Genomic DNA, 72,089 nt, shown 5'->3' with positions numbered 1-72,089 from the left:
TATCAAGAAAAATAAAAAGCTCACATGAGACTTCAATTATAACATTATGATTTTGATTTGTCAAACATGGATGAAGTTTTGCAAACAATTTTTATATTAAAAAGGAAATTATGAATAATTTTGCTATAAAATTAATAATTGATGAAGTTTATTACGTTAAGTATTATTGTTGAGCATGACTTTGATAGAAGATACTATATTCTTTCTTTTTTTTTTTGGTTCTATATATTTGTGTTGTATATCCAATTATACAATGTTTGTATACTTATTAGAGTTTAAGAAGATTACAAATTTCTCTTATAATGAAGATCTTGAGTCTAGGTGTGTATATATACATATTAAAGTTGATAATTTTGTGTATATGTATATAACTTACTTTAGAATAAGAAAATTAAAATTTATATTTTCATACACACATATATTATGTGGATTTTTTAAAGATAGTTGTCTATTTATGATTTGAATTTATCTTGACACTAGTTTAGCCCCCGACTTAAAATTCCTAACTCCGCTACTGTCAAATCTAGTGTAGGTGTAAGCCAAATTGGATCAAACTTTAGGTTATCTATTCGAGAGGGCAACACAAAAATAATACTTGATCATCCAAAATTTTCAAGACTCAAATGTGGGCAAAAATAAAATAAAATAAAATAGAGAAAGGATAACCAAATTGGTATTGCTCAAAAGATGGTAGTGGGGATGTGAAGCTGAGGACCAACGGAGCTCGTGACTTGGAGTGGTTAATAAAGATCCTCACTGCTCTGATAAGCCAGTGAATATTGACGCCTCCCACTCAGGAAGAGGGAGACCGTTTGCAGATACCAAATTTTATCTCTGGTCTACATCCCAGGGTCTTTACACACCTAACTTACACACCACAAAGGTGAAGCAAGTCCAACGAGACTCCAGTTCTCCAAAGCCCAATTCCCTCCAAGACCAACTTAATGCCCCCACATTGGGTTATAAGCCCATGTCACAGAGCTCGGCGCAAGTTTTGTTTGCGTGAGAGTATATCAATAACTATTCTGGTTCTTATGTTGTCTGTGTGGGACTAGATTGAAGATTCTATCTGCAACATACGCCACAATACTACCCAGTGTTTGTTGTGAGAGGGGCGAGAAAGAGGGAGTGAATAAGAGAGAAAGTGATTGAAAAGAAATGGAGAAGTCAAGAGTCACTAAAAGAGAGAAAAAAACGAGTGAATAAAAGCTATTAAAGCAAGTTTATTATAGCATAGTTGTAAAAAATTGTAAGTGTACACACTCGGTTAAAGAAGGTTTTGATGTGTTGAATTTGTAAAATAACAATTGGGGAGGTTTTAGTGTTTTACATCTCCTAATGCTAATGCTCTTAGCAGTTTGCATTTTGTTGCAAACTGTGTTATCCCCTCTGGATTCAAAGAACTTCACAAGTTTATGGTAGTGAGAATTTAGGCACCGTAATTAAGATACCAATGCTATCTGAAACTAGCACCAAAATGGATTGAAGGGAAAAGAAGGGAAGAAGGAAATGCAAAAAGCTGGTGGTGGGGGATGGGAAGCGAGCCTACAGTGCGGACCAGCAGGGCTTGTGACACACTCTTGTGCTAAAGATCTTCTCGTTGCTCTGATAAGCCAACAAGCTCGCCTACAACTCAACGCTGAACGTTGTAGACAGGTCACAAAGAGTGATCTCTCTGCGCCCAGATCTTTTTTAAGCGCACAACTCTGCGTCACCTCTGGTGCGCGTCAAGTCCATAATTGGACGACTCTGTCAACAAACCAAGCTTGAAACCGGGTCGAGGCTCTAAACCCAAATATCCCTTTCCAAGACCAACTTAATGCCCCCACTTGGGTCACAAGCCCACGTCACGGAGCCCAGCGCTGGTTTCTCTTGCGTGAGAGCATATAATAAATAACTCTTATCGTTGTTATGCAAGCAGTGTGGGACTAGATTTTGTTGGGCAAAGTTAGACTACAAACATTTTTCAAGGCTTATTAAAACTCAACCTTCTTGACAATGGAAACCGTGATCATCATTAAAGAGTGAAGAAAAATCACCAAATATAAAACTAAGTCTTCACTTTTGTCATTCAAAATAGAGCACAACTATATATCATTAAGATACAATCATGGGTGCTCCCAAATTAACCATACACAAAGTAAGAAAAAAAAAAGTGTTTAGTAAGCTAACCATTCTCCATTCTGCATGAAAGTAAGACAAAAAACCTGCAAATGTATAGCCCGTTTGGTCATCCATTTTAAACACTAGTGTTCCATTTTTAAACACTGAACACTGGTGACCAAAAAAAAAACGCGTTTGGTCATCCATTTGTGTTCAGGGTTATTTGAAAAACATTGTTCAAAATTATGGTTTTGAAATCACCTCCAGCCTATTTTAAAACAACAAACAACTTTTCTCAATGGCAATTGGGTAATTATTTTGAATACTGTATGGGCCCACCTGGTCAGACATATCTATGAATTGTCTCATCTCTTCTTGTCAAATAACAAACAAACACAGAGACCGTTCCATATTTAAACACTGAACACTGGTGACCAAAAAAAAAAAAACGCGTTTGGTCATCCATTTGTGTTCAAGGTTGTTTGAAAAACATTGTTCAAAATCCAGTTTTCAAAATTATGGTTTTGAAATCACCTCCAGCCTGTTTTAAAACAACAAACAACTTTTCTCAATGGCAATTGGGTAATTATTTTGAATACTATATGGGCCCACCTGGTCAGACATATCTATCAATTGTCTCATCTCTTCTTGTCAAATAACAAACAAACACAGAGACCAAGGGGAATATAAGATGTATTCTCTCTCCTAATTTAAAAAATGTTTATTTCGTACAGGTGTCAACTTTTTTTAAAATCGAACACACACATACCAAGCACATATTTATGTTTTTTGAACACTGAAACATGTTATTTAAACCATGATACCAAACACATTTTTTTTTATAAACACTAAAAACACGTATTTCAACAACACTTTTTAAACCACAATTTTCACATATTTTTAAACAACAATTTTGAAATCCATGACCAAACGGGCTCATTGTCATACACACACACGAAATAGGAAATTCAGAGTTTGAAAATCTCTTTCTAAATATATGGAATATTATTAGTTTATATTGTACTATCAATATAAGATTTACATTATAGACTAAAAAAATGTGTACAAAATTGTACACTTTTATGCAAATGTGTACTAATGTACTACACACTATACGGCGGTAATGGGAGTTGTCTATCTTGTTGGCTTAGCAGCAATAGTGCTGAGTCTACAGTATAAGTAATTAATGTGGTTGCGTAAGTAGAAAAAATGCCCCAAATTATAATTTAATTAAGACCAAATATTAGCCAATAAATAAAATAATATTTTTTTATCAATTGAAAAATAAGAAATAAAAGAGAGAGAAATACTACGTTCACAACATTTTTACAACAAATTTTAAGTCGCAAGTTGTTATAAGCTATTATTGATGACAAAAAAATAATTTCAATGGTGAGTTCAAATTAGAACCAGTAACAATTTAACTCCTAAGTTTTTTTGTGAAAAATATTGTAAATGTAGCATTTCTCCAAAAAAAAAAAAAAAAAAAGAAAAAGAAAAAACAAGAGCAATACACAAAAAAATCCACAAAATTTTTCACAATAGTTGAGTTGGCAAATTTTATTAGTTCTCACATAGGTCCATGACTAACATCACTTTTTTACTTACCACCATCAATCTACCACATTAACAAGTGTGAAAAGTTTTTAAATATTTTTTGTGTATATAGACTTTGTAAAAAAAAATTTCTACTTGATTCATGTTAATTAGTAATAATTTTGTATCTAAAACAGGATAATAGAGCTTAAGTAATATTTCATTTTTTTAAAGTCATATTTAAATAAATAAAATGTCTCAATTTCAGTTTTTGCCTTAGTACTTCAAATGCATCAAGCGGCCCAAAATAGCAAGTGATCTTGTTACAAATACCAAAGCTTTGTGAGAGCTCTATTGGTCTGTACTGTATGCTAGTATATCCCCATTCCCACTACTAGCTTTTTCAATTTACCAGAAGAGCAATTATATGAATAAGTTATAACCAAAAAAAAAAAAAAAAACCAAATACCTAAAGCTCTCATACAAACTAATGGTCAACATTCAGATTGAAAGATGTGATTTCATGTAGTTTTATGTGTGCTGAATTATATAAATGAAATAATGATAATATTTTGATTCATGATTGAAAAATTTTGAAGTCTTTCTATTCCAATTATTGTGTTTTAGATAATTTAGTCTTTTCTGTACTTGGTGTACTGCAGTTTTGCTGTTTTTGGTGTTTGCTTCAGATTGCTAATAGGTTAATAGCTCTGCTATCTGTTGGATTCAAGGGATCTAAAATGTGTAACTTCAATTGTGTTTGCAATTTGAGGAGACTATACTATAATTCATGGTAAATATTTAGATTGAAAGATATGATTTTAGGTAGCTTCTATTTAAATTATATAATTGAAACAGTGATAACTGTAACTAAATGCATATCAAGTATTTTGCTTCATGAATAAAATCTTTGAAGTCTTTCTATTCCAACCATTGTGTTTGAGATAATTTAGTCTTTTTACGCAAAGTGCTAATAATTCTAATCTCTATTGGACTCAAAAGGCTGTAGGCTCTCAAATATGGTGTTAGACAAGCTTTGGGGAAGGCTCTAACAAGAGCAAGATCTCTTGGAATTTGGCAATGGTTTTAGAAGACATTCAATAAAGATGTAACTGCTAGAGTTTTGTCCCGTGTATATCGGTAATTAAGCTCAACCTCCAAATTCCCTTATATTCTCTCTTTTACATGCTTCCGCTTTTAAAATAATTTTCTCTACAATATTTTTCTCTTTCATTTAAATTTCAATAATGCTATATAAACAAACTATTTTTCACAATAACTTATACAATTGTTAAGATGGTTGACTGTAAGTGATAAACACAACTGATACTCATGGACCTACATCTCAGGTCGATCAATTTAGCCATTGCAAATTTTTTTTTTTTTTTTTTTTAAGTTTCTATATATTCCAACCAAATTGGTATTGCTCTTGGTATTAGAACTAGGGGAAAGAAAATAACAACAACAAAATTTTGTTTAATTTCAACATTGCACAAGCATAATTGATCTTTGTTATTTGAACCAAAAAACAAAAAAGAAGGATCTCAAAAAAAAAAAAAAAAAAAAAAACAAAACAAAACAAAAAAGAAAAAAAGAAGCACAAGCTGTTAGTGAGGATGAGAAGCGAGGACCAATAGGGGTGGCTCGGTGACTCGTAGAGAGTAGGAACCTAACGAAGATGCAGCAGCTGCTTTGATAAGCCAGCTATGTTCCCTGGCTTCCACTACGGACTAGGGAAGCGAACGACCGTTCAACCAAGCGCAGAGCCAAGGACGAAACCAAATCTTTGACCAGACCGAACTAAACTAATAATCGTTCACCCACTCTTTAATTCTACGAGCCCACAACAACTCACAATGGTTCTAAAGCCCAAATCCCTTCAAATACAACCAACTTAATGCCCCCACATTAGGTGACAGGCCCACGTAATCGAGCTCAACATTCGTTTAACTTGCTTGAGACCTTATCAATAACCCATCTGCTTTGTGCTTAACTGGTGTGGGACAAAACTTTGTTCTACAAATTAGTTTCTAGGCTTACACAATAGAGAACGATTGACTATATATTATGGAGATATAATCATGGGTTTGACCAAAGACCAATTAACCATACACAAAGTAACCAAAAATGAAAATTATTATAAGCTAACAATTCTACTTATAATATATATTCTCACATGTGCATGCAATCAATAGAGGTGTTTTATTAAAGAGCAATCATCAGGAGCGGACGCTATAGGTTGAAACTCTCTAAAAAAATAGAGGTGTTTTATTAAATAACTAAAAGTTTACATTAAAAATATCAGGATTCTAGCATCAACTTCAGTCAGAGAACTTAACTTGCATTATTCAAGTAAAGTGTAGGTGTTTTCCAAATTGGATCAAAGTCCAGATTAGCTATTCAAGACTCAAGAGGGCAATGGGTTAATGCTTCCATCTTTGAGTGAAAAGATGAGGTAAAGAACAGCCACAACCCAAAAATAACACTTGATCATCCAAACTTTTCAAGACTCAAATGTGTGTTTTTTGATGCACTTAGGAAGGAGACCAAGAATTTTGAGTAGTTAATATCCAATATAATTTAAGATTTTTTTTGGGTGGGGGTGGGGGTCAAAATACTTCAAGAGTTGTAGTTTTTGTTGGGCAAAGAGATGCAAAATGGGGTTAGCCCGTAGCCCATACTATGTGTAAAGCTGCCATCCATGCTTTGGCCCCTTTCTATTGTAACACAATTAACCTCCTAACTCTAGATTCTCAAAAAAAAAAAAAAAAAAAACCTCCTAACTCCTGTTTTGGAAAGCTTGGAGGCATGATGCTCTTTTGAGTAACGCTACTTGAATTTTCTCACCTTGATTATCATAGATCATAGCACACACATAATTGGTAGCTCTTTAGTATTTGAACATAACTAAAATAGGAGAAAGAATAACCAAATTGGTATTGCTCTTTTGGCACTCGAAAAAACCTAAAGTTTCCTCAAATCTAACTTATTGCATTTTGCACAATACACATATTGTCTTTGACAAAAGCATTTATGGATGACAAAATGTTATTAAGTATCCAAGTTTATTTTATAGTGGCATTAATCAACTTCAACAAATTAACTAGTTATGAGTTTAGATTTATTTTCAAGTTAATTATTGATAGGGGTATTTTTGACAAAGATTTAATACCACTGGACGTGTCACGCTTGGAAGCCGACAATGCCTATGAACCCGTCCACTCCAGGGAAATAAACAGAATACCCAAAGTAACAATAGCACAAGCGATGACTCTACCATGATACCCGACGGGCGCCTCTATAAGTCAACGGGGAACCTCCAGACGAAGCAAAGGCCTGGCGAGGTGAAGAGGCCAACGAGTCCAGCGTGGCTTGGCTTGGTCCCCACAGATACCTATACATGGAAACATCTTGAATGACACACACGATAATACCCATTACCCACCTATATCTCTCTCATATGGAAAGGCACCCTAAAATCTTGGAAACCCTAAGCGCCAAACCCTCCCAGCAAGGAAAGATCACAACCTTGAAGGGATCTCAATTCACCATTCACCACTATATAAGCACCAGACCTCCTCTTTTCCCAGGTACATAGAAAATCCCTACCTCTCTCATTATCGAGGTCTTAGAGATTTCTCATTTCGCTAACTTGACCTTTGGAAGGTTCTTGAACGGTACCACACCAGTGCCTTCTATTTGGTCCTTGTGTTTTTACTCTACAGGTATTCATTAACATGACTTGGAGCCTACAACTCACTGACGATTTCAACACATCATCAATTACCAAAGGGTAGCAGACACCATATGAAAAACAATAAACAACCAAACAAAGAACACAACATATGGTGACATAGAGAAAACCAATAGAAAAAATTATTCCAAAGGAAAAACCACTGTGAGGGTTTATCCACCAACGTGCCAAAGGAAACAAAATCTACTGGGTGAATTCCAAGTTTATACAATAAACTTAATGTTATATCTACTGCTACCTCATGGACTATTTATGGATGTGACCACACTCAGCTATAAACCCATTAACTCTTCGAGTATAAATATTTTCACACGAACTCCCTCTTGTGATTTCAATAACCTCTTGAAAATTTGGTTTTTGTAACGAAACTTAGGATGACTTTATGAACTAATGAAAAACATTATAAAAGAGGGAAAACCCTAGAACTTGTTGTGATTAAATTAGGATGTGAGAGAGAAAATCGCTCAAATTTAGGATGTAAATCTCTTTTTTTTTCCCCCGAAATTTTGTCTACTGTCATCTTCTAGCCCACGTTTGACCTCCAAAACAAATTTTATTTTCCTAAATTTGTGGTAAACTAAAAAGTTTTAGATCTTCGAGTCTTCTTTTTGTGGGGGCAAAAATCAGGCCAATTGGACATTTGGAAAAAAGTTGTGGCAAAAATATGAAGACACAAGATGTTTCCATATTAGGATTTTTCCAATTTTGGCTTGAACAAATTTCTTTCTTTCCTTGTTTATTCTCACATGTTTTTGACTTATTTAATGCTTCCAAAACCATTCTCCAATTGATCTTGACCCTTGGATTTTCTTGGCTGAATGTCTGCATGATTAGCTTATCAGTTTTAATCTCCTACAAGAGAAAAATACACGTAATGAGTATATTTCAGCTAAATCTTTCAAACTCATATATTTACGTGTAATTAAACATAAAATAGATGTGATATTCCTACAAAAACTAAGATAATAGTGTAATTTAAAGCAATTATCACTTCAACCTTGATCTATACTATGGCTACAACAACACTATAACTGTATTGGTTTTTCTCTATTTGCTTTTGAAACCATGGGTGGAGGCTAGGATTTTCTCTTTGAATAACTCAAGTTATTTAGCGTCTACAACATCTCTAAAAGTCTTGTTTAATTGGCCTTTATATAGGTTCTCTAATTAAGGTTACAAAAACCTACTTGTATAGCAAACTTAATAAAAATCGCATTAGATGAACAAATAAGGGTCCGTTTGGATACAATTTATTTTGCTAAAAACTAAAAACGTTGTAGCAAAATAATTTATAAATATGTGAATTGTACCGTGAGACCCATTTTAAATTTTTTTTTTTAATAAAGTAGTTGTGGGTCCCGTAAATAGTGCGTGAACAATACATGAACAATGCACTTTGTCTCCTAAAAACTGAAACGTGTGCATTAAAAAAAAAAAGAAAAAAAAAAAAAAAAGGAAAATGCAAAACGCAAAACGGCAGACGCAGGAAAATAATTTCTATACAAACATATACTAAATATGCAATTCTTGATCGATGGAGGATGTACCAATATTCTAGAAACATTCTTTTCTTCAATAGATCTTAGTTCTTCATCTTGAACTCACAGATACACATCAAAGACTCAACAAGACTCAATATTTTTCCCATGGGTTGCCAGCATTGAAATTATTGGAACTTAAAAATTAAGATTGATATATATATATATATATATATATAGACTTTCACTGTAATTAATAATAGACTTTCACATGTTAAGCACGTGTGACTATCTATATATCTCTAAGTGTGACTATTTTTTAATAACATCCCATATGTTTCACTATTTAAATTAGAACTATGTGACTTAGAATTGCTTTAATCACACAACTTTAGACCATTGCTTTTGGAATATTATCATTGGAATTCACTGCTTATAAAACAATAAGTATGCGAAAGAAATTGGAGCAAAGGAAGATTATATAGAAGGAGACTTGCAATTGGTGTTCTCAACACTAAAATCACTGACAAATCTTATGAAAGTTTTAGACACATAATTCAACACTCCAATGAGATGGCCAAGAGTCTTGTGTTCTACTAGCATTTAGTATTTCAATAAAAATATCTAATGTTCAAATCTTCTCCCTCTAACTATCAAATTACCAAAAAAAAAAAAATTACTGAAATGGGTTTGCAATGCGTTCCCAAGAGGCGTAAGCTCATACCCTTTCCTTGAATGCTATATATGTAGACTCTACAAGGATATGGTTAGAGGAAATTCCTTCCTGTATCACTGCACATATACTTATAGATGTAAAACACTTTTTTGAACAAAATAAAATATGTTGTTTGACATCGAATAAAGAAACATGATAAATTGCTTGATACTATCCAACATCACAATCCATAAAATAGATAGAATAACTATATATATATATATATATATATACATGATCCAATATTTTTTTGAGAGAGTTTTAACCTATGGTATCCGCTTTTGCTGATAGCTCTTTATCATCAGACCAAAACACCGATCGGTTTTTGGTGTAAGTGGGAATTAAACCCCAGATCTCTTATTTAATCGTCAGAGACTTTACCAATTGAGCAAACTAGAATCCTCTATAATCCAATATAGAGTGATACTAGAGATGCTACAATTTTTACTACACAAGTCTTACAAATTGATGTGTCACAAATCACAAAAAAAAGTAATTCAAACATTTATTTATTGAGTTGTTGAAGTATTGCCAATCACATTCATTATCCCGTCAATTTGTAAGTTTTTCATAGTAAAATTGATAATAGCTTCAAGTCATCATATAAAAAGGTCATACTCAGTAGTGGCAATTCCAAGAATATTTTTTAAGGGGGTCTTAATTTGTGTTGAAGAGGTTAACAATGACCTTGCTGTAAATAATATTTTCTTATTTCATTTTAATAATTAGAATGATAAGATGAGATCTTTTCTTGTAATCCATGATCCGAGGTAAGATTTTTAAAGGCAACACAAGTTCTCTTAGAAGATAAGCCTTATGTAGGAGATAAATGTATCCATAGTACTAGCAAGAGAATAAATGATAAACTATAAATTCATTGGGCATATTGTTTCTTAGTATAATGAAGATATTAATTATTGTTGCAAATATTAAATCTTGGTTATTTTTGAGATTTAAGATCAACAAATTACTAATTTTTGTTGTTAGACTTAATTTTTTTTATAAAGATTTTAAATCAAATTAACTTGTAGTTGGAATTTTTTTTTAATTTAAAAATGCCAAAATAAAAATTGGTGTTGAACATGAATTGGTTTGTTTTTTGGTTTTGTTTTAGGGGGTTGAAGTTTATATTTTAGGATGATCAAAATAAATAATTTAAAAATATTATATATAAATATTTTTTTTCCCAAGTGAGGGGTTTAATTTGAACCCCCGTGGTCGTGGAAACAACCTGGCGCCACCCCTGATTCAATGGCGTCTCAGTGCTTATTTATCATTTCTTCAACCCATGAAACTAGACACTCTGCAAAAGCAACGATAAATTGATCAAATTTAAGTTGGGTCTCCCGTTTCTCATTAGCGCAGAGTTCAAAGCCTTGTCGACCCTTTTCCCACATTGGGTTATCCTTAAGTCATTTTTGATAACCCCAACTAATACATCGTGCAAATGTGACAACGTGATCATTTTTGTGTCTTTTTACAACGTGCATCCATTTTTTCAAGGCAAGGTAAAACTACTCCTTCAACATTATCAAGGTCAAAGGGAATTGGAAGTGGGTCTGAAAGTGAAGGATGGGAAGAAGTAGGGCCAAGATCATTAGCTTGCACTTCAGCGAGAATAAAGATAAGTAAATCTATCATTGCCACCATAAGTTTCCCCTTAAATTTCCTAGCCATCAATTCTTTCCAACCTTATAAGTTTTCTTATTTATGAAGTTAAATTTATAAGGACAAAAAATCCTTCTCCTCCATATACAACTAAATGGTTATACATGTTTGATTCAAATATAATAAAATCTATAAATTCAATTTTTTTTTTTGTATATTTTAATAATTATGACTCTTGGAAATATATATATATATATATACACACATACTATGGGCATTTTCGAGTTAAATGGCTTCCCACTATACATATTATGGGTCCCACTGTACTTTTTGGTACTATTCATAAGTCTCATTGTACTATTTCAACTAACATTTACTTTTATTTACAATACTTTCAGCAAAAAGTTTTCAGTTTTAGCAAAATAAGCGAATCTCAAATAGACTCTTGGTATATGACTTTTCACAAAAATCAAATAGAGAGAACGACTATATATTATGGAAATATAATCATGTGTGTGTGTGACCAAAGACTAATTAACCATACACAAAGTAACCAAAAACGTAAATTACTATAAGCAAACAATTCTACGTATATCATAAACACACACATGCATGCAATAGGGGTATTTTGTTAATAACTGAAAGTTTACATTAAAATATCAGAATTCTAGTTTCAGCTTCAGCGAGGGAACTTAACATTGTTCAAGTAAAGTAGGTGTTAGGGTTAGGCAAATTGGATCAAATTCCAGATTAGATATTTGAAAGGGCAATGGATTAATGCTTCCATCTTTGAGTGAAAAGACGAGGTAAAGAACAACCACAATCCAAAAATAACACTTTGGATTACTCATATGTGTGTTTTTTTAATACACTTAGGAAGGAGACTGAGAATTCTTGAGTAGTCTATATCCAATACAATAAAAGATGTTCTCTTTCTTTCTTTTTTCTTTTCTTTTTTTTTTTTTTTTTTTTTGGTCAAAATACTTCAAGAGTCGTAGTTTTTGTTGCAGAAATATACTTCAAGAGTTGCAGTTTTTGGAAAGCTTGGAGGCATGAGCATGATGCTCTTTTGAGTAATGCTACTTGGATTTTCTCACCTTAATTATCAAAGATCATGGCACACACATAATTGGTAGCTCTTTAGTATTTGAACATAACTAAAATAGGATGACCAAATTGGTATTGCTCTTTTGGCATTCAAAAAAACCTTAATTTTCATACTCAAATCATGGTGCACACACAATTGGTAGCTCTTGTTATTTGAACATAAATAAAATAATAGAGAACGGATAACCAAATTGGTATTGCTCTTTTGGTAATCAAAAAAAAAAAAAAAAGAAGGTGTGTGACCAATTAGCCAAACACGAAGTAATGAAAAATGAAAATCATAGTAAGCTAACAATTCTATATAGTTTCTAATGAGCCCATAAAAACCATTAAGGTTGTCCATCTTAATGGACGATCATTGCGTCATTAGTAGGTCATCAAAGATAGATGAGTAACCGTCCAACACATTCAATAATGACCATCAAAGTTTTTAACTCTCTCATCAAAACAAAGAACGTTACAATTAAGATAATAATCACCCTCATTTATGTCCAATAGCTACCTAAGTCACCTATAAAAGGGACAATCTGTCCATTTGCTAAGGTATGTCAAAAACTATTACAAAATACTACGAAACACTATCTATATACGAAATATATGGGCTAATACTAACTTAAGCATCAAAGGCTCCCCCACCAGGCACAATTCGGTGGTCTCTTCGATCTTTCCTTTCTTTATCTTGCAAGTCCTATAAGATCGTCTAATGCTCCGAATTGGACGAGCGACTCAATTGAAGATTTTAGCATCATCAGTTTCTTTTCTTTTGAGAAAAAAAATTCTATATAACTATTAAGTAATAACAAAAATCTGCAAATATAAATCATGCTCCATGTGAGGAAATAATGCATCATTGATTGATTATAAAATAATTATGACGTTCTGCAATTCATGGTCTACATCCATATTGAGAGATATGATTTAAGGTAGCTTTGTATGGTGAATTATATAAATGAAATAGTGATAATTGTTACTGAATGCATATCAAGTATTTTGCTTCATGAATAAAAATTTTGGAGTCTTTCTATTCCAGCCATTGTGTTCTAGATAATTTGGTCTTTTCTGTACTTGAAGTATTGTAGTTCTGGTGTTTGCTGCAGATTGCTAATAGCTCTGCTATCTATTTGACTCAGGGTCCATTAAGCTGTCGAATGTGTAACTTGCCTTCGTGTTTGCAACAAAAAACTTACTGGTTCAACAAATAAATAAATAAAAACCATTTCATGCATACATATGCCCCAATTGCAAGTCTAAAATTGCATAATATTTTGATTGGTTAACTACAGTTGATATAGATAAAAGGGTGCCCCAGATTCTTTGCCTCAATTTTTCTGGTTTCTTAGCCTAATGTTGCTCACCAGGGTGTTCATTCTTGAATGGTAAAGGATTAAAAAGCCTGAATCAGCTCTGTATTTTGTTGCAATTGTGTATCCCCTCTGGATTCAAAGAAAATCATCAAGTTTATGGTAGTAATATTATCAATGAGGAGAGTATTTTTCAATGTTATTAGAAACCATGTGAGGTTTAGGCTTGGTGGTGGCAGAGCCTTTGGCGGGTTCACACCTCTCTTTTTAAGTAAGTTTTTCTATGTATTGAGTTGCGCAGTTATTTGTTGCTGTATGACTTTTATCCTGTTCTTAACGAATTTGCTACCAAGTGGTTATTTTAATATCCAGTCATTTACTCTTCTAAACACAAGGAAAAATTAATTAAGATACCAATGCTTGAATGTCACCTTCTAGAAATCATGGTTCTGCTTAATTCATAAATCAGTTTTCTGAAAATAGCACCTAAATGGATTTGAATGTTCTTCTAGCAACCCAGATGATAATTGATAATACTAATAGCCGATTGTCTAGGAATAGATTTAGTTGAAAATATAAGTCATGCAAATTTTTATGAGACCAATATATATTTCAAGTACAAGGTCTACCTAGAGAAGGTAAAATGCACACATCTGATGTGTTGGGGTGCCATGAAGAAGGTATATGAAGGCACCAAACTCTTTAGGCTACTAAATTTATATACCTGATTTGGATTTTTTGCTATGAAAGTGAAAGTGCAGTAATTGTTCTGGCCAGAGGATAATATTCTCTAGATTTGGGTGTAGTTGAATAGAAAGAGCTAATGAGCTATGCTATTTAATGAGACCATAAAAACTTCAAAATGCATGGCATAGCTAAAGATGCTAGAATAAAGGAAAATGAAGGACCATACATTTTTTTGATGGGAAGGACCATACTTTTTTGGCTTCATGTATATATACTAATTGGATTTTTCCTAGGAGAGTGAAAGATAGTGTTTGTCAAGCATCTCATTGTATACTTTGTAAATTGCAGAAAATATATCTAAATTGATACTTTTAGGCTTCACATTTAGCATGTCATAAATATTTTGAAACATGCTCTAGATTATGGGAGTGAATTCACCAGCAAAATCGTGTTGGCTTGAAAATCTTTGAGAAAATTTTGTAGCTTTTTTGCTCCATTTTCTTATGGCCTGTTTGGATGGAAGGGGAAGGAGGGGGAGTAGAGGGGAGTAAAGTAGAGTTGGCTAAAAATAATCTAATTTTGGGTGTAGTTGAATAGAAAGAGTTATGCTATTTAATGAGACCACAAAAACTTAAAAATGCATGGCATAGCTAAAGATGCTAGAATAAAGGAAAATGAAGGACCATACTTTTTTTTTTATGGGAAGGACCATACTTTTTTGGCTTCATGTATATATACTAATTGGATTTTTCCTAGGAAAGTGAAAGATAGTGTTTGTCAAGCATCTCATTGTATACTTTGTGAATTGTAGAAAATATATCTAAATTGATACTTTTAGGCTTCACATTCAGCATGTCATAAATATTTTGAAACATGCTCTAGATTATGGGAGTGAATTCACTAGCAAAATCGTGTTGGCTTGAAAATCTTTGAGAAAATTTTGTAGCTTATTTGCTCCATTTTCTTATCTTTAGTTGAGACAGAGGTACTCCTAAAGTATAGCTCAAAAAATATAAGGTGAACTCCAAGCAAATCATATTTGAAAGTTAATTTTTATATAGATTATTTACTTTTATTGATTTGAAGTATGAAATCAACTAATACTCATTGAGTATCTAATAAACTAGTTCGAGTTAGACAATTCATGCAACTAAATATTCTTCACATAATTAAGTGGGAGCCAATAGGACAAGCAATCTTATGTTGCTGCCAAGATTGTGTTCCTTTGTTTCTCAAGTACAGAAACTATTTTTTTTTTTTAAAAAATTTTGCACTAAAAAAAAATACTCTTACTATTTCTTTTCTTTTTAAATAAAAAGAAGTGATCAAGCTCAATATCATATCACCCAAATCGAGCATAGGAAATTAGGAAAAGTGTGTTCCCTTGGACTTTAGTACTTTATTTGAGTTCGAATTTTCATCAAAAAGAGGCCAAAGGAATTTGGTATAGTAAAGGGCTCCGAAAGCTAAGCCTAAGGTGAATGATTACAATAATTTAAAGCCAACCCGCAACTTTTCATTTGAAGCTGTCTATGATTTTTTTTTTTTTTTTTGGGTTGGGTTTTAATGCAATTACAGGTTATATATATATAAGACTTTGTCTAAATGGCTTTTTATAAAATATTATCCTTTTTTTTTTTTGAGGGGCTATAAAATATTATCCTTAGAGTTTGACTTAGTGTCAACTTTTCATTATTAACGTCTGCACCACTTGAGTAAATCGGTTAGGCTTTAATGAAAAATGTTAATATAAGGTGTGATTTGTCACAAAGCTAAATGATTTCAATCAAAAATACGATGACTAAAATTGTCACCCACATCAAAATATAATAAGGATGGTATTTGTAAAACCCCTTCTTTTTTGAATCATGATTATGCTTTATTATAGTATTGTGTAACATTCATTTTCGCATGTCACACAGTGGAGCATGTCTAACGCAATTTGATACAATTCATTTGTGTGCAACTCATTGATGCCCAGAAAACAAACATAGAAAAAAGTTGTTCAGTCTTTTGATCATGTGGGCTCAAGCTAATTTTGTACACAGTTGGCCACTGTCATCATTTACAACTTTATGCTTCACTAGTTCCTTTTCCATATTCTTTTCTTTGATAATTTGCTAGCCACTTAGCTACTTTACATGCCTTTTATATCTTCGAATAGAGATGCTTTCCTTATACCCCTAAGAAAAAGGGGATGCTCTCAATTCGATGTTGACTCTGAGCATCCTAAAAGAGCCATAACACTTCAGCTAATTCCTACACATGGAAAGGCTTTAAAGTGACAAAGAAAGCATCCACTAGACTAAGTGTCTGATTCCAGAAATGCATGACAAAATGTTATAGTATCCAAGTTTCCTCAAATCTAACTTATTGCATTTTGCATAAGACACATTTTTTCTTTGACAAAAGCAATTTTCAGCCTTGAAAGATACATTGTGTTTGAGAGATGAAAGGGCAGATGGCAGTGACACTTCTTGACGCTAATATTGCTCTCTAAAGTATACATTTTGTTTCTCTCTTTCTCTTTCTTTCTTGTAATGTCTATCCATAGTGGCAAGTTGAAATAACAAATTACTTGCTAGAAATTGAATTTCAACTATGAAATGATAAACTCTGCTCTTCTTTTGAGTCTTTGTTAAGAGGGTTAGAGGTATCAAGACCCAAGACCCGACCTAACCTTCTTGTAGCTATGACCTACTGGTATTACAAGTAAAACGACCCTAAGGTTAGTGATAGTATTTTGATATATACCACCCCCCCAATAGGCTCATTGTAAAATATTGTAAAGTATAAGTGAGAGGGGGGTGGGGGGGGGGGGGGGGGGGGGGGTGGTGTCTAAGAGAGAGAGCTTTTCAAGGATGTACAATGTAGAGAAAAAAGGGGAGGGAAAGATGCACATGATCAAGGCACTTGTCTATTTCTTACTTTCTATTGGCGTTATGTGAGATGCACATAATTAGAACACCTATCTTTTTCTTATGGTGCCATTTACCCATTTTGGAGGAATTTCCTCCAACTTTTTTTTTTTTTAAAGAGTTTCAACCTATCGCGTCCGCTCCTGATGATTGCTCTTTATTATCAGACCAAGACACCAATCAATTTTTGGTGTAGGCGGGAATTGAACCCTAGATCTCTTATACAACTATCAGAGACTTTACCAGTTGAACTAACTGGAACCCACAATTTCCTCCAACTTGGATTGGAGCTAAACTTTATCTCTATTGCAATTTCACTTAATAATATAATCTATTTTGTGAGGGATTGTATTTACGAAACTTCAAACTGTTAGGGAAAATAAAACTTATCATCAATCTGTTAGGGAAAATAAAACTTATCATCAATGATTATTTAGCATACTCATAACATTTTTATTTTTTTTTTGGTGAAATTGTTTATGGTTTTAATTAAGTTGAATTTCTGTTAGCTCAATAATTTTGGAGCCTTTCTTAGAGACAGGAAGCAGCGCACAACTCATTTATGTTTTTTCTTTGAAAAAAATATCATCCAACCGATTTTTGGGCCTTCTTAATAATGGGTGCTATGGGATTAGTGCCAACCCTCTAGAAACAAGATGGATAGATCAAACTCTACTCCTCAATGAACAAGTTTGTTCCATCCAAGCCAAACAAGGTCACAAAAAAAGGCAAAGAAAATAAAGAAACTAGCATCCTCTTATTGAATTTATGGGGCTAATTAGCTTCTTTATTGATTTTTGTTTGGGGAAAATATTCAAGCAAACTATTATATTATACAAATTCGAAGTAATGGAATAAATAATTGTGCCAAAAAAAAATCTTTATGAAAGAAGATAACGACCTCGGTGAGAAAAAATCTTAAAAGATGCCTCTTTATACTTTTTCGTAGATGTGGTCATGCTTAAAAATATGTGATGTATTATAAAGAATGTGTTAAAAAAAAATCAGCCAAGTCTTTTTTTTTTCTTTTTTCTTTTTTTGTGAGAAGGATCAGCCAAGTCATTTTAAAAGAAAGAGATGCCTTGTCACCTGACAAAGAAATCGGAAAGAAACAAAAAGCTTCAAAAGGATCGAGGCAGGAGAATTGGAGAAACAAAAATCTTATATATATTATGGCACCTAAAAAGTTGGATTAATTTAAATAATAAGAAACAAATCCAACCACAGGCTTGGCTAGAAAAAGTTAATCCACAGCCCCAACACCGTAGCACTACTGAGAAGGATCTAGAGATTAATAAAAATAAGAGCAACATATTTTAGTGATATGAAAATTTTCATAATTGTAAACTATTGTGATGGGTGTATGCTAAAAATTGTGTAATTAATAATTCACGTAAAATAAATATATATCATGCTCCAAAAACAACTATATCTAAGACAAAATTTCTGTTCAAAACTATTTAAGTGAATCTCTTTCAACCCTATACATGACTATTCATAAAAATCAAAACCATTTGTATGTATTATTTAAATCATATAATTCATTAACTTAATCATATAACTAGAAGTAGTTTTATCAATCACAACACATTGGATTAATAGAGGAAGGAAGTTTGTCTTGGAAGTAAAAATTTCTATATGTATATATATTCATCAGTGTTTAGTTAACGAATGTTCTTAAGACATTTATTAATAGACTATTTAAAAAATGTTTCATACAAATTTTATAGAAAATATAAAAAGTTATAAAAAAAATTATGAGAAATGTTAACAAATGTCCTAAAAGCATTAATTTGGAAACTATTTTAAGAAATTTTTTATAGGAAAATAAAATAAACAATTAATTATTTTGACGATTTTTTATATTTTTCATGAAAGTATTATCAAAACATTCCTAAAATTATTTATTAATAATTACCCTTAAAACACTCAACTCACATTTTTTTTTTTTGTAATAAAAATTTTTTTAAATTAAATTTTAAACATCCATCCATTAACTTTTCCTATTCATAAAAAAAAACAAATGCTGCAATAATTTTTGTTTTGAATAAAAATACTTGGAATATAAGAGTCTATTTGATAACGTTGTTCTAAAAACGTTGTTTGTATTTTTAAAAAATACATATAAATAAAAAATAAATAAATAAAATAATATTGTTTAAAAATAAAAACGGTTTCCAAACTGGTACAATGCCACACGACATGGCAACAAAACTTCTTTATTGGTAAATGTTAATAACGGGATTTCCCATGCATTTGTTGGATTACAACCTGGAAGATTGTGCAACCCTAGAAATTCCACTCCTAAAAAGGCTTTCATGGAATCTATTCTTTTGGCGAGAACTGAGGACAAAGACAGACAGAGAGGACTACAAGGCTACAAAGAGAAGTAAACCAATTTGGAAAAAAGTTTATTAATAATCAAAAAAGTTTTAACAATTTTTTCAATATTTGATAAATTTTTTTTAAAAATAGATTTATTAATGTATGTTTAAAGGAATATATTAACTAGACTCATGAAAAATTATATACTTCTTCGTTCAAATTTATTTGTTCTGTTTGAAAAGTCAAATATTTTAAGTATATATCATTCATTGTCTTGTTTACCTTATAAAAATGTATAAGTTTACAAAACTACCATTAAATAAATTTATCATTTTAAAAAAAAAGAGTTATTCTTAATGAGGCAACTAAAAATGTGCTCCAATTAAATTGATTTTTTAAAATATTAGTTAGTTTTCTTTTCAAATAGTTTTGAAAATAAAGTAGAGGTATAATAAGACCATTAGTAAACTAATAATTTTTATTTTTAGAAGCAAGACAATATTTTAGGACATCTTAAAATAGAATAGATGACAAATAAACTAAGGAGGTAGTAGTAACCTATTTGACTATGATTTTCGTTTTCCCTCAGTCCCATCAATTCCATATATTAAAGTTTTATATGTTGTGTTTGGACATTGTGGTCCTGTTCATTTTCCCAATTGTTTTTGTTTGCTTTTCACAATACTTTAATGTTAGTTTGTTAGTTACAATCAAAGGACAATAGGACAAGGTACATGCTATCATTTTTTGGCCAGATTATTGACAAATTCAATACCTGATAATTTTAATCACCAGCCATTTTTTTTGTTGAAACTACAGACTATATAACCAATTGATTGTGATATTTCTGTTCTTATCCCATATTTTTTGGTAAATGGAATCAATGATTCAATATATATTGTCCCAACCTAAAATGGGAAGAAAATTTTCATAGTACACACTTTTTGCAAACATTATACCTAATTAATCTTAAACATTATCATATATAATGAAATTTTAACAATGTAAGTTTAGAAAATATTTTTTTTAATTTTTTATTGAAAAAGAAAAAAAAAACAACTAATTTTCTATTAACTTTTTATATTTGCTATGAAAGTTGTATTAATTTTTTTTAAAAAAAATAGTCCATTAAATGTACCGTAAAATGACTCAAAGACAACAGAAATTACTTATTGGTTGATTGCTTATTGCTAAATTATTGGAAAAATGTGTCAATAACTCAACTGGATTATTGTGAACACTAGTTGGTTATTATTATTATAACAACGTAGATTAGATTAAAAGGGGTTAATATAATAGCATATTACCTCCCTTTCTGTAGTCTAGCCATTGATTAATAAAAGTAGGCAAAGAAATAATTTGTCACTTAATTTAAAATTATATATATTTATATAAAAACCAAATTATAGTCAATTAATGTATAATATGATATAAGCTTGATTATGAGATGAATGTAAGTTAACTGATATCTTAAGAATATTAGTTTATGAACTATTTTTAGAAAACTTTTATGTGAAAAGAAAAAAAGTAACTAACTTTTTAAACAATTTTTTATATTTCCTATGAAAGTGATATTAAAATTTTCTTAAATTAGTCAATTAAAAAATTCCTAAGGGCACCGACTAACATAACCATTTTTAAAATAATCTGAATCAAAACAAGGTTCAATTAAGTTTTATAGTATTATTTAAGATTAAAGAGACATTTTTTAATAAGAAAAAAAAAGTAACTAACTTTTTTGATAACTTTTTACATTTTTATGTGTACGTTTGGGAATCAATGAAAATTATAAATTATTTTACTATTCAATTTATTTTTGCTACTATTCATATGTCTCACTGCACTTTTTGATACTATTCATAAGCCTCACTATACTATTTCAACTAACTTTTACTTTTATCTACAATACAAATTTTAACACAACTTTTATGAAAAAATATAAAATCATCAACAACTTTCAGTAATAAGTTTTCAGTTTCAGCAGAATAAGCAGTATCTAAACAGATTCTAAGTATTCAAACTTTCTCAAAATCAAAATGGTCAATTAAAAATTCTCTAAGGGTAATATTAATGAACGCCCTTAGGGCAATTGTTAATAAATCATATAAAGAAAATTTTAACACAACTTTTATGAAAAAATATAACATCATCAACAACTTTCAGTAATAAGTTTTCAATTTCAGCAGAATAAGCAGTATCTAAACAGATTCTAAGTATTCAAACTTTCTCAAAATCAAAATGGTCAATCAAAAATTCTCTAAGGGTAATGTTAATGAACGCCCTTAGGGGAATTGTTAATAAATCATATAAAGAAAATTTTAACACAACTTTTATGAAAAAATATAAAATCATCAACAACATTAATTAGGGGATGTTTAATAACATTGTTCTAATAACATTATTTGTATTTTTTGGAAATACGTGTGAGTGAAAAAATGTGTTGAAATATGTGTAATGTTATTTAAAATTTGAAAATACGTTGTTAACATTAGTTAACATTTACCTTATTTATTTAAATACAGCATTAGTTAACATTTACCTTCTTAAAATGATACCAAATAGGGTTAAATATACTTATGTATTTATGGAATTTCAAAATGAAATTGTACAAACGAGTCAGGACTAAAATGGATGAGGAGAAGTGGGAAATGTGATATATGACCCACCAGTGGCTTCATAGACTCTGACACGCCACAACATTGTAAAGCAAAATGTACACTCTATACTGTCATAAGAGATACTATATCTACAATATTTTTACAACAAATCATAAGTGGTTAGTTATTATTGATTCAAATTTGAAATTAACACTAAGATTACTTTTTTGCCCCAATAATAACAACCAGTAACAACTTGCTACTTAGGATTTGTTGTAAAAATGTTGTAGATATATCATTTCTCGTCCTAAAATATGTGTGATGTTGTTTAAAAACTAAAAATACGTTGTTAAATTACTATACCAAACAAGACCTTAGTTTATCATTTTCTCATAAAAATATTTTTAAAAATAGTTCATAAACTAATACAGTATTAATTAACATTTAATGCCTATTTGATATATATATTTAAACACATATTTTTAATTTTTAAATAACATTATATATATTTTTACAGATATTTTAACTCGCACATATTTTTAAAAATTACAAACAAGAAGAAACCCACCAGTGCTTTCATAGACTCTGACACGCCACAGCATTGTAAAAGCAAAACGTACACTCTACACTGTCCTAAATCGTTTACCACTGTCGCCAACATTACATATATATATATTTATTGCATATCAATTTCAAATTTCTTGAATCAGATGTGCACTATCCCATGAGAGTCCCTGGACATCATTGCTTCTAAGCCATCACTTTCTCTATTTTTTTGACTTTATTTTATCTTCAGCCAATCATTTGTGGAAGTGCAAATGACTTATTGTAGGATGTCCACATGTGATTTTCACTTTTTAAATTCAAACATCCTCGCCGTGTCAGAAACTCTGCGCCGAGGACCAATGACCGTCCATTATTGGCCACGTGGCAAACTCAGTGGGTCAGCATTCATAGGACCTACTAAAATAGAGAAATAAATTATTGGATTGTAGAAAATTTATAATAATTTAATAAATATTTCAAAACTTTTATGATTTTTATTTGTTACTATAATCTCAACCGTTTATGTATATCTAAATGATTTTTGAAATTAATTGATTGAGAAAATACATATATGTTGGATATTTTTTGTTTTTGAGAAGAAAATATGTTGAATTTTTTTTTTGTTGAGAAGAAAAATATGTTGGATATTGGTTGTGTTAAATATGAGCCGTACTAATTGCAAGTTTACAAGCGCCAATGATTTCAATTTGAAGGAAAAGTCTAGTATCACATTATTTTTTACAATTTTTTATTACAATTATGACGTGACAAAGTATAATTGGTAAAAAAAAAATAATGGGTTTATGTGTATGTGATAATTAACTACTCACAATCTACCACGTTAGAATTGTGGCAAAAGAGTTGTAGAATAATTTGTGGTGTTAGAATTACGGCAATTCAAAAGGAAGCAAAGAATCAAATAAGCATTAAAACATAATAATTCTTGCAGCAGTACCATGTAGGTTTCAAAGGGGGAAAAAAGTAAAAACCTAGAGAAATCAAAATTTACGTTTACTTTTGTTTGCCATGACAATAAAAATTCTACATGGCTTGCATTAATGAGTGTATCCATCGAAACATATTGTACTCTTTGCTTCAAGACTATTCATAATTTCACACGCCTAACTCAAAAAAGAGAGAAGAATAAAAAAAAAAAATAAAAATTTAAAAAAAATTAAAAAAAAAAAGAGAAAAGAAAAAGGAGTGCTCACACACTCCACATTTTAGGTACAAGTAATATAGGTTAGAGACACAAAATATTTTACTACAATATTTTTCACATTTTTTATTGTGTTATTGTGTCATTAGAGAGAGTTTTTTTTATTTATTTATTTATTTTTTTTTTATTTTTTTTTTTAACTCTTGGAGTTTGGAATATAATACTCTCTCTGCTTACATTCATAATGAGATCTACTATAAATGTAAAGAAATTTACTTAACTGAATTTAAAGTTATTAATTTATTATACTTGTTTAAAGTTTTTCAATCAAACTTATATAAAAAAAAAAAATCCAACTCTCTTTTATTTATTTATTTTTTGGAAAAGGAATTCAAACTCTGTTCGCAGAAGGAGAATGTAATACACTGTCATGTATGTATGTGAGCCTCTACCAATCCTTTCATGCTCCATCAAAAAAATTCTCTCTAAAAAGAAATATTCCATAAAAAAAGTCAGCTAATCAAACGGCCAATAATAAGGCTCCAAACTATTCCATTCCCTGTGTACTTGCGGTTCCCTACAACTACAATAGGACGCTTCACTAGTCCACTTCTCTGCTTCATTGTCTTTTCCTCTCCACCGTTTCTCTCTTCCCAAGATAGAAACAAAGAGAAAGAAACGAAGAAGAAGAAGTAAAAGTGTAAAAAACATAGAAGAGCAAGAATCAGACAAAGAGGGAGAGAGGGTTCAAAACTAGAGCTCTGAGGCCTTGAGCCAAAAACAAAAAAAATGAGTTTCACTGCATTTCTCTTCTGTCTTCTGGTTTTGGTCACAATCACAACAAGGGTCTGTGTCTGTGCAGACCCAGAGCTGAGAGCACTGATGGACATGAAAGCAGCTTTGGACCCACAGAACCAGTACCTATCTTCATGGACTATCAATGGCAACCCATGTGATGGTTCCTTTGAAGGTGTGGCTTGCAATGAGAGAGGTCAAGTGGCCAACATTTCATTGCAGGGAAAAGGGCTCTCAGGCAAGCTTTCTCCAGCTATTGAAGGGCTGAAGCACTTGTCAGGGCTGTACTTGCATTATAACTCTCTGTATGGAGAGGTACCAAGAGAAATGGCAAACTTGACTGAGCTCAGTGAATTGTATCTGAATATGAATAATCTCTCTGGGGAGATACCTCCTGAGATTGGAAACATGGCTGGTTTACAAGGTTAGTACTTTTAGTTTTAGTGAGTCCTTTGTATTTCTGTTCTGTAAAAAAAAAAAAAAAAAAAAAAAAAAAAAAAAAAAAAAAACCTTATAAATTTGAACTTGATGAGTTTTAGAGGTTCAATAATATTCAAAGATTGGCCTTACTTCTTAGCATGTGTATGCGGGTTTGTGATTTGATGAGGATTTTGATTTCTCTTTTAATAGTTGATACATACCATGCTTCACTACTTACAGGTTTTGGTTGAAAGATTTCAACTTGATTTTGTGTATTTCTTGTGTTTTGTTTATTCACTCTTACACTTTGTCTCGGAGATATATATATATATATATATATATATATTTTGACCTTTTTACTGAAATGGGAAGTCTCAAGGGATCCAACTGAGTTTTGATGATACAGGAAGCAGAGCAAAGAGCTGTGAATCTTGCTCTTCAATTTTGGGAAATTTTTTAAATCATTAGACAAATAAATAACTTCTTAATGCTCATATGATGTGTCTCATAAAACCATTTAGCTTTTTTTTTTGGGCACGCTAAAAGTCTAATACATAATGAAAAGATTCAAACTTTATTGACTTCCAGCAAAACATGGGTGGATAAGCAGTTTTGGTTTTATTTTGTTCGCACATATTTTTGGTTGCTCCCAAAGTTAGATACAATAGGACTAAATGAATGAAAAAGCTTGTATCTTGTTCTTTGGTTTCTTTGCTTATGCTGATTGCTTTTATGGATTTTCTCTAAAAAGCATAAACTTGCTTGCAATTTATGTAATCTGAAATGAAGTGGTAAATATTCAAACTTTGCTTATGTTCTGCTCTACACTCTACAGTATTGCAACTTTGTTATAACCAGTTCACTGGAAGTGTACCTACACAGCTGGGTTCTCTGATGAAGCTTAGTGTTCTTGCATTGCAATCTAACCAACTGACCGGAGCAATCCCTGCAAGTTTAGGAAATTTGGGAATGTTAGTGAGGCTTGATTTGAGTTTCAATCACCTCTTTGGTTCAATTCCCACAAAATTAGCTGATGCCCCTTTGCTTGAAGTGATAGACATTCGAAACAATACTCTCTCTGGCAGTGTACCTCCTGGTAAAATAGTTAACCCATGTTTAATCTATCCTTTTTTGATTGAGCATTTTCGTTTTGACTTGTTGATTAAGTAAACCCAATTTGATTCTGTTTTCTCTGTGGTTAATGTCTTAATGAAGCTCTGAAGAGATTGAGTGGAGGATTTCTTTTCGAAAATAACCTTGGTTTATGTGGGGTTGGGTTTTCATCATTGAAAGCTTGTAATGCTTCAGATCATGTCAATCCAAGTCTGCCTGAACCCTATGGACCAGGATCAACCAATCTGCCAACAAGAGATATCCCTGAAACAGCAAATGTCCGGTTGCCCTGCAACCAAACTCAGTGCTCAAATCCTTCAAAATCGTCACGGGCTTCTGTTGCTGTTGGTGTAATTGTGGTAACAATTGCATTATCAGCCATAGGAATTCTGGCCTTCACTCAATATCGCCAGAGGAAACAGAAGCTTGGCACTACATTTGATATTTCTGATAACCACCTAAGTACTGACCAGGCTAAAGGGGTTTACAGGAAGAATGGCTCTCCTCTCATCAACCTTGAGTATTCTAGTGGATGGGACCCTTTAGCTGATGGCCGAAATTTTACTGGGTTTGTGCAAGAAGTCTTCCAGAGCTTTATGTTCAATTTGGAAGAGGTGGAGACAGCTACGCAGTACTTCTCAGAGATGAATTTGTTGGGTAAGAGTAACTTTTCTGCAACTTACAAAGGTATTTTAAGAGATGGGTCGGTTGTTGCTATCAAAAGCATCAGCAAGAGTAGTTGTAAGTCAGAGGAATCTGAGTTCTTGAAGGGATTAAATATTTTGACCTCATTGAGGCATGAGAATTTGGTGAGGTTGAGAGGATTTTGTTGTTCAAGGGGCCGTGGTGAGTGCTTTCTTGTCTATGATTTTGTTCCTAATGGGAATCTGCTGCGCTATCTTGATGTAAAGGATGGTGATGGCCATGTTCTTGAATGGTCAACTAGAGTTTCCATCGTGAAGGGTATTGCCAAAGGTCAGTTTGTTGTTTCACTTTACCCACTTCAATTAGAATGTGAAGGTTAAGGTTTTGGTCATTCATATTGATGAAAGGTCATATTTTGTTGTGTACATCATTTGGGGCTGAGAAATATCATATAGTATGTATTCACCATATATTATTGCCATATATGATTGTGAAATCAATTTGGGGCAGGCATTTTGTCAACATAATCTTGGACATACTACAAGACGAATTTATTTCGTATTCTTTACAGAACAAATTGGGATTAGAAAGTCTGGTTTCAAACATAGAATACCTCTCTACTGAAGAATGTTTGTCTCTTATTTTGGGAACTCACTCTAAGAATGACTTGAGTTTCATTATATTCTTTTCTTCATAGATTATGTTCTTTTTTCACAAAAGCATATATTTTGAAAGATTCAATTTCATCAGAATTTAGGCTCAGTTTGAAGAAAGTGGATGAATTCTGAAAGATTATATTTTTAATTTGTTTGTACTGAGCTTTGTTGTTTTTCCTATGCAGGTATAGCATACTTACACAGTTCCAAAGTGAACAAGCCCGCTCTTGTTCACCAAAACATTTCAGCTGAGAAGGTGCTCATTGATCAGCGATTCAACCCTTTGCTCTCAGAGTCCGGCCTACACAAGCTTCTAACCAATGATGTTGTCTTCTCAGCACTCAAGGGAAGTGCTGCAATGGGTTATCTAGCTCCTGAATACACAAATACCGGTAGATTCACGGAGAAAAGTGATGTATATGCATTTGGGGTTCTCGTTTTCCAAGTCCTCTCAGGAAAGCGGAAAGTCACTAACTCAATACGACTTGGTGCAGAGTCTGGCAGAGTTCAAGATTTTATCGACCCAAACCTTCATGACCGGTTCTTTGAATATGAAGCAACCAAGCTTGCAAGAATTGCTTTGCTTTGCACACTCGAGTCCTCAATGGAGAGGCCATCCATGGAAGCTGTTGTTCAAGAATTGGGCAACTGTAGCAGTTGCCTTTGATTTCCCTGACTTAATTAATTAATTCGACCAATGCTAGCGGAATTTTGAATTTTCAAATGGTAGGCTTAGAGATAACTCACTAACTGCTCACTGGTGATGAAACTAGGTCCTTGTAATGCTATGTCCTTTGGTAAGGACTAAGCTTTGTTGTTAATGAGACTGAAACTTGATTTCTTCTGGCCTAGAATGGGATTTTTTATGGGGCACTTTCTTTGTAGTCAAATGTATTTATATGGAATGCATTTTCAGGGTGAAATTCCCTTCATTAACAAAGCATTTGGACATCAGATGTGTGATTATTTATTTATTTATTTTTCATGCTCTAGCAATGAATAAATATATAAATGGAAGTATTTATATTTATATGCTAGGGCCTAGGAATTTGAAAAATATATCAAAATTTAAAACCTAATAAGTATCAGATTATGACAGATTGAAATCAGCAATCTCCAATGGAGTATTGCTCCAAAGAATAATTTTACCAAGTTTGAAATTTTTTTTTTTTTTTTTTTTTTTGATATATAAGTATATAACACTAGATTATGGGAATTGGTCTCTTAATAGTATTAACTGGAAAGAACATTAAGCAAGACTAAAGAATGTAGTAATAATATTTTGGGTAATTTTATATATTTTTTTCCTTTGAAATTTGTTACATGTAGTACTGCTGAACCACTTTGACTTGAACAATAGTAAAATATATCTGAGAACATGCTGTTGTCTCGAATATCTGAGAACATGCTGTTGTCTCGATTCCTCCAAGGTTTTGGCTTTGTTGTCTTTGGCATCAAGAAACCTTCTCTGCATTGAAGATTGAAGCCATTCAAATTTTAAAATTTGTGTGTCCAAGGAAGAAACTTCCAATGATGACGTATGTACATGAAATAACGTTTTCTTGTTATTTCAGTAAGTCTATGTTCAGGAAATAGGAACCATAACGTTGCCAAAAAAACCCATACAATTATCACTGCCTATAAATTTGAAAATCTAGGAAGGCCACTTTTAACTATCCAAAAAAGAAGTAAAATTTACTTCCTTCAGGTAGTACATATCCCATCATGGGGTCTCATTTCTCCTTAGTCCTTACTGTTATAGAGAATAGAGTTTATTTTTTTTTCCGTAAAAAAAGAAATTATACTGACCAATCATCTATCCTATGCATGCAAAACCTGTCAACTTCAATTATCCTATGCATGCACAACCGTTTGGATATAGCTTATTTTGTTAAAAACAAAAAACAAAAAACACTGTAGCAAAATAATTTTTAAATGTGTGAAGAGTGTTGTGGGACCCATTTGTAAATTTTTTTTTTTTTGAATAAAGTGATTGTAGGTCTTGTGAACAGTGCATAAACAGTGCGTGAACAATGCATAAACAGTACACTTTGTCTCCTAAAAGCTGAAACGCGTACATAAAAAAAAAAAAAATAAAAAAAAAGGAAGGCAAAACGCCAAACGCAGAAAAATAATTCATATCCAAACGTATACTCAACCTTTTGGCACTGAAATTTTGCAAAGATGTCTACTATACAATTTCTCCAAATAAGAATAACAATTAAGTGGCAAATAAAATGATTGAAATCCCATATAGATTGTCATGGTTCACCAAAAAAATGCAATAATCCGTTCATTCTATCACAGCTAAATGAACAATTAGTTTCTGTTGGGAAAAAAATTGAAACAATTGAATCAAAACAACAGCCATATATAAGATAATTGAAAATAGATTTTATTGAGAGAGAGAGAGAGAGAGAGAGAGAGAGAGAGGTTTTATTGATATTATTTTGGATGCATTAAATAGCCTACTACCCTCACAAGATTTACAGTGAAAATGAAATAATTCAAAATTCAAGCCTAAATGAAGATAATTATGGAGATGATAACTCACATTACCCTAATGAAACCCTATAATATCTATCACAACAACCAAATCTGTACTAATTTATATGTGATGTGTTAATTAGGATTTGGTGCATCTTATCCTATTGTACATATTCGATCACCATCCAATTTTGGATTCTACAATAAATATTGTCTGAATTAAAAAAAAGAAAAAGAAAAAGAAAAAAGAAACCAGTCTAGACATGATTCTATCTCATAATCATAGAGAAAGGGAAATTTATTTGTAATAATTAATAACATGATAACTGTTTAATATTTTATGTCCTTCAAGAAATTAAAAAAATTAGCCCCTTGACAAAATTATTGAGTCGATTCCATTTGAAATATTCACATGTAAACAGAGAACACATTTGAGTTCATAGCTTGTGAACATATCCTAACAGAGAGACAATTATATCTTTTATTTGAATTTGTTTTCCTGGCTCACTATCATTAGGCTCTAGTGAGTAATGGCTGGTTTTGAAGTTGTTGATGTTCACGGGGTGCCTAGGATTCTAAGTTTCTAACTAATCTCTTGATTGTATTGGGACCCCTAGTCAAGTTATTCATAGCTTTCGGCTGTCGATTGTCTATGTCTAACTATTACATAATTAACCCGTGTGTGAAATCGAGTGGAACATTGTGAATGTATGTGATTCATCATGAATTGAATAAGAAATTGTTCATTTTGAATTACTTGAAGGCTCTGGTGGATGCAGTAGGTTGTAGCTTGTTGTAAAGAAATATAATATGCTATGTTGATTGTCCAAAATCTTATGCTTTTTTTTTTTTTTTTTTTTTGGGACAAAAAGTTTTACAACATTACTCAATATCATTAAAATTACTGCATATTTTGAAAATTTAACCGTTAAATTTCATGTTTTTTACACTCTTAATACACGTCAAATTTTGTGCAAATCGGATATTATTTACTATATGATATGTAAGAATATATTTTATGCATAATTTTAAACTGCAAAAACTTGCAATTTAAATAATTTATTGATGATATAGCTATTGATCTTTAATTTTTTAGAAATTTTGCAAGCATGAAAGATATAAGAAGAAAATCTAATTTAATGGTGGATTTGTCAAAGAACAAAATTTAGCTACAAAATTGATTGTAACTTTAGACTACAACTTTACTCAATATCTTTTTATTGGAGGTGAATATTGACAAATCTACCATTGGATTACATCTGCTTCTTATATTCTTCATGCTTGCAAAATTTCAAGAAAATTAAAGATCAATAGTTATGTCATCAATAAATTGTTTTTGCAAGTTTTTGTATTTTAAAATTATGCATAAAATATAAGTTTATAGATCATATAGTAATAATATCCGATTGAAACAAAATTTGACATGTGTATTAAAAGTGTAAAAAACATACAATTCAATGGTTAGATTTTTTTTTTTTTAGAAGAGTTGCAACTTTTAGAATGATCTGTACAAAAAACCACTTTTTCTCTAGAGAAGAGGAAGAAGAGCTCGAATGTAGCAACAAGAAGGTGAAGAATGTCCGTCATGCTGGCTTCTCTACAAGGCTGGAGGCAAGGCCTAGCTCTTCGAGGGTGGTGGAAAGTCCTAAGGTAGTAGAAGCTTCATTCAAGGATAAGCTTTTGGGGGAGATACCAGGAGCATATAACCACGTGTTTGCCTTTGATGAGAGCATGGATACAGATATAGACTCCGATGAAGAGATTGAAGAACTTAGAGAAGGGTTCGCTGCAGTAAAGCTCTCCAAGGATGTTAAGCATCGTATCAGAGCAGCCTGGGCAAGTTCCTTTATTGTCAAAGTTTATGGTCGAGCCATGGGCTTTAACTATATTCAAACAAAACTCAATGCGCTCTGGAAACCAACCGGCAGACTGGATATCATTGATCTTGGAAAGGAGTTTTTTCTCACGCGATTCAGCTGCAAGGAGGATCATGATATGGTTCTTAGGAGAGGTCCATAGTTCATCGGGGATCATTTTCTCTCGATACGGCCTTGGGAGCCCACTTTTAAGCCATCAACGGCGAGTGTGTCCACCATTGCCGTGTGGATCCAACTTAATGAGCTTCCTATTGAATATTATGAAGTTAAGGTTCTCCAACAATTGGGAAACTCCATTGGAAAGGTTTTGCGGATAGATACTCACACAGCAGCAGAAACAAGGGGCCGCTTTACAAGACTCTGTGTTCAGGTGGATATTGACAAGCCGTTAGTCACCACAATCTTGGTTGGAGGTATGAATCAACCGGTGAAATACGAAGGGATTCACAAATTGTGTTTCATATGCGGTTGTATTGGACACCGCAAGGAAGCGTGTCCTTATGCTATCCTAGAACCATCATCACCGGAAAAGGTAGGTAACGCCAGTGGGGCTGGCTTGAGCAGCAACTCACACGAAAAGTGTGACCAGGTGGACCCCACATCAGGGGATGAACCCACACCCTCTAAGCAAGAGGAAAAATATAGTCCTTGGTTGGTGGTATCCAGAAAATGACGGAGTAACAGGACTGCGAGGGGAGCGCATGAAGGGGGTACGTTTAGCCATCTCAGAGTAAGTGGTGGTATGGCATGCCTCTAAGTGGGGCCAAGGGAGGTCAGTCCAACTGGCCAAGTTCATTGGAACAAAACCTTCATGACTACGAGCTCTAGGCCAGCAAACAAGGACGATGGGCCAATGAATATGGACTGTTCTTCTACAAGCCCATCTCACATTAATATGCCGATTGTGGGCTAGTTTAATAGTGGTGCATCCCCATCCCTAGCCCACAGCTCGTCGGTCAAGGGCAAAAAAGGCATTGCACGTGGTAAGGCACTTTTATCCTCTAATGGTTCAGCCGTAAATCTCACTAACATTCATAACCACAATTCTACTCCTCCATTACTGAAAAGCTATAGCCATGGAGCAAGTCACAATAGCGAGTTCACTTTCTCAACAAAGAACGACTTGGTGCATCAATCTGGAAGTTCAAGTAAGCCAGCTGCGTGTAACGGGCTGGTGCAACAACAGGATTAAGGTAGCTTGGAAAATCATCTTGAGAGCAGTGACGGGGTCCTCATCAGTGACGGTTCTGCTCTGGGGACAAATTCCAATTCCTTGGTGGGATTAGCTAACCATCGGTCTAGCTCTAGAGGAGGAAAGACCGACCGTGTGGAGAACGAGCTTGTGCGAGGTGGCTCACGCGAAGTTTTTGGCGGAGTAGAGACTGTTGGAGGTCTTATTGACTATCAATTAATTGGAGATGGGAGTGCTGGAGTTTTGACTGACACTTATGATAGGGAAGGGCCAACCAGTGGTGATGCTCAAGAAGATGGGATGGAATTTGAAGGAGGAGGAGGAGCCTCTACCTCCTATTGACGATTGTCCTCTTCCCCTCATATCTTTTATCATGAATATCATCGTTTGGAATAGTAGGGGTGCCTTAAAACCCAGTTTTCAAAGTCATATTAAGGAGCTGGTTCGTGTTTATGATCCTGATGTGTTTATGGTTATGGAAACTCGCCTAGAAGGGGAGAGAGTAAAAGACATTATAGACAGATTGCCGTTTGATGGAGCGATCCTTACAGATACAATCGGCCGTGCTAGGGGATTGTGGCTTTTGTGGAATTCAGACAAAGTAGAAGTCACACTCTTGGCCAAAACAGAGCAAGAAATACATGTTACCATTAAGGTACGAACCTCAAACTTGTCCTAGTTATTTTCAGCTATCTTTGCTAGCCCTAGGTTTGTTGAAAGATCTATTCTATGGAATAATCTAATAAATGTTGCGGAGTTGCATAGCATGCCCTGGGTTATTGCAGGGGATTTTAATGAGCCTCTTTCTAGTGCTAATAAGTTAGGAGGAAGGGATGTCAACATCAGGAGATCACTACTTCTAAAGGATTGCCTGGACAGATGTAATATGATTGATCTGGGGTTCTCAGGTTCAAGGTTTACTTGGAATAATCGCAGAGATGCTCCCATTCTCATCCAAGAGAGAATAGATAGATTCTTCGTTAACCCTGATTGGTGCACTCTCTACCCTGAAGCTAAAGTTTCCCACTTAACCAGGTGCCACTCGAATCATTGTCTGGTTCTTCTAGAAACCAGACCTTCTGAGTGGTCCAAACCAATTGGGCCATTCAAGTTTCAGAGTTTTTGGCTTTCAGACCCCTCATTTCCTATGGTTGTCCAGCAAGCTTGGAGTCAGGGCCATCACCTTCAAGATGCTATCACTAGATTCTCTCGAGATACCACAAATTGGAATAAAGTCCATTTTGGCAATTTTTTGCAAAAAAGAGAAGGATCATGGCCAGGTTGGATGGAATCCAGAGAAGTCTAGCCTTTAAGCCATCTCACAGTCTTGTTAATCTAGAAAGGCAACTCCAAACAGAATTGGCTGGTGTTCTCAATCAAGAAGAAGAGCTTTGGGCTTAAAAATCCAGAGTGAACTAGATGATGTTCGGTGATCGAAATACTTCCTTCTACCATGTTTCAACTCTGGTCTGAAGGAAGAGAAACACTATTAGAGCTATCATGTCTAGCACTGGTGAATGGATGCATGAAGAGTTTGAGGTGAAGGAAGTGATTCGGAATGGGTTTTCTAATTTATACAGTACGTCTCTTGCCTTTGCTCCTCTTCATACCCGCCGCCAGTACTTGGCAAGCTCGCATCACTGATGAGGACCGTGACAGTCTTGAAGTAGAAGTTACTGATGAGGAAATTAAAGCAGGTCTTTGGTCAATGAAGGCTTTCAAGGCTCCTGGGCCCAATGGTCTACACACTAGTTTTTTCCAACATTTTTGGCTTGTAGTGGGCAGGTCAGTTATGGAGGAAGTAAAGAAGGTCTTTTGGTGAAAAGAAGTTCCGGAGTTCTTAAATAGGACCCTTAGTAATTATCGTCCTATCTGTCTCTATAACACAATGTACAAGATTGTGTCAAAAGTTCTTGTTGTGAGAATGAGGCTGCTGCTCGGCCAAATCATTTCACCGCTCCAGACTGCTTTCATCCCAGGTAGAAGGGGAACCGACAATGCCATTATTGTCCAGGAACTTATTCATACTGTAAGTAAAAAGAAGTGCAAGACTGGGTATATGGCAATTAAAATAAACTTGGAGAAAGCATATGATAAGCTCGAATGGAGCTTTATTAGGGAGATGCTTATCAGGATAAATTTTCCTCAAGGGATTATAAAGCTTATCATGAGCTGTATTTCCTTGGTCACTACATCGATCTTAGTTAATGGAGTAAGGTTGGAGCAAATTTCTCCCTCTAGAGGAATTGGGCAGGGAGACCCTTTATCTCTGTACATCTTCATTATTTGTATGGATCTTCTTAGCCAACTCATTGAAGATCAGTGCAGCTCTAAAAGGTGGACCCCTATGAAATCAACTAGGGGAGGCTTAGCATTCTCTCACCTTTTCTTTGTGGATGACTTGGTTTTATTTGCTAAAGCAGACCAAGCAAACTGTACCACAATCCGAGAGGTGTTGAATGAGTTTTGTGATCGATCTGGGCAAACAGTTAGTGAGGCGAAATCCAGAGTCTATTTTTCGCCAAATGTAGATAGGGACACGAGAGATTCTTTATGCAATATTTTGGGTTTCCAATCTACCCCGAATATTGGTAAGTACCTTGGTATCCCCATATAACATCCTGGCCCTTCAGCAAATGATTTCAACTTTGTTTTGAACTGGGTGAAGCAGAAGCTCTCAGGCTGGAAGGCAAACCTGCTATCATTGGTGGGTAGAGCTGTTTTGGTGAAGCATGTATCCTCAAATATCCCTAATTATGTCATGTAGTGTTCTTACCTCCCTGCAAAGTTTCTGAGGGCATTGATAGAGTAAATAGGAATTTTCTTTGGGGATCGTCGGAGTTTGCTTGAAAAACTCATTGGGTGAGTTAGGAAAAGGTTACCAAGACTAAGGAGGAAGGAGGTTGAGGGATTCAGTCTGCTAAGGGAAGAAACCTGGCCCTTTTAGCAAAGCTCAATTGGAGATATAAGACAGAAGGAAGCTCCTTATGGGCTTAAGTGCTTAAAGGTAAGTAGTGTAACACCTGAAGAATTAACTTGAGAAATGGTGACAAATTACCTTACTCTAGGGTGTGGTCAGCAATGAAAAAGGGAGCTGAGGTATTCAAAAATGGAGTTAGGTGACCATTGGAAGGAAAAGTAATCTCAGTCTATGGAATGATAACTGGACTAAGCTTGGCCCTTTACGGCAAACCATCCAGGGCCCTATGACTAGTGAAGCTATGGAGCTAAGGGTGAAGGATGTTGTCTCCGTTGGTGGGTGGGATTGGTCCAAAATTCCTTTTGTTCTTCCGGATTTAATTAAACTTGAGCTCCAGGTAGTCCCTGTTGCTTTGGCTTCAAGAGGAGGGGATAAGCTAACTTGGATAGACTCTGACCATGGTACGTTTAATATTGGGTCAACTTATAGGTTAGCTACAAGGGTGGATCATGACGTTCAATTTGAGGGTAACTGGATTTGGAAGGTAAAGGTCTTGCCCAGGATTCAAACTTTTGTCTGGCTTTGCTTACATAATAGTATAGGAGTAAGGGATTGTTTATTTTCGAGGGGTATTGCAGCTGATAGTTCCTGTCCCATGTGTCATTCACCTAATGAGTCCATCATGCATGCTTTAAGGGACTGTGACGTGGCGAAGCTTATCTGGATCCAATTGGGAGTGCATGACGTTAACAAGCAATTCTTTGAAAAAGGCATACAGGAGTGGCTAAAAGTTAATGGTACAAACAAGCATATCACGGGTTAGTTTCATATTCGTTGGAGTCATCTTTTTCTTTTTGCCATTTGGTTGATCTGGAAGCACAGGAATCATACGGTCTTCAGGAATTCTGGGCCAAACCCCTACTTGGCAAAGGAAATCACTCAAAGAGCCTTTGAGTACATCTTTTGTGTTGTACCTGATAAGGGGTCCGTTGCTAGAGTTACTAGACCAATCCGATGGTCTAAACCAATGGCAGGATGGATGAAATTGAATACGGATGGCTCCTCTCTTGGAAATCTAGGTTTGGCAGGGGGAGGCGGTTTGATTCGCAATGAAGAGGGCGTTTGGGTAGCCGGTTTTGCTCGCAAAATAGGAATAACAAGTTTTCTTGCTGAACTCTGGGCACTTAGAGATGGCCTTAATCTTTGTATTAGTTGTGGTATAGCAGCTATTGAAGTAGAATTAGATGCGAAGGCTATTGTGGATGTTGTTTATTGTTTTTGAAAGTCCGCTTGTGGACATTTCTAGTTTTTTAGATTTTGATCTCAGTGACCTATACCTGAACAGGCTCTGTCTTGGTTCCTTGTTTGCTTTTTAGTTGTTAATTTTATTTCTCTATACCAAAAAAAAAAAAAAAAAAAATTCAAAATATGTAGTAATATGTATTTTATGGGGTAATTACACATAACCTACCTGTGACTTGGGTGAAAATCACTTTACCTACCTGTGGTATGAAAAGTGTCACCTAACCCACCTGTGGTATGTTTCTGTCAATCTCCGTAACTCATCTCAAGCCCAGCCGTTACAAAAACACCTCTTAACCCCAAAACACAACTTAACACGAATCAAAACACCCAAAACTCATAAAATTTTTGAGAGAGAGACTTGTGGTGAGATCAACGTGTTCTTCGTGGTTTGGAGAGTCTGGAGGGGGAGAAAACACAAGTTTCACAACATCGAAGCTAGGGAAGGTAGTTTCAGTAAAGAAAATCAAGGTATTTGTGTCTGTTCTCGATTTAGGGTTTTAGATTTTGTTCAAGTGCCAACTTACTGTGTGAAACTCTAAATTTGTACTTCTCGGGAATCGTGTTTTGTTGATATGTCTTCATTAAGCGGTAATTTCTCGAGTTCATGTGAGCATATGTGCAATGAGCAGACTTGTGTCTTGAGAACAAGTTTGAGTTTGTATAATTTTGGGAGGAGGTTCTTGGGTTGTAGTCGTTATAAGATTGGTCCTAAGTGTCCTTTCTTTGTCCTCATGGGAATGAAACTACACCTTTGGCTCTAGAAAGGATGTCTAGGCTTCAGAGTGCTCTCTAACTTGCCGATGAGAGGGAAAGGACTGCTTTGGAAATGGTGGATATAGCAAGGTAGATGGCAGAAGAAGCTAGGCAAATGGCATAAAAAGCTCTTGAAGAGGAAGATAAAGCGAAGGAGATGGAGAGAAAGGCTTGAGCCGTCTGTGCAAAAGTTAAGGAAAATGCCATGTTTGATGAAGAGAAATAGAGAATGTGGAAGTTTGCATGCATTTTGTCATTGATCTTTTTTGTTATTGTTATGTTATTGTTGTGTTTTGGCTCAATTGAATTCTCTAGAGTGAAGAGACTAAGGTTGTTTCCCTGAAATAGTTAATTGGTTAGTAGAGATAGTTATAGCAATGGTGTTAATGAATTTGCATTGTAATAGCACTAGCCTATTGATGTAATGTTTTGATATGTTAATGAACGAAGAATTGGTCAATTATTGAGTATTTTGTGCATACCATAACAACCATTTAATGAAATAATCAAAGAAGTACTGGTCATGCCACTAGTCTCTGGGCATATAATGAAAGAAGTATTGGTCAATTATCAATGACCTGCGCATACCATAACAACCATTCCACAATAACAACTTCCATACACTCTATATTGAAAAAATCTATTTGGACACAATCTGTAGCAGCAATAAATAAACTTCCAAATGATCTGGTTTGGACAAATAATGTTCCATACAAATTGAATTGAATAAATACCACAACTTTCATACCATAATACCACAACTTCCATATAATACCACAAAATTTCATACCATAATAACAACCTAGAGTGTATTGTACCTTAACTTCTAATAAATTACAAAAAAGCACATTCCAAGGTCAGCTACACACACACAAATATATATACATAAATATAATTGCTCAAAACAAGGTGATTGTTTTTTACACTAATTGATAACTACAAAAAGCTAATAGTGGTCTTCACAAAAAACACTAGTTGCAGGCCCACATGTTCTCCTGCCCGTGCCTTTACTCCCAATGCTGGCATGCATACCCAATAGCTTCATTTCTTGTCTTTACTCTTTCCACCCACTAAATTCATTTTTGGTGGCCTTAGTGCAGCAAGCTGTCCTTTAGTCCTCACACCACCAGTGCTCCTATTTACATGTGAAGGCTACAAAATAAAAAATAGATCCACTTGTTAAAAAATATCCCAATCTACACAACCATCTAGGAAAGAAGCAACTCAACTAAGTTACTTGTGAAGAACTTGGTAGGGTATCCCAAGTCTCCCTAAGTGTGTGAAACTCTGGCTGTGAGGAAGAGAACCATCCTGCTCTCCTGTGAGATGGCCTAACTTGATTTCCTTGATGTGAAGCTTGATTTCCTTGCTATGAGGATGAAGGTTGAGTGGTAGACCTCATGTTGTAAGTTTGGGTAGGCTGTTAGGATGGTGGCTGGGGTGCAGGCTAAGGTTTAGATCCAGATCTGGTACTAGGTGAAGGCACCCTTCCCTTTGCATGCAACAAAACCTAGTTTTAGTACATGAATACCTTTGTAAGTTTAAAAACAAGTTTTTTTTTTTTTTTTTGCCATTTAAGTCCCAATTACGTACAGCTTTTTCTCCCTAATGATGCTAGCCTTGCACCCTCTTGAATTATGCCCTTCCTTTTTGCATTTCCTACACGTTATAGGTCTGTTCAGCCTACTTGCTTTGTAAGGGTTCCTAGGCTCATCAGGAGCCCTCTTTCTTTGCTTTGGTGGCCTGCCCGGTGGTTTGTATATGTGAGGTGCTAGGGGAGCAAGCTGTCCAATTTTAGCCCATTCTAAATGGCTAGGCATAGGAGGAAGTACATACTTGTGTATCTCCATGTAAGTTTCTTTGTGGTAGCATAGGTGGGTGTAGTCTTCTGGTGTCTCAATGTTTGTAGAAATGACTGTTATGGCATGTTTGCATGGAATGCCATTTAAATCCCAAGACCTACAGCTACATGTCTTCTTGAAAAGATCAACTACATGCCTCTTATACAAACTGGCTACCTCATAAAGGAAATTGCCAGCTAGGGTAGCACTAAATGGCTTGCTTTCAAGCTTCAATTTCTCCAACTTATTGTATGCTTGGACACAACTTTCTAGCATACTTCTCTATTCCTTTCCTTTTTCTGTAAAGCCTAGTCATAAGTCTAACCCTAACCCACTCCAACATTGCCAAGATAGGCTTGTCCCTAGACTTCAATATCATTGAGTTAAAAGACTCACTCAAGTTATTTACCAAACAATCTGTTAAGGCCCTAGGAGTGAAGTGTGACCTTGTCCACAGTGCAGGTGCAATGTTTGCAAGATATTGATATGCCTTTTCATCCAAATCCTTTATACACTGCATGCCTCTCTCAAACTCCTTTACTGTTGTGGCAGCAACACACCTCCACAGTGCATCCTTCAGCTCCAATCCCTTGTGATCGACTTTGAAATTTTTGTAGATGTGTTTCACACAATATCTATGCTCCATAGTAGGGAATAGTGTCTCTATTGCAGGTATAAGCCTCTACAAGTAACCAAACAAACAAACAAACAAAACTTGTTAGTTCAGCAAACGAAGTAAACCATTCAAGTATATCTGAACAAAACTTTCATACCTTCTGCCTATCAGAAATGAAGACTAATTGAAGCTCCTCTGGCCTCCCTATATCATCAGCAAATATTTCCAAAAAGCATATCCAAGACTCCTTGTTTTCTTGTTCCACAACAGCCATGGCTACTAGAAAAATATTGTCATTTGCACCCTTGGCAGTGGTAGATAAGATTTGCCCACTAAATCTGTGTTTTATGTGACAACCATCTAAACCTATAAATAGCCTGCATCCACCTAAAAATCCTACCATCTAAGCATTGAACCTAACATACATCTTCTTAAATTTTGGCTGGAAAGTCTCATTATCCATTTCTATCTGCACTATAACCCTACTCCCCTTGTCTATAGTGTTTATCATTCGTGCATAGTCCCTAAGGACACCATATTGCAATTGCTCATCTCCATTGATCAAATCCTTTGCCTTTCCCTTTGACCAATACGCTTGGTTTACACTTAGGTTAACAGGTAAATTTTGTATCACATGGTTGTGTACACCACTCATCTCCCAATTTGGATTTTTGCTAAAATCCTCAATGAACTTCTTAGCAACATAAGCTGATGTTGCTTGGCCATTTTTAAAAGACTTGGGGCAAGTACACTCATCAATCAAGGTCTTAATCTGAAATGTTAGCTCTCCACTTATCTGAGATGCATAACATCTCCAACCACACTTATGCTTACAGTGAACTGATATCTTGGTCCTCTCATTCAGCTTGAATTTGATGTCAACAGGTTTTTTAATTGCATACTCTCTCAAAGTAGCTCTGAACACCTTTGCATTAGGAAACTTCATCTTCTTCTTCAGTACAACATTTCTCATGTCACTCTTAACATTAAACTCTGGCTGCTCAAGTGCCTGCTCATCATCAGACCCATCCATGTTTACCAGGTCATCCTCAAGAGCTAGCTCAGCCCACTTAGGGGCTACATGGGGTGCATTGCTTGATTCTGGTGCTGCATGAGTGCATTGCTTGATTCTGGGGCCGCATTAGGTGCATTGCTTGATTTTGGGGTTGTATTGGGAGCATTGCCTGATGCTGGGGCTGTATTGGGAGCATCACTTGATTCTGGAGCAAAACCTTGTAGAGCTGAGTTTTGAGTAGCAAATATGTCATCACCAAAGTACTCCCCCTCTTAGCCTTCATATAGCCAATTATCATCATCATTTCCTTCAACATTCTGTTCTTCAACCCTTGCACCAACCTCAACATCATGTTCTTGAACTCTTGCACCAACCTCAACATCCTCAACATTCTCAACATTTTCTTCTTCATCATTCTCAACATCTTCTTCTTCCTCCAATATAACTTCATCATAATTACTCTCCAAATCTATTTCGTCCACCCTTCCATCACCATTTACACCATCTACATCACCACCTATTCTGTCACTCCCCCTCCATCACCACCTACACCATCATCTGCCACTCCCCCTCCATTAGGATGCTCAACTGCTAGTGGCTCCATATCTATGTCATATAGATTATGATTTTGTCAACTGGCCATGCCCTATGAAGGGTAGTCATGTTCACCACATTTGGATTTGTTTCTATGACCCTTAAATCATGCTTTAGATCACCTTCAGGAAGTAAATACCTATATCTATTGTGTTCTTTAGGAGCACCAACTAGATGGCATAAATCTTGAATTTCAAAGAAACTCAACTTGTCAGGGTCAATCTCTATCAATGTATGTATAGGCCCACCCACATATCGTAGGGTTGGGTCCTCCACAAAACATCCCCCATGAATTTCAATGTCAAATGTGAAGTCAAGCATTTGCAATTAAAATAAGTAGTTTGTTTACATACTAACATGTAGAAAACAACAGGCCAAAAGAGACAACAAACCAAACATAGTGTTGTTTTGTTTTCATATAAAATTTGTTTTGTTGTTGAGAGACAACACATGGACAAAGGACCACATATAGCACATGCAAAACCAGATTCCCAACAAATTCATAGGGACACACTACCTACAATTCACAAACAAGTGTAATCATTGACAAATAAACTTGATTCTTTTAGGTATATGCATTATATAAACAATCATAGCAGTACATTAGCTGCATCCTAAGTGATTCTACATATAAATAGCAAAATGCACATTTAACATACACCAATTTTGAGAAAATTTTACAAACCCTAACTACGTGGGTGGGTCACGATAAAAAAAATGCCATCAAGAACCCAAATGCAGATCAACAGCAGTCACACATACCTTCCCTAGCTTCAATGTTGCGAAACTTGTGTTTTCTCCCCCTCCAGACACTCCAAACCATGAAGAACATGTTGATCTCACCACAGGTCTCTCTCTCGAAAATTTTATAAGTTTTGGGTGTTTTGATTCGCATTATGTTGTGTTTTGGGGTTAAGAGGTGTTTTTGTAACAGTTGGGCTTGAGGTGGGTTACAGAGATTGACGGAAACATACCACAGGTGGGTTAAGTGACACTTTTCAAACTACGGGTAGGCAAAGTGATTTTTTCCCAAACCATAAGTGGGTTATGTGTAATTACCCATTATTTTATTGAGTAAGGTTTAGACTTAGGTTACAACCAATTTTGTAACTAAATTTTGTCTTTTGTCAAAATTCATCTCTAAAAAAATGATTTTGAGAGTAAGGTTGTAGGCTCAGGCTACAAATAATTTTGTAGCTAAATTTTTTTATTTTTATGATATATATCTAGCAATTTACTTATAAAAATGATATTATGCAATTCAAATAATTTCTTATTAATGTTTAGCACTAGGCTTCTTTTTTTTCTTTTTCTTTTTTGAGAATCCGCACTAGACTTATTCTTAGTTTTTGATTACTTCGGAAAACAAGAAGACTTGGATGCTTAACTAAGGCCTAATGGACTGAATGGACCGAAATGGACTTAATGGACTGAAGTGGACCTCAATAGACTGAATGGACCAAATTGGATTGCAAAAGACCGAAGTTGACTGAAATGGATCAAAGTAGACCAAATGGACCAAAATAGACCAAATGGACGTAAGTGGACTAAAATAGACCAAAGTGGACTGTTGATGATACTCCTTGCAGACTTGTAGTGCCTTATTGCTATTGAATATTGATGCACTTCAGTCCAATTTAGTTCATTTGGTCCACTTCAGTTCAATTCATGACTTATAGTTTAAGGACTGCTAGAATAGAGAATAGTTCATATAACTACAAGGCAACATAGCTTAGTCCTCCATGCTTCCAGCTTCATGAATCAAGGGTCCTTGTATGTATTATTTATCAAATCTCAATATCTCCAACGCTTAAAAGAGGTTACATTAATGGATTGGCTAAAGGGGCTTCATAGACCTTCACCCATAATAATATATGGGTTAGGGGTGTGCATGGGTTGGGTTGGGTCGGGTTCAGAGGATTTTTTGACCCAACTCACATGGGTCGGGTTGAACCCATGGGTTGGACAAAGTTTTTATTATTATTATTATTATTATTATTATTATTCTTAAATTGAGTAGAAAAAAAATATAAATATAAATATATTAAAAAAAAAAACCAAAGATTAGTATTAATGTAACTCCTTAAAGGCAAACAACACTAATGGCTAAACAACAATAGTAATTCACTAGGATTTGTGTAAACTAATTGGCTTTTATATAAAATAGGAAGAGTTGGTTATTTTAAAAAATTTATTAATTATACAATATATTTTAAATATATATATTAAATATATGGGTGGATTAGGTTAGGTTTGGAATTTTATGACCCAAAACCAATGCCACCCGCTATCGAAAAAATTTTTGTAACCCAACCCAACCTAGTGGGTTGGGTCGGGTTGGTTTTGGCGGGTTGGCTAATGAGGGCCCTTAGGGCAATGGTTAACAATCTATTTTAGGAAAGTTTTGACACCACTTTTATGGGAAGAGAAATGCTACGTCTACAACATTTTACAACAAATCACATGTGGTTAGTTGTTATTGGTTCAAATTTGAAACTAACACTAAGATTACTTTTTTGTCTTAACAATAAAAACCAGTAACAACCTACAACTTAAGATTTGTTGTAAAAATATTGTAGATATATCATTTCTCTTTATGGGAAATAGAAAAAGCTGGTAAAACATTAATTGTTTTTTTTTTCCCATAAAAATTTTCTTTAAATGGATTATTAATCATTACCTTAAGAGAATCCATTAGCATTTCCCTAATAATAATAATAATAATAATAATGCAAAGACCAATAAAATGGAGTATTTATTATAAGAATAAAACAAGGACCACAATTTTTTATTTCGGGAAGGAATTTTTATAACATTGATTCTAAATTAATTAATTTATTTGGCCTATCCAAAAATAATAATAATAATAATTTATTTGGTTTTGGTACAATTACCAACATAGAGGGACTTCAGTAAAGGTTCAATCTTTATTGGCAAAGCTTATAATCAACCAAGATAATTGTGTTAATGTTAACTTATTAGTTTTTTTAATTATTGTTAGAATATTGACCTAAATTTTAGAAAAATATAATAATATAATATCATATTACTATAATGATTTTAATAGTTTGGAGAATGTAACAAACTTACAATACTCGATTCGATCATATGATACGATGTTAATAAAGACCCTTCCACCGATCTTAGGAAGGACCTCATTTTAACAACCTTGGACACTTGGCCCAAGGTTTGTCTAGCCCAACATAGTTCTGAGGTTGATGGATTTTAAATGGGCCGGTGATTTCTTTTCTGTGCAATACCAACAATCAATTGACTTTGGGCTATCTATAATTCAATCATAAACAAAGAGAAAAAAGAAAGAGAAAGAAAGAAACTTATGGGTTATGGCCATCCAAACTCTCACTAACACTCATCTGTAAAGGATGGCAATAGTTCGGGTTTAGTGGGTTATTTGATCCAATCCAACCTTAATAAAATGGGCGTGGTTTTTAAATCCATTAGGGTCTGGGATGAGTTTAGTTTTTGCTTTTTTATACCTTAGGTAGTATATGTTTTTGGCTTCATTATGTATTTAAATTACTAAAATACTTATATTATTAATTTTATTTTTAAAAAAACTAGGTTTTTCAATAATAAAAGTAAACGTGTGTTTTTCTCTCTCAAAATATTGTTTATTTTAATATAAAAATACTTATTAATGTTTAAACATTGTTAAATAAATAACATAATTTTATAATTAAGTAAGAGAAGCGGTTCATGCGATAATCCAACAGTTAACTAGTAACAGCATCCTTTATGGTACTCTCCATATCTGTGATTCAAATCCCAACTCCCCTTCCTCTTTCTGCTATCTACCTCATCCTTTTGACATGCATTGTTAAGATGAGACTCTTGTTATATTAGAAAATTTCCCCAAATTGCTTGAATTCTCAAAGCTAATAAATGTTTCTTGCATTCGGTCAATTGTTTAATTATTATTTCATTAGAAAGCTATGATGTCCTGTGTTAGAGGGACATCAGAAACTTGAAAAAAAAAAAAAATTAGAAGAAACCGACATAAAATGTATCAAGTTCTTTCTCAAAAAAAAAAAAATGTATCAAGTTTATTGTTAAACTTTCTGTCAAGACTCAAGACAAGAGACAAACCAACAAAGCACATGTTATAGCTCAAGAAGCAAGCCAGCAATTAAACTTGTAATAATTGTAATTGAAACAGTGCTAAAACGTGCTTAACGTAACCGTCCTATTGTCACAGGCTGTTTAGAAAGCTTATTATACAAGGCAATAATGATTAGTAGTGAGTGTTTTTGTGTCCCATGAATGTTGATTGTTGAGGGCTACCAATTCTCCGTTGTTAATTAAGTGCAGGCCAATGATGTTTTCAAATTAGTTTTAGTTAATTTGATGAGTAAAATCTTCTTTTAAAAGAAACCAAGAAAAATCTTTTATTGTCAAATAAAAGAATTAGATTTGAATCTTGTCAAAAAAAATATATATATATATCCAGTATAGTTTTGGCCTGATAATAAATATTGCTTACTATGAAATAAACGCTATAAGTTTCAGATCTTATCATATTTATTATTAAAAAAATCATGTCAAGATATTCTCGATTGAGGAGAGGCCATGATGTTTTCGAATTGATTTTAGTTATTTCAATTATAATAAAATCTTTTATTGTCGAATAAAGGATCTAGATTTGAATCTTGCTCAAAACATAAAAAAATCTAATGCGGTCTTGGCCGGATAATAAAGAACATTTACTATAAACTAGATGTTATAAGTTTCAAATCTTATTAATTATATTTATTAAAAAATAAATAAAAAAACTTTAAGATATTCATCAATATAAACTGTGATAATTAAGATGATGAAACGTTTATGTCGTTGGCCGCCATGTCTAACAACGGCCATGAAAACCATAGACTAGTAGCCTCCAATGTTGCAGCTTCTTATGTGCTAATAATCAAAGGTTTAAGTATGGGTTAGTAGATTCATATCATCATTTGACTCATCGAAAAAGATTTTGCAAAGAGGGGCACATAACCACATTGGTTATGATTAATAGAACTGTTAATTGCATCAATGTTGTGATCCTTCAAAATTAGTTACTCGGAAACAGAAACTACTTGATAAATGCAAACACTTAAAAAAATTAAGCTCCCATTCACCCTTAAAAGCTGTTAATTAAGTTAATCCATTCACCATTAAAAAAATTAAGATTCCTCACAAAGCACCATGCAACTGCATTCTGGATAAGCACGTTTTAATTAATATAATAACAAATTCTCTTTACAGTGGATAAGAGAGACAACTCACCATATTTATAAAATAAAATAAAAGAGAGAGAGAGAGAACCACCCCAAAATTAACCCACAAAACAACTCTAAGTTTATGTAGCTCTCTCTCTCTAAGCCCAATAGGGGAAAGCTGTTTGTCCTCATTTTAGCATTATTGATATATTTGGCATGTACTGGGGAGGAAGATTCAAACCCAAATTCTCTTCCACGAGAGAACTTATAGTACTACTGAATTACAAAATTCTTTTACGCAAATTTTACATGTAACACCAAAAATGTCTTCCACTAAATTTTTTTTTACGGGGCTATGCGAAAATTTCCAAGTAAATTACACCTCATTGCCACATGGACTAATTGTCACCTACATGCATGTTTGACAATGCGGTGTGTACTTTGTAAATGAAAATTTCTAATATGACTTCAAGTAATCTCGCACAAATAATACACCTTCTATATATGCCTTCAACTTTGTATATGAGAACCTCTAATATGTTTAGAATAAAGTTTCTCTCTTCAAACTCTTTTAAAAAAATTAACATGACTATATATTTTGAAAATCTAATAATCAGATATTACTTTTATTTGATCTATAAACATACTTTTTATGCATAATTTAAGACTATAAAAAATTAAAATTTATTTAAACACTTGATTGATGATATTACTATTGATTTTTTATCTTTTTGAAATTTTACAAATATTGAGAATATAATAAGAAAATGCAATATAATAGTTGATTGTAAAAATTTACATCCAATAAAAAAATATAAAGGAAGTTATTCGAAGAGTTTTTTTTTTTTTTTCTCTTTCCAAACTTTGTCCACATATTTATATGCATTCAAGATTTTCTTAAAAGATAAATTTTCACAAATTTTTCTTTTCGCCCAAATGGTTTGAACTTTGAAGTAGATGCAATGATAGATATATTATATATATAGTAAATCGTATTGGTAATGACCACTTAATCTTTCAATTGAAAATAAAAGATATTAAAAACAAAACTTAGATACAATTTCTTAGGTCTATTGGATCAAAGTACCTTTATTCAAAATGAGAGAGAGAGAGAGAGAGATTGATGCATTTCTCAAACAACTTCAGCAATAGAGTACTACAATTAAGTATATAATTTGTTATTTACATTCGGAGTTTCAAAAGGTAGCTTCTAGTACATGATATTATCTTTGATTGGAAAATGGAGGCAAATTAGGAGTCCTCCAATATCAACCAAAGGGAGCATATAAATAGAAACTTAAGCTTCAATCTGTTTCCCTTGTGGGAATCTGACTCTGAATACATGCTCTTCACCTGTGAGTTTATCTACCTTAACAACCCACTGACTCTTACCAATTTCACACCTGCTGGCAATTTTAGCCACTAGCAACCCTTCTCCTATAGGTAACAATTGAGTTCTTGATCCACTAGACCACCAAGATCCTTTACAAAATGCATTATACCCCACAATAACCACACCACTTTGCCTCCTTACCTTTTGCACAGCTTTAACAATTCCTTCATGGTTCTCAAGATTACAATCAATAAGCACAAAATCTGCTTCCCTATATTGGGTTTGCACTAGCTTTTGAGCTTCCCCTATAACAAATTCAACATGACATGCATCAAGGCCTAGGACTTCCTTTGATAGCTGCACTTCTTCAATCCCACCAAGGATGCAAACTACACGGCCACCGGTTTGGTGAGCGGCAGCCACCAATGCTAGGGTGTTGGAGTCAGCAGCACCAGCACATGCCACAACCATCAATTGTGCATTGTTGCCTGCAGCTGTTGCTGAAATAAACTCAGCTACATCTGGCTCTTTAGCTCTTTGTCCCTACATTAAGATCACAAAAATCAGTAAGTTAAAATTGAAAAAGGATATGAAATAATTGAATCTATGACACCAATGGGATTCTTTGAAGCCCTTTATTGAAGGATAAGAAACTTTACTACCATTTGAGCTAACTATAATTGTTCATAAATATGTTGAAAAATAAAGGGTTTGAACACTCACCATTTTCAAAGTATCGAGGTAGGCTTTTGTGGCATTCTCAGCAGACCAGCAAGCCATATTTTGCTTAGGGTATCTTTTTCTCTCTTTGATCTTCAGCTTTCAATGGTTTGGTATAGGTTTTGGATAGAAGTAGAAGAGGCCCTTCAAGCTTGGAATGATTGATGCCTTGGCCTTGTGCGCTAGACTATATATAGAGGGGCAACTGATTGGTCAACGAAGTAGCTTTAGACCAAGTTAACTTAAGGATGCTATAATTTCAAAAATTACAGTGTCATTCCAATTTTCCAAAATTACAGGGTTAGGTATATATTTGATAATTTTAGATTAGGTGGTTAGAGGAAACTACCACAGTTCATTAGAAAATTTCAGACTTCGGTTTTTCTTTTTTCATCACTGTATAAATTAAGGTTAATTTGGCGACACACAACGAGAACAAACTAACCCCTCCAACCTCTGTGAAGATAAGACTGATCCTATATCTTTAGTACAATGCCTGGAGATTTGATCATTTGAGTTGGATGGCATATATTCATAATAATATAGTTAACAGATGCCTTAAGGCCTAAGGGTATTGATTTAAGAAATTTTTTTTGATAATTTTTTTTTCGTATATTTTTCTTGAAAATTGTATCAAAACTTTTTTTTTTTTAAATGTCTTTTTAACAAGTGTCCCGAGGGCATCCGTCACATTCATGTTCAATATAGATGAAAAAAGTTATCTCCTCAATTTATAACCTATATGCTCAACAAATAAATATTGACGAAACACCATTTCATTTACTAATTTATTTATTCAAAACCGGTTTGCCCATGTAGCTGAATTGAGTCAATTGACACCTCAAGGTGTAGGGGTAAAAATGTTCAAACTGCAAACTTAACAGTATATTGTAATTATCTATTAAAAAAAAGAGAGTCAATTTATCATTTTTTATTTTTTGGCAACAACTCATCTAAACTCCATTACATTTACCTCATTTACAAAATATAAAAAATTAAATTAAAGTAACAAACTTTATTGTCAAAATCTCAATGTTTTAGAGGGTACTTACCTGATTGAAAATTTTCAACTTGAATAAAATAAATGCAAATAAAGATAAAAATATAACACATTAGATTAGTCCTATAATATCATATTGTTGACCCAGAAAGATCTTAGGTGAGTTTCCTGGACACTAACTTAATAATTATTTATTTTTATAAATTCCACTTGCATTATAAAGCCAAGCTATACCTCGTGCCCCATATATTCTTCAATTAGCTGTCATGTTCTAAATCGATTGGACAACATAAATTTTTAATATTTAAACGATATTTAAAAAAAAAAAAAAAAAAAAAGACAGAAATTAAGTAAAATTTTGTTTTGTGTTTCTTTTAGAGACAAACCAAATAAATTTCACGCTAACTGAGACAGCAGCCCAACAAAGGTACATATTATTAAAATCTTAAGTTTAAGGATTTAACATTAGATTGGTGCAAAACCATGTGCGAGTTGCGACATGTACGAAGTCCTCTTACGTACGGGTTGTCTTGCAACTTGTATAATAAGAATATCCAGGAAAAAAAAAATTATATATATAACAGCAAAAAAACTAGACTAAAATTGAAAAAAAGTAACTAAAATGAAAAAAAAAAAAAAAAAAAAAAAAAAGTAAATGAAAATGGAATCATAATAATATGAGGGTCTTTTGGCGTTCAACGTTGTAGTGGCTGGATTTTCTTTTCATTTATTTAGTGGCAAAATCTTAAAAATTAAAATGTTACTTATCGAAAAAATAAAGCCCGACTTTAAAAAAGAAAAAGTTAGAGCGGGAGATTTGAATTCTAAACATTTTATTAAAAACACTAAGAAATGTCAATTGAAGTGTTGTACAACAAGACTGCTAACAAGTCCAACATACTTAAATGCCACAAAGGAGCATCTATTAATTTTCTTTTGATACTTACTTTTCAGTCTAATTACTCTCATTAAACAACTTTTGGCGAATGACACATCTCCAATTGATGTAGAATAGATAACACAAGCCTTCTTGGAGTACCAAGGGCACTGGAAGTCAAGGCACAAGATTAAGGGGGTTGTTAGTAGAGACCATCGAGGCGACGATGTCAGAATTGCATGAAATTTGGCAAGTTGATGGGAAATGAATTTTTGATCCAAACTTGAGACAGTTGCCTTGAGGGTTGCCCAAATTTAGGTGAATTTCTTTGTTAAAGCCCCGAAAACAATGTTTTTGCTATTTTTAATAATTTTTTTCCTTAATAACTTTTAATTTAAAGTCAGAATAAAGTCTCATCTGTTTTAGAACGTCTCTTAAAGACAATATTTTCAATTTCCACAATTATCTAAATTTTGCTATTTTTGGCAAAAATTACTATTTTGCCACCTAATTATGTGATTAGCATGAATTAGGGTTTCTGGACGTTTTCCTAACCGCCTTAGGGTTTCTTTTTTACTATTTAAACATATTATAGCCTCTAGAGCAGCTTAGTTTTTAGATTTGTAAAAATACAGACTTTGTCTATTTTTCTCTATGAATTTCAGAATTGTATCACCTTCTAGATTTAAGGGACTCCTCATGGATTCGAGATTTTCATTCAGAAACTAACATGTTTTTTTAGAAAGTAATGTGTTTTTTTTTTCCTTGTAACTTCCATGACATCACAAATTTATACATACTTTATTAAAAGAGATTTTATATGTCAAAGAATTTTGTAGCTCATACACTAATCGGTCTTTTCCATAAGTCACGTGGATCCAAATATCTAGCCTTTCCCTCACTAAAACATTTTTTTTTATAAGAGTTATATACATATTGGAAATTTGTTGGGCCTTTGTACACCTCCCTAGCTATGATGTATCTTTGCAATTTGCATGCAATGTAAATCTAATTTTCCAACTTCCAACCCAATTAGGTTGACAAAGTTTTCACCACAAGTCCACAATTCAGAGTATCTGTATTCTCACTCTACTAGCTAGCTATCTAGCTACTTCATTATTTATTTTTGTAGTTTTCATTTTTTGTCCTTGCAATATTTGTAGTTAATTATTTTCTTTGTCAACACATCTAATTAAGCGTCTACTTGTAGTTGTATGACACAAAAACAACATGACTGAAGTTGGATTACTGCAAAGGTTGTACATTCACCTATATTCCTACACAACAGTTTTCTTCTTGATAACTTGGGAGTTTTCATCCGAAGCAAGAATGCCTAACTACGTAAACTAGCTTTATGACTCAGGCCAAAAGCTAGTGTAGTTCGTATAGTACTAGTATTTCATTATCTATCATAATTGAGTGGTGTATGATTTTGTTTTTGGGGAGCTAAAATTATAAACTAAAAAATTCATTTCACAAATAGGAAACCCTCTATAAAAATAATTTACGGAAGTATAGCATATCCAATTCCATCTTACCTTGTTTATTTTAGCACTAATATAGTCAGGTTTAAAAAATTTGGGATTATTTTCAAAAAAAAAAATTGGGATTAAGATTTGGTTGTTGTTGTTAATGACGATGATCGCTTGGGCGATCTGACTACACGAACGCCTTTACTTGTCTGCTAAACTAAGCCAAGATGCCATGTCAACAACACCATGCTTATCATTATTAGGCTATTTGTTATTAGAAATGCCTAGGATAGAAGAAAACTATATTCTTTTTCCACATTCAATGATCCCCTCTAAAAAATACAGAATTTTATCAGAAACTTAGCTGGCTCAATGGCTTATTACAAGTCTGGTCTAGTTCTTGCCCCCCAACAAGGCAAACAGAGATCTAGATCGGATCAAGCTGCTTCCCTTACAAAGACATTGATAACAAAGAAACCCGATGTATAAATAGTCTGTCTTGTGGTCTCAAAAAAATCTCAATTGCATCATAGATGGTGCCCCATTTGTCTGATTTTGCTGGAGATATTATGCAATTTTGGAGGTAGTGGCCAACTTGGATATTTCTTGATCTTTCTTTAAAGTTTTTCATGAATTTACTTTCCTTTTCCTTGGTTGCGATTGGATTCCAAGAATATATAAGAAAATGCAGGGAATGTGAGGAAATTATGAGAAATGGGGGATTGCATAGACTATAGAATAAACAAAGTAGTGGTTATGGGTATAAAGATTCTGACTCGATAAGTTATGCATCCTGGGAGGGAAACATGTCTGCATGGGCCTACATGCAAAAAATGCCCCGTAGGCTCGTAGCGCGGTACCTTATATTGTACAAGAACCTTGCCATATATATATATATAAAATACTCAATAATGTTTCTAAAAACAATTACTTATTAATCTTTTGGATGATTTGTTTGTCACATACCTTGCATATATATATATGCTTGGGCATGCATTTTCACGTGTGGAGATGTATATGCGTTGGCTAGAGGTGTTATTGGCTTATTGCACATGTTTATGAACTTTTGTGATGGATTGCATTATGAAATAAGCAAATCTAGGTGTCTCAACTCATTGGCCATCCAAATTCGTTTTAAAGAAAGTCAGCTTGAGAGAACAAGTTGCAATTCTTCTTGTTTTGTAATTGGTTTTGTTAGAGAAGAGTTAGATTTCTTTTTTCAAAGGGAGAGCAAAGCTACACATGCATAAATGTATTGTAAGTTTTTTTAATACTGAGGGGGCAGGGGGACATTAGTAAAATGATGTATATATTATAAAAATTATAAAAGGGATACCCTCGTTACTCGTTAGTGCATGTTCTTGTAGAGCAAGTTGACAAACTATATAGATTTTGAAATTTGTGACTGTGCTAGCTCTCTATATAATTGATGATTTATTATCATTAGTTCAACACACCAATTAATTTCTTTTTTTGATGTAGGCAGGATTCCTAATAAGTTTAGTGGACTCATTTTTAGCAGTCCAGTACATTCAAACTAAACAAAGTATCATTAACTATTAGTAAACAAACGTACTAGCTAGAAATTAAGCTCATTAACAAACTGTATGCCTATTTTGTCAAATGTGCTGTCTGTATAATCATCAGAATGTTTCTTCTACAATCACCGGAATGTCAATGAGTGTACAAATGTAACAATTATTTTGTGTTAAGTATGTTGCTTGTATAATCAAAGTCTTAAAAAAAGTGATATTAAGTGTACAAAATTCTTACTTTTACAAGATTTGAGAAAAGTAGATAGACAGTCTTATCTCCAAATTTTTTTTAAAAGAGGTTTAGCCTAAATTACAACTTCAATATATATGTGCTTCTATATGTTTATCAATGATAACAACATTCCAAATTTTGTACTACTCCATGAGAGGCTATTGAAAGTAACCCATTAAACCATCCAGGCCTAAGTTTAAGCCCTTATTCGTTTAAGCCCAAAACAAAATCAGGCAGGACTCATGAGACAAGAAGACTAAAAAGCCCAATACATGATGGATCCTGAACCTGAAGCCATTCTTGTAAGACATCTGGCCTCAGAAATTGAGCCAATCTGTTTGGGTGGAAAAAGGCTCATTACTTGGATCGTTCATAGCAAAAATGTCCACGAGCCACCTATCTACATTGGAACATTAGTGCATCACACATTTGCACCCACTCAGAGTCAGAGGCTTTCTTTCTTTTTTGGATGAAATTACAGGCTTCAGCCCAGAGGTTGCATTCTAAACTCTAAAAGCAATAAGTTGGGCCTAGAGCTTTCTTGTTACAATTCAGTACATATAGATGGGCATTACAAACTCTCCTATCAATGTGGTCCAGTCTAAAGCTCAGCAAATAAGTTTGGTTTGAGAAGCAGGCCATCTCAATCCTGGGGTACAATCTTATGTATCTATCTTTCCTCTCACAGCGCGTGGCCATATGAGGTCCAAATACTGAGCTATCGAATGTAAATTTCTGATACTTGAGAATTTTTTTTTTTAATAGTAGAAATGGAAAATCATTTTTTCCTGTTTTGAATTTCTTTTTCGTAAGTGTCTCTTTCCAAATATGGCAATAGACACAGCCAACCTTGCGTGGCCATATGAGGTCCAAATACTGAGCTATCGAATGTAAATTTCTGATACTTGAGATTTTCTTTTTCTTTTTTTTAATAGTAGAAATGGAAAATCATTTTTTCCTGTTTTGAATTTCTTTTTCGTAAGTGTCTCTTTCCAAATATGGCAAGAGACACAGCCAACCTTGCTACATTCAGCTCACTAATCTATCAAGTAATTGTTAGTATACATGTCGGTTCAAAGTTCTTTGAGTTAGAACTACATGCATTTTCCAAGAGTTTTGTAACTCATTGCCATTATCTCATCTCCTTTATGAAAATGATTATGGTTTGAATCCCCCACTCTCATTGTCGTAAGTTGTAACTATTGTATTATTTGAATTTTTTTTTTCCATGCATACAATAAATCTAGGTTTCATCATGAAAACCAAACACCATTCATTTTCTTCTTGAATTTCATTGGATGAAAAGCCAAAATCAACCTTTTTAAAATAAGCTTTAGGAAGATCGGATACACCAAGTGTTTGTTTAAGAACAACTTATTTAATTTTTTGCTAAAAGTGTGCTAAAGTATACTTGTATCTTGAAAATTTTTGAAATGTAAGTTTTTTTTTTTTTTTTTTAAATGTACATAAAAACTAAAAAATGAAACTAATGTCAAAAAGGCTCCATAGATATATATATATATATATATATGGGTTGAGTTTAAATTATACATGGTGTAACTCTAAGTAATGTTATACCACTCAATATTTTTAAATTTGATGCAAATTTTGACAAATCTACCGTTAGATTACATTATCTTTGTATATTCTCTGTGCTTGCAAAATTTCAAGGTGATAAAAAATTAATAACCATGTCATCAATTAATTTTTTAAATTCAAATTTTTTGTAGTTAAAATAATGTATAAAAGATGAGTTTATAGATCGAATTGTAAATAACATTCGATTGGTATAAAAATTGGCATACATATTTAGAACACATAGAATATATAATCCAACAGTAAAATTTTCAAAATATAAATTCATTAACAAGTTATTGGGTGACGTAACATTACTTAAAGTCACACCATGTGTAACTTGAATTCATCCTTACACACACCATTCTCTTGGATATTCTTACCGCATGTCACACACATAGTGAAATCTATAAAGTCATTAGTTGGAAATCTTTAGTCAACATCTCAAGGCCACTCCAAAAATATTTATCCATGTTACAAACAAACAATAAATAAATCCCATTATTCATAAGATTGTCAAATGCTTAAATTTGAATAATATTTTAAAATAAAATTAAATAAAAAATCTTGAAAAGAAAAAAAAAAAATTCACCTTGTTCAAAGTTAGTAATTGATCCCCGCCTACACCAAAAACTGATTGATGTCTTGGTCTGATAATAAAGAGCTATTATCAGGAGCGGACGACATAGGTTAAAACTCTCTCAAAAAAAAAAAAAAAAAAAAAGTTAGTAATTGATCAAGCCTATATGACTATATTTTATAAGGCAGACCCGCAGAACAACGCTCCATGATCCGATTGGTCAAAGCGGTTAAAATTCAAAACAACGTAACGGACCCGATATATCCCTACTTTAAACCCCACAGTGTAACCGCCCTTACTCTATCACCACCAATACACACACTTCCAACAGAAATATCCAAATCACACGGACGACAAAACCCAGGAAAAAACGCGCTCGCTCTCTCTCTCTCTTTCTATCAGTACCCTCCCTAAAAATACCATTTTATTATTCGTTAACGAAACAGAGACTCTCAGGTTGAGAAAGTTGGTTACTTGGTCTCAGTTTCAGAAAGAATTCAAACACAGAGAGAGAGAGATGGGAAACGTATCGTGTGTGTTTTGTGGGTGCGTAGAGCAAGCGAGCGTAGGAGTGGTGGAGAGGTGGGGCCGGTTCGAGAGATTGGCTGAGCCTGGCCTTCACTTCTTCAACCCTCTCGCCGGTCAATGCTTCGCCGGTTATCTCTCCACCAGAATTTCCTCTCTCGATGTCAAAATCGAGACCAAAACCAAGGTCTCACTGAAATTTCGATTTTCTTTTTTGGAATTTTTTAGATTGCGAATCTTTGTTTATTGTGCGTTTTACGCTGAAAATGGCGTCGTTTTTGGTTGTTGAGAAAATTTGGAGAATTCGGACATTGTTTTGAAATTAGGTCAGGTTTTGAATTTGTGGAGTCACAACTTGTGATTGGAAATGAAAACAGAGTTTGTTAGTTTGTTTTTTTGTTAAGGTTGATTGGAGCAACATCGCTTCTACATAGGTCTATCGCTGATATTATTTTCATTATGCGCCAATAGCGACATGTTATGTCAACAATTGTGAAAAAAAATTTGTGTGCTTAAAGTTATTGTAATTGGAACCATGAAATGGATTTGTTTGAAATTTGTTTGGTGGTTCCTTTGTGGAAATTATGTAGCAGTTGAGAATTTCCGTTTTTTTTTTTTTTATAGGGGAAAACAGAGTTTGCACTGTGCCTTTTCAATTAGAGGGTCATAACTCATAAATGTAATGTAAAGTTTGTTTGTTTGTTTTAGTGCATAAGGAACTAATAGATTAGTGGGAGGATTGTGAGTATGAGGAGGCGAGAGCTCCTGTGCATAACGCATGAATGAAATGCGGACACTTCATTTGGGGTGGTGTGCCTGTATCATACTGGTGTCATATCAGCCATTTCATGTTATAATTTTTTAGAAATTGCTCGTGTCAATTTGTCATACCCGTACCTGTATTCATGTCTTCTTAGTGGAATTCTAAATAGGGGGGAACATAAGAATTTTTTTACGTAAGTGTTGAAAACATCGAGTGTGACACATTTTTTTTGTGCACATTTGAGGATGCTCTTCTAAGAAGGGTGAATGTAGAATATGGTTTAGGACAATGCTACCCCTTCAAGTCAAATAAAATTTGAACTTCGAGAAGCATTCTCTTTCCATCTGCTTGTTTGGGACAGCTTATTTTCATTGGTTTATTGGGCTTAAAAAATAAGCTGGATAACTTGGTCTAAATATTATTACATCAACACGGAGCTTTACCGATTGTAAGGTATATTAAAATTTTGAGTTGTCAGTATGGTATAGCAGCTTTATTTATTTTATTTGTAGGTATATTTCACAATATCTATTGTAAGGTGAGACATATTGTTGTTCTATCAGAGTAATTAGTTATAACAACTGATTCTACAGGACAATGTTTTTGTGCAATTGATTTGCTCAATTCAATACCGAGTTATTAAAGAAAATGCTGATGATGCATTTTATGAGTTGCAAAATCCCAAAGAGCAGATCCAGGCTTATGTATTCGATGGTAACTTTCTTAGTTTCAGCTTGTTTCTTGTATAAACTCTCCCATTCTTTCTTGATTTTTGCCCTTTCTCATAGATGTTTTTCATTTGCATTTTAAGTTGTTCGAGCTCTAGTTCCGAGAATGAATTTGGATGATCTCTTTGAACAAAAGGGCGAGGTTGCTAAATCTGTCTTGGAGGAACTTGAGAAGGTATCTGGATGCTTTTTGTTAGATTTTCAATTACTTTTTAATGTCACATGTATATTATGTTAATTGTATGTCTTGTTGCATTTGGGCCCTTTTTCCTTGCTTGTTTATTGTCTCCTAGAAATCTATGATTTCTTGTTTTGCTTCACTCGGTTTCCATAACTGGATGCTTTCTTCTTAATTGTGCACTACACATCTTTTCCTGCTTTAACATATGAAATTTTATGATGTGGAATCTTTCATTTCTTTATAAATGGTGTTAAATAAGTTTTGAAAATATCATGTTGATGAGATAGTCAATTGAAGGTAGGAATAATGTTAGAATACTAAGAACTTTGAAGGGAAACTAGTGCTCTATGTGCCTGCATACTTGTGTGACGGCACATTGGCATCTTTTTTGTGGAAATTTTCTCATTAAAAAGAAATTAAAAGGAAAAATAAGAAAAGAGAAAGACTGCTCTCTCAGGCTCTTGTGCGCTGGCCTCTACATGTTTTCATAACTTATAAGTGAATTGTTCACCAAATCATCTGGTCTGGACTCTGGACTGCTACTCCTATAGGCTAATAGCAACTTATTGTGCCATTGCTTAAATTGTTTTATTTGACATGGTGAAATATCCGTCAAAAGATAAAATTGTTTTCATCTGCTTTTATGCTTTTTTTCTCCATTATGAAATATGTTGCCACCTTGTGTAAATGCATAAGGATTTATACATCATAAGTTGAAATCATTGCTCAGGTGATGGGAGCATATGGATATAGCATAGAACACATGTTAATGGTTGACATAATACCTGATCCCTCTGTGCGCAGGGCAATGAATGAGATAAATGCAGGTAACCTTTTACATTTTCCTACTCTTTTTACCTTTTTTATTTTTATTTTTGCTGAATAGTATATCTGGACTTGATTTCTCATTTTAACATATTGTTGAAACATACATATTTTGAGACTCAACTGGATGTTGCTCCTGTTGTAAGTGGGGAGGGATGGTTGGTTGACTTAGGTCTTAGGTTTGGGGGTTCATGTATATAAAAAATAAAAAAATTAAAAAAAACTTATGGAAAAAAGGAAAAAAAATTAGGTCTTAGGTTCAAGTGTTTTTGTACAAAGTATTTGAAGATCGACCATGTCTGACTGATTAGTGGTACATGACAGGCTACTTGCATGAATAAAAGCTTAATTTCGCTCCTGGTCTTGAGGGCCAAATTTAAAGAAATCTCCTATAGAAGATTTTGGACTATATATCATAAAGCAAAAAAAAAAAGATTGTTATTTAATTCCTCCCAACCATGGTAAGCGGGGAAATGTATTTGGTATCTCTCTCTCTCAATTGGGAGCAATCTATCAAAGGCTGGGCCCCATCATCAATTTGTAGATTCAAAGTATTTGCTCAATAATGAAAGAAAAATTAGGTTTCTCATGGTTTCCTGTTAGTTTCTTTAATTCAATGTCATTTCTCATTGTTTCCTTTGTTCTATAAGAAGTACATCATAAATCCTGGGCTAGTGTATGCCATAATATCTCCAATTATTCTGACAACAGACTTTTCAAATACTTGTACATGATTCATTAATACTGCAATTTTATAATTGAAAGTTTGTTACATCATCTTCATGAGTTCCAGAATGGGAACATATACTAGCTTCAGTCCCCTTCAGGCATTGTTTGTCACTTTATGCACTCCATTTTGGACGTTTTCTCAGTTTTTTTTTTTTTTTTTTTTGGGTTTTTGGGTTCCAACTTTCAATGTATCTGTAGTGGTCAATTATTACCAACGTATACCCTAAAGTTTGGATGGAGGGAGATGAGGGAAGAGTAGAGAAGAGGAGAATGGAAGATGACTAAAATGTAAATTTTAGTATATTCCAGTCACTTTTCCCTCTACTCTCCTCTCCTCTCCCTCTGTTCCAAACATATCGTTATTCTTTTTTTCTTTTTCTTTTTTTATGTTTTGGGGATGGAGGGATTTGAACCCTGGATGTCTCATTCAGAAACACCAGGACGTGCCAAACATACCATTATTCTTGCTACTGATGGAAGTTGAAGAAAGTCTGGTCCATTATCCTGAGTTTGTATGTAACTAACTAGTCTAATATTGTTTCACTTTTACAGCTCAAAGACTTCAGCTAGCTAGTGTATACAAGGGAGAATCAGAGAAGGTGCTCATAGTCAAAAAAGCAGAAGCTGAAGCTGAAGCCAAATACCTAGGTGGTGTTGGTGTGGCCAGGCAGAGGCAGGCAATCACAGATGGCTTGAGAGAGAACATTGTGAACTTCTCTCACAAGGTGGAGGGCACCTCGGCAAAGGAAGTGATGGATCTGATCATGGTCACTCAATACTTTGATACGATTAAAGACCTCGGCAACTCTTCAAAGAACACTACTGTGTTTATTCCTCATGGCCCTGGTCATGTTAGGGATATTGGTGATCAGATACGTAATGGTGTGATGGAGGCAGCCAGTGGTCAGGCAAGTGTTGAGTAATTTATGTACAGTTAAACCTCCGAACATATATCCCTCTATATGATATATTACGATGAAAAAATACCCTTTTTTTCCTGTTGAATTTTGAACAAAAGGATGGTGTTTATATTGGTATAGTAATAGAGTGTTGATATATGGTCAATGAGATTTCAGCTGGTTTTTCTTCTACTGTACAAGGATGCTAATTATAAGGATTTTGCTTTTGGTACGTGGAATAGTACTGAGCTTGCATATATACTGTTTATTTCTTAATTGGCACTGGCGCAAATTTCAAATAGAACTAGTTTTTTTTGGAAACTCAAATAGAACTAGTTTTGGTTCACCATTTATTTAGTTCCTTTTTTTATACGAATGGGAATCACTATAAATTTTAGATTAAATTACTAATTTGGTCCACACGGCAATTACTATAATTTTCAGGTAAAATTATTAATTCGGTCCACAAAGTATCAGGCAAAGATTAATATGATCCCTTAATTATTAATCCTATCAATTTGGTCATTTAACTTATAAAATGACCAAATTGATATATTAAATAGGCTTAATATATTATAAGCTTGTTTAAAAATCTCTATATACTACTTTCGTGTTTGTGTGTTCTAATAAGTATTACTGTTTCTTAAAAAAAAAATTTGGGATGTTTATACCACATTGAATGTGTGTGTTAGAGTTTCAGTCCTTATAACCCCAAGCTACTACTGTAAAGGTTAGGCCTTTTTGTAATGATACTCTAGTCATGTAATATATTATAAGCCTGTTTAGGCTATTATTGCAAAAGTTAGGCCATTTTGTAATTGTACTTTGGTGTTTTAATAAGTTTTACTGTTTCCTCAAAAAAAAAAAAAAAAAAACCTTATAAAATGAAGGCAATGTTATTTTTTGTTTGATAAACTATTTCTCACTCAAGGATATGTTAACTTGATTTGGAAGTGGAGAAACTAAATTAACACCATTAATAAATTAGAACCAAAATGAATTTTTCCAATAGTAAGAATCAAATTATTAATTGCTGATGACACTGTTTAAAATTCTTGGACCTATTAAAAACTTCAAAAATTATAGAGATGAAACCCAAACACATGGATCAAGTTCATGGGTAACTCTATTTCTTTGCAAAGAAAAGATACACGCGAGCCTTTTTATTCTTATGAAATAAAAAAAGGGGTTGGAGGGGGCATTAGGGAAGTTCATGTGTAACTCCTATATCATTGCAAAGAAAAGATACACATGAACCTTCTTTTTACTTTTTTCTTTTTTCTTTTTTAATGAAACAAAAGAAGTGGTAGGAGGGGGCTTTAGGGAAGTCAATCTATTCATGTGTATCTTTTCTTGGAAAAGATATAGGATTTGTGATATAGAGGGCATAAAAGGCATTTTAGTAACTTACTCTAGGCTCCATGAGTTACCTTGCAAATAGGCTTGTGTAAGGACTCAGATCACGGCTTTAGCCCACTAAGAACAATGTGGGTCAGCCCAATAAGCCCAAAACAATAAATTTGTTAAAGAGTGGATTTCACAGGCAAACTACAAGGCCACGTAAATTTAGGCTCAAGAATGATTAAGCTTAAGTTAAAAGGGAAAAAGACATAAATTCAACATGAAATCCTTCCTCGAGCAAATTCGAGGATATATTGTTCATATATTAATCAAGTAAAACCCTTTTACAATGAGTTCTAGTATTTTCTTTTCTCTTTGCTTTCTTTCAATCTCGTATGCCCATTTTTGTGGGGGTTATTTCCTTATATAATTCCCTTCAATACAACCCAGCCCTCCATTTTGATTCTTAGTGAATCCTTTGGATGCTTGTCCCATCAAGATCCTTCTAGAGGTGGTAGGAGGGGTTGTGAGCTATGAAGACACTGTTCAGGTGTCATTTCCCCATAAATGCAATCAATTCAGTTGGTGCAGTGTATTAAATGTGGAGTTGGCAATCACCTTCTCAGATATTTTTTCTTTCCATTGTATACATGGCTCTGTTACCTTCCTTGGAGCTCATCTTTCCAGTACGGTTGACTACTTAAAATATTCTTGAGATGCCTCTACTCCTCGGGATCCTCAATTCACGTGTCGATTTTCCTTTCTTTCTCGATCTTCCTGTCTGCGCGCACATGGATCTTTAATCATCATCGGGTCTTTAATCATCCTCAGACAGGGCCCATAGCCCAAAAATGTGCTCGAATCACTCGCTCCCACAACTTGTAATGCTTATAAGTCCATGAGAGGTACGCAATGCATAAGCTGAGTTACACCAAGGATCTCATTAGTTTGTTCTCTCAAAGATCAACAAACTAGATAGACTTATATACGTGCTAAGTAAGTTCACACCGATTGGGCAAATAACTACATTCATTATTTTATATCTACTAAATCATCATAATTGAGGAAAAAGTTTTATTTTAAACTAGTTTTGAGAAATCTCATCCAACTTATTATGTGGCAATTCATAAGACTATTCACACAATTCATTAAATCATATATATTTTTTTTTTAAAAAGTTCAATTAACTATTAAGTAGGTCATGTGACTAAAAATATATGTGGATAGTTTTTTAAATTGACACATGTTGGGTTTGAGAAATTTTCCCCCAAATCAGTTTGAGGAAATCCATATCCCATAACTAGTTCTTTATTTTCTTGAAGTCTCAAATTTAGTAGATCTAATCATCCAGAACCATCGTTTCCCTTATAAAAACAAACCAACTCAAATTAGATGGACCAGATTGCTTAGGTGGGTGCAAAATCGTAAAAGCCCAATCTACCATGAAATCTAAAAGCCATATGCAAAAAGCGTCAAAATTCACTACCTAAACCTAAAGGCCCAAAACAAGCTACCAAGAACTGCCCAAGACTGGAGTAGCGGTGGACTCTATCTTACTACAAGCCATTTACTTACTACTTTCGCAAATAATAGACTAAAATAGTACAAATGAAATTGGCCCTTTTCTTTTTTGGGGATAAAAAACAAAAGATCACAAAGAAAGAACTGGCATAAAAGGGAGCAAGGGACAAAGAGGAGCACAAGTCAGTAACTCCTCATAGCAATAATAAATAAATTTAGTTGTAACTTTATCATGAAGATTTTAAATTCCAATTCATCCATTTTGAAATTTTGAGATTGGTGGATTGAATTTTACAGTGGCATTAACATTTAAACAAATATTAATTATTACTATTGTTTTTTAATCTATTTAAATTATTGATGTATCAAATTCAAATCAACACCTTCAAAAAAAAGGTGAAAAATATTTTAAAATTACATGATGAAATTACCCTAAAAACTTTGAAATATCTTAATGAAACGAAAACTATAATTCTTTGAAGTCAATGGGGATTGTTTTTGGTGAATGTTAGTCTGTCTTGCTACTAACATACACCCGAGTCTCTGCCATACCGTCTTTCTTGAGGATCTCTGTATGTCTCTTTCGTAGGTTTCTTATTTTTTCTAATATAGAGTTCGAAATTGTGGGTCTCTTGCTACTCCATTTGGAGCTTTCTACTTGCCCCTTGTGAGTCACTGTCCCTTCCAACCTAGACGTTTTGGCTCGAAAAGCAATAATTTTTGCATTTTACTTGGCTCTTAAGCAAAAAGTTTTTGAGAAAATCTTCTATTCTTTATTCTCTATGATTAGTTTTGCCTCTTTACGTTTTATTTTTTTGTAACTATGTATCCAAATTGTACTATTGTTGATAATATTTTGTTTGTAGTTTTCTTTGAGAGCCTATGTTTCCTCTCATCATATACTTTTAAATAATAACAGTTCTGCCGACTTATTTTTAAAAAGGAAAAAGAAAAAGACAAAGGAGGGAATGTCTTTAACAATTCTTTGCCGGTCCTCCTTTTTCAAAATTTTACTTTTCTATTAATTCTTATCTTTTAGTACTATACACTATACAGTCTAGAACAAAGTTTCTCTTTAAACTAGTTTAGAAAGAAATCCTTCAAACTTATCATATATTTTTATATTGAGTGTGAAATTTGAAAATCTAACCATTGGATTACATATTCTTATTATATCCTTCATACTTGCAAAATTTCAAAAAGATTAATTGCTATGTCATCAAACAAGTGTTAAAATTTCAAGTTTTTGTAATCTAAAATTGTGTATAAAGAATCAGTTCATTGATCGAATACTAAATAACATCTGATTTGAATGGAATTTGACATGTATATTAAAAACATAAGGAGCATGAAATTCAACGGTTAGATTTTCAAAATTCAAACTCAAAAAAAAGATATATGATAAGTTTGAAAAGTTTCTCTCCAAATTACTTTGTTCTACAATTTGTACTGTACAACGTGCATAGCATGGAAGTAGCTTGTAAATGGGTTGGTAGAGACAAACAGACAATGATTAAGACTACTGGGCATGTCCAGACCGACCTTAATTAACTCGATCTTTGGATTGGCAAATATTCTATTAAATGACAAATTTTCATGTTAGACTTAGTTGATCGATGAATCTGTCACAAATTGTCACCTCTAAATGACACAATCATTTCATCAAAGAAACTAAAAATGTCTGTATATTTCTTTTTTCTTTGGTTTTGGGTCTGAAAAGAAAGCTTGATTAGTTCCCCTGCAAGAGGAGATTACACCAACTAAGCTAGAGAAAAGCAACCCCTAATGAGTCCAAATCAAACTATTGAGTATTATAAGTATTACCCATAGCACAAGTCAACTTGGAATCACACTATTGGACCGTTAAAATGGACCCCAGAATATTTGTCCCAAAATCAAGTACAATTATATGTTTAGGTGAGAAGGGGCATCTTTGTGCCATACAAAATGCAATTATGGAATCGGAGGAATACTAGAAGAGTATAATTGCATTGGTAATGATCATTAATGATGGTTAACGGATGAGATAATTGGGGATTTGATGGGAGCACTAATTCCTTTTCCTTGATTTTCAGGGTTAATTTCCAACTGTAAGATGTAATTATAATGAGTGAATTTCTGGTGAAATGGAATAATATTATTCTTGCCTTTGAGGTTAAATGAGTACCTCTCATGTTTTTACTTTTTAGTAGAGGAAGAATTCATTTCAGTAAGATAAAGCAAGCACCAGTAATTCATACTATGATTTTGAAATGATAATCCAAGCTTAAGAGATTTCATTTAAATTATGTTTTTTATTCACACTTCGTTTGTTTCATTTAAATTATGTTTTCGTGTTTTCTAGTATTTAGTAACGTCATGAAAAATAAGTCAAAGGAAAATTATCTTTGATAAAAAAAAAAAAAATATATATATATATATATATATATGTATATATGGCTTATTTTTAGAGACTTTTTTTTACTAATTCTTTTTGGAAAATAATTCTATTTTACAGAAAGCTAAATAAAGGAAGTCAAGAGATTTTTTTTTCAACTCATTTAAGGTTGCTACCAAATAAAGGAAAATGATATAGTTTTATAGAAAATAATTTTTGATAAGGGCAAGACTTAGGTACAGTACTAATGTGCTATTTCTTTGGTTCTCCTTTTAAGATTCTGCTATATAGATTTTTTTTCATGGGATGGAAGTGTATTTTTTAATTAAGTAGTCACATGTCCGAATCTTAAGAGGGAAACCTAATGAACAGCACTAAAGTATTGTACCTAAGTTTTATCATTTTAATAAATACCTTTTGGAGAGCTGTATATGTGTATTTACTTCTACTCTATATAAATATATTGGTGAATACACAATGGTCAGGATCCTTAAAAATAACAAAAGAAAAAAAAAATATTTTATTATAATCTTGGGGTGAGAGAGAGAGAGTATGATTATTAAGGTAAAAATTGCAAACTAACACCAATCCTCAAACAATTTCGTTAGTTAGCACCATTTTCAAACTATTTAGGAAAGTAACATCTCGAGCGTGTAAGGCTCGATTTTGTTGTGCTAAATCGAGCCTTTAGAGCTTGAGTTCAATATTGCAAAAAGAAGAAAATCTGACTAAGTGAAGAAGAAGAAGAATGAAGAAGAAGAACTTCATCTGACGGACTGAAGAAGGACAAAGAACCCCACGATAACTTGATTTCTGGGTTTGTTTCCGGTTTCTCTTTGTTTGATTTTTGGGTTGGGGCTTGATTTCTGGTTTTTCTCTCTGCTTGATTTTTGGGTTGGTGTCTTGTTTATCGAAGAACTCTTTAGTGTTTATCGAAGAAGAACAAAGAACACCCATCGGTAGCTTGGAGAAATCGAGTCTTTAAGGCTCAAGTTCCACTTGAAATCGAGTTGTTTATACTCGATTTAGCACACCAAAATCGAGCCTTACAGAATCAAGATGTTAGTTTCCTAAATAGTTTGGAAATGATGCTAACTAACAAAATTGTTTAGGGATTGGTGTTAGTTTGCAATTTTTCCCGATTATTAAACTTTCATGCTGAAAGTTACTAACTAACTCTAGTTCCCATGGTTTTTTCCAGATTTTCAATCATGTGTTACAAGGGAATGCCTAACATATTAAAATGTTTTTGCTAAGTTTGATTTTGGTTCGTCTTTGAATTTAAAATCTTTGGACTTGATCTTTGAACCTTAAAAAACAAAACAATTTATGTCCATGAAATGTGGGGTAATTTCAATTTTGGTCGCTTAAATATGAGATTGGTCGATTTGGGTTCCTTAAATATGTAATTAGTTTAATTTGTTGCCTAAAAAACAGAGCATTCCTTTAATCACGTAAACAGAAAAATAATTGAATTGACCAAATTAGTATTCTTTGAAATTTCAAGGACCAAATTGAACTGTTTAAATTTGAGAAACCAAAATTAAATGATACATCAAAAGTTAGGGACCACAATTACCTAAAATATAAAGAGACAGGCAACAACATCACTATTGCTAATTAGAAAATTTTTACATCTACCATAATGGCAACTCTTTATTTTGACATCAAATTTGGGTCAAGTTTCTTTTAAAAGTTATCTAATGTGGAAAGACCACTTTATGTTTTTATTAAACAAGCTCAATCCCGTGAAAGATAAGGCAACTGAGTAAAACATTTTCCAGACATATAAATCCATTAAAAGGAAAAAAAATCTTTTGGTAAGTCAAGAATTATTAATTTTTTTAATCACATTGTAAGTGCATTATTTACAGAGGATAGTATGATAAACTTTTTTAGATTCAAATCTTTTTTTTTCTCATAGATTAGGGGCCACAAAAATACGCTTACCAATTATATATTGGGTTAGTGGGAAGAAATTGAGAGAGGGAGGACTTTTCTTTGACGTTGTATGTCGGAAAGGGGCCAAGGTGAATAGCAAAAGTAGTCTACCATGTGATGGAAGAACTTGTATTTTATTCTCAGCTACCTAACCAGCTCACTTACTTTAGACGGTAAAATCTTCAACTCCTGTTTCAAATTTTGGGAGGGTATGCCTCGGGAAAAAGAATGAGTCAATTTAAGTCGAGTGAATGAAAATATATAATAATAATAATAATAAAAAACCTGAAGGAACATTAATCGAGACTTATAAAAATGTAATTAAGAAGATAATAGAGAGTATGGCATTTGATAAAAAAAGATGACAGAAAAAAATATATATGACTGACTCTGATTAGTTTGTCGATAATCTATAAACAACTTCAATATTTTGAGATTAAAACTTGTTTTTGTTTTTGTTTTTTTTTTTTTTTGGTATACCGTCCTTGAGGTATTGTGTTTGTAGGCAGAGAAATGTGAAACTTACTTGCAGTTGTACATATTCTTTCTTTTGACTGCCGCACACCTTTGGCGTGATAATTACTTTACAAATATAAAGTTTTTGTGAGGTGGAAAGGCTAAAGACTGTGGTTCAAGTCTTTAAAAGAGAAATTCACATATATATATATATATATATATATACACATTTAGATTAGGCAATAATAGAATTTTATCTTGTAAAAAAAAAAAAAAAAAAAATCTCTTATGCTCTTCTTCATTGTGCAACACTTGGAGGACACGAAAATAAGAATTCTCACCCATATTGTGGATTGTTAAAAAAAGATAGTTAGATGATAAAAATCATATAATTTAGTCCTGTCTGTTTAAGTAAGTTAGATTTTAGTAATGCATTCAAAGTCGTTTAATCATGTGTTGATTTATAGCCTAAGCGACCATACCAAAACTATATATATATATGTATATATATATATCAATATGAGACTCCAACCCATCTTGTTAATGTTGACACTTGAAGAAGGGCCACCACACATGTTTGATGCGGGGCTCAAAATATAAGATCACAGCTGTGAAAGGGTTTTTTTTAAAAAGTGTAGTCACTATCATCATAACACATCACATTCTCGAATTTGTCACAGTATAGTTGAAATTAAGGTACCAGAGAAATTGACATTGTACAAAAGGATGGAGAAAGATCAAAATGGAACCATGTGAATTTGGATGGGCTTATTTTCACTCAGCTTATTTAGCTTATTGCGTAAAAATAATTGTACCTTTAAAAAAGAAAAAAAAAAAAAAAAACTTTAAAAAGTTGCACATTAATAAAATCATCCAAACTAATTAGAATCAACTACATTATATGTGTAAATCGAATCAAGATTGCTAATAATATTCCTTCTTTGCCTTTTTGTTGTTAAAAAGGCAAGGCCTCTACTCCATGCCTCTACCAGAATATACATGCATCACATACTTCTAATATAATATAAATAGGTTTTCTTACTAAATAATTTAGGATATCTTGAAAACTTTACAATCTTATTAAAAATAAAAATAAATAAATAAATAAACCCAACACAAATTCGACAAATCAACCCCAAAAGACTGCTTAAACTAAAATACTATGTAATTTTAAAGTCACAATTATTTATCTTCATTGCAACTATTTCTGTATCAAATTGACGAAAAACTATTTTCATATCATGTCTTATCTTATTTCACCATGATCAAATTTTTGGCAAAATAATCTATAAATACGTGATGGACACAATGTGACATAAAGGAAAAAGAAGGATGTTTTTTTGTTCTCAATAGTGAGCCATTAAAAATACAGCACATAGAGAAGGCAAAGAAGGGTCACCAGCAATGAATACTACCAATCAATTTCAATATCATCTACTTTACATGGATGGGCTTCAAATTCAAAAACAATCAAGAGTGGTATAAGTGGAAAGGAAAAGAGAGAGATGATAAAAAAGAAAGTTAATTATGAGGGAACATTGAAAGGGTAAAGATTCTTGTAGAAAGAGAGTCTTGTCCTATACTAATCATTATATCTCCTTCCCTTTTTAACTAGAACATGAGTGGGCTGAACAATGAAGCCATACCATACAAGTGAAAAAAGCTTTTCTTCCAAGTTGGTGAGCAGTCAGCATTGCTCTATGTTGCCGACAGGATCCGGTGTCTGTTCACCAAATTTGAGTAGCAAATGCAAATACACTCATTGTACTGCTTCAACCAACCAAAAATTTAAAAAGAAAAATTAGAGAGAGAGAAAGATCATCATTTCACTTTTTAATCACATACCAAATTGGTATTCCTCAAACTTTTTTACTGCTCAAGGTGGGTGGATAAATTTAAAGCACATAACATGTGTGAGAGAGAGAGAGTATGTCAAACTGCTTTCCTATTGTAATAGGGTGTGATGGGGTAGTTTTTATTGAAAACTCTAATGAGATTACCATCCAAAGGTCTGAAATAGAGTGTAATAGTATTCCCAAAACAAGTTTATTGCTTCACTGCTATAGGAAATTAGAATAATGATTAATGACCAACCAAATACCTCATATACTATTTCAGCCTGCATTGTGTATTATTCATTTGTCAGAATATAACTATATGTTTTTTCTTCATGGTTAGCAATAGCATAGGTGACCTGTCAGATCCAAAACCAGATTGAATGATTCCAGTTTCCAGATTTCTGCATGTAAAAAATAATTTGTAACAATTGTCAATCTTATAAATGTATTTAAAATTAAAAGTCAATCTTTTAACAGAGTTTTCTTTACTAACTTTCTTCTTTTGTTAATTACTTTCAGTTGACAAAGGGGAGGGGGAAGGGTCACAAAACCTGGATGAATAGGCTAGGTCAGGCTATTAATTATGGAACAAACAGACACTACTTACCCACCATGTTTAGTGATATCAAGACCTATCTGTTCCACCAACCAGTTCCAAGCCTGGACAAAAAAGGATACTTATAAGTTGAAAGCCAGTATAAATACTATAGCAAACTCATATATATATATATATATATATAGATTGTGATCCTCATCAAACAAGTCAAGGTCCCGTTATTTTCCGCAGTTATATTCTATAAAAAGTCATACTTTCTGTTACTTCCTTGATTGTGCCATTTTTTTTACTATTTCTATTAAAAATAAGTGGAAGAACATATTTAAGATTTCTAAAATTAATAGTTTCATGGTAGGCTTTTGGTCCTAATGTGTCATGTTGACAATGGCTTTGGGACTATACAAATGTATATGCAAACTGAAAGATCATGTAGAGCAAATAACATCAACACCACTAGAACCACCAACCTACTCTTTCTAGTCAACAATGCTGGCTAAAATGTACATGCAAATTTCAAGTTCGTTGCAATATCCCTTTCAGCCATCTTATGTGCCTCCTCAGACCGACAGTTTCCCTTGCTTCCACTTTGCTCAAGACTTTTTTTAGTAATCATGACAAGCCTTATCAGATTACTCTGCAAAACTTCAATTTTCAACGTTGAGATCAAAAGTTTACAAAAGGGCGCAAATCAAGAGTAATATGTCATGAAATTTGGAATGTTTAAAAGGTAAGTTACCTGAGATGATGTAATAGAACTTAAATGAAAATATAAACAAAAAAAACAAAAAAACAAAAAATCAGAGAGAGAA

General features: G+C 33.4%; 6 protein-coding genes across 16 annotated transcripts in view; 3 read left to right on the top strand and 3 right to left on the bottom strand.

The window, feature by feature from the left end:
* The first annotated feature begins 24,425 nt into the window (after positions 1-24,425).
* On the top strand, positions 24,426-28,417 carry LOC126699103 (somatic embryogenesis receptor kinase 1). Its single transcript, XM_050396683.1, has 4 exons — positions 24,426-25,053; positions 25,885-26,145; positions 26,265-27,137; positions 27,649-28,417. The coding sequence occupies exons 1-4, from the start codon at positions 24,624-24,626 to the stop codon at positions 28,128-28,130; spliced, it is 2,046 nt and encodes a 681-aa protein (XP_050252640.1). The 5' UTR covers positions 24,426-24,623; the 3' UTR covers positions 28,131-28,417.
* A 4,975-nt stretch (positions 28,418-33,392) lies between these two features.
* Positions 33,393-34,841, top strand: LOC126700811 (uncharacterized). Its single transcript, XM_050398995.1, has 3 exons — positions 33,393-33,674; positions 33,777-34,299; positions 34,600-34,841. Exons 1-3 carry the CDS (start codon positions 33,393-33,395, stop codon positions 34,839-34,841), a joined length of 1,047 nt encoding a protein of 348 aa, XP_050254952.1.
* Positions 34,842-39,571: 4,730 nt separating this feature from the next.
* Positions 39,572-41,487, bottom strand: LOC126700810 (uncharacterized). Its single transcript, XM_050398994.1, has 4 exons — positions 40,880-41,487; positions 40,612-40,792; positions 40,248-40,520; positions 39,572-40,066 (listed from the first exon to the last, which is right to left on the bottom strand). Exons 1-4 carry the CDS (start codon positions 41,485-41,487, stop codon positions 39,572-39,574), a joined length of 1,557 nt encoding a protein of 518 aa, XP_050254951.1.
* Positions 41,488-48,417: 6,930 nt separating this feature from the next.
* LOC126699946 (uncharacterized) lies at positions 48,418-49,510 on the bottom strand. The gene is made up of 2 exons (XM_050397916.1): positions 49,333-49,510; positions 48,418-49,152 (listed from the first exon to the last, which is right to left on the bottom strand). The coding sequence occupies exons 1-2, from the start codon at positions 49,387-49,389 to the stop codon at positions 48,574-48,576; spliced, it is 636 nt and encodes a 211-aa protein (XP_050253873.1). The 5' UTR covers positions 49,390-49,510; the 3' UTR covers positions 48,418-48,573.
* A 7,428-nt stretch (positions 49,511-56,938) lies between these two features.
* Positions 56,939-61,507, top strand: LOC126698992 (hypersensitive-induced response protein 4). Its single transcript, XM_050396540.1, has 5 exons — positions 56,939-57,312; positions 58,482-58,602; positions 58,700-58,791; positions 59,528-59,624; positions 60,904-61,507. The coding sequence occupies exons 1-5, from the start codon at positions 57,118-57,120 to the stop codon at positions 61,272-61,274; spliced, it is 876 nt and encodes a 291-aa protein (XP_050252497.1). The 5' UTR covers positions 56,939-57,117; the 3' UTR covers positions 61,275-61,507.
* An 8,772-nt stretch (positions 61,508-70,279) lies between these two features.
* Positions 70,280-72,089, bottom strand: part of LOC126698495 (uncharacterized) — an 8,516-nt gene continuing 6,706 nt past the window's right edge. The window contains exons 2-6 of one of the 11 annotated variants that reach the window (XR_007646486.1): positions 72,017-72,089; positions 71,748-71,914; positions 71,332-71,384; positions 70,988-71,125; positions 70,280-70,653 (exon numbers count right to left, since the gene is read on the bottom strand). The exon at positions 72,017-72,089 is cut by the window's right edge and continues 252 nt beyond it. The gene's annotated coding sequence lies outside the window, so the exon portion shown is untranslated. Of the gene's footprint in view, positions 70,654-70,987; positions 71,126-71,331; positions 71,385-71,747 lie in introns of all 11 variants that reach the window. The other 10 variants (XR_007646479.1, XR_007646480.1, XR_007646481.1 and 7 more) reach the window with 10 other exon arrangements.

This window comes from Quercus robur, chromosome 9 (assembly GCF_932294415.1).
Source record: "Quercus robur chromosome 9, dhQueRobu3.1, whole genome shotgun sequence".
NCBI lineage: Eukaryota > Viridiplantae > Streptophyta > Magnoliopsida > Fagales > Fagaceae > Quercus > Quercus robur.
Note: the sequence above shows the minus strand (reverse complement) of the source record. Positions and strands in the feature narration are given on the sequence as shown.

What these genes read in the sequence shown, in the direction of transcription:
- LOC126699946 (XM_050397916.1), bottom strand. Translation starts at nt 49,389, where the DNA reads ATGGCTTGCTGGTCTGCTGAGAATGCCACAAAAGCCTACCTCGATACT. An exon ending in ACCTCGATACTTTGAAAATG is followed by an intron (nt 49,153 to 49,332) that starts GTGAGTGTTCAA and finishes ATCTTAATGTAG; the next exon opens with GGACAAAGAGCTAAAGAGCC.
- LOC126700811 (XM_050398995.1), top strand. Translation starts at nt 33,393, where the DNA reads ATGAATATCATCGTTTGGAATAGTAGGGGTGCCTTAAAACCCAGTTTT. An exon ending in AAATACATGTTACCATTAAG is followed by an intron (nt 33,675 to 33,776) that starts GTACGAACCTCA and finishes AATGTTGCGGAG; the next exon opens with TTGCATAGCATGCCCTGGGT. An exon ending in AAGAGAAGGATCATGGCCAG is followed by an intron (nt 34,300 to 34,599) that starts GTTGGATGGAAT and finishes TAATTTATACAG; the next exon opens with TACGTCTCTTGCCTTTGCTC.
- LOC126700810 (XM_050398994.1), bottom strand. Translation starts at nt 41,487, where the DNA reads ATGGATGGGTCTGATGATGAGCAGGCACTTGAGCAGCCAGAGTTTAAT. An exon ending in CAGCCAAAATTTAAGAAGAT is followed by an intron (nt 40,793 to 40,879) that starts GTATGTTAGGTT and finishes CATAAAACACAG; the next exon opens with ATTTAGTGGGCAAATCTTAT. An exon ending in TCATTTCTGATAGGCAGAAG is followed by an intron (nt 40,521 to 40,611) that starts GTATGAAAGTTT and finishes GGTTACTTGTAG; the next exon opens with AGGCTTATACCTGCAATAGA.
- LOC126699103 (XM_050396683.1), top strand. Translation starts at nt 24,624, where the DNA reads ATGAGTTTCACTGCATTTCTCTTCTGTCTTCTGGTTTTGGTCACAATC. An exon ending in AAACATGGCTGGTTTACAAG is followed by an intron (nt 25,054 to 25,884) that starts GTTAGTACTTTT and finishes TACACTCTACAG; the next exon opens with TATTGCAACTTTGTTATAAC. An exon ending in CTCTGGCAGTGTACCTCCTG is followed by an intron (nt 26,146 to 26,264) that starts GTAAAATAGTTA and finishes GTCTTAATGAAG; the next exon opens with CTCTGAAGAGATTGAGTGGA.
- LOC126698992 (XM_050396540.1), top strand. Translation starts at nt 57,118, where the DNA reads ATGGGAAACGTATCGTGTGTGTTTTGTGGGTGCGTAGAGCAAGCGAGC. An exon ending in AAATCGAGACCAAAACCAAG is followed by an intron (nt 57,313 to 58,481) that starts GTCTCACTGAAA and finishes CTGATTCTACAG; the next exon opens with GACAATGTTTTTGTGCAATT. An exon ending in CCAGGCTTATGTATTCGATG is followed by an intron (nt 58,603 to 58,699) that starts GTAACTTTCTTA and finishes TTGCATTTTAAG; the next exon opens with TTGTTCGAGCTCTAGTTCCG.